The sequence below is a fragment of the Natrix helvetica genome (assembly GCF_964273705.1).
Source record: "Natrix helvetica genome assembly, chromosome: W".
Taxonomy (NCBI): Eukaryota; Metazoa; Chordata; class Lepidosauria; order Squamata; family Natricidae; genus Natrix; species Natrix helvetica.
The window spans coordinates 1939457-2011545 of record NC_138555.1 but is presented as its reverse complement, the minus strand read 5'-3'; positions in this window follow the sequence as shown (position 1 = coordinate 2011545).

The window sequence follows — 72089 nt, the reverse complement described above, 5'->3', positions numbered from 1 at the left end:
TAAAGAAAAATAAATAAACATTTATAAAAAAAAAAAAAAAAAAAATCCATATCATTTGAACCTTCCTGAAGCTGGGATTGGAGCTCCTGGATAGAAGGGGGTGAGTCTGAGAGACAAAGAGATTGAGGTGGGGCCCCTTAAACTCCATATCATCTGAATCTTCCTGAAGCTGGGATTGGAGCTGCTGGATAGAAGGGGGGGTGAGTCAGAGAGACAAAGAGACTGAGGTGGGGGCCCTTAAACTCCATATCATTTGAACCTTCCTGAAGCTAGGATTGAGCTGCTGGATAGAAGTGGGGGATGAGTCAGAGAGACAAAGAGACTGAGGTGGGGGCCCTTAAACTCCATATCATTTGAACCTTCCGGAAGATGGGATTCGAGCTGCTTGATAGAAAGGGGGGGGGGTGAGTCAGAGAGACAAAGAAAATGAGGTGGGGGCCCTTAAACTCCATATCATTTGACCCTTCCTGAAGCTGGGATTGGAGCTGCTGGATAGAAGTGGGGGGTGAGTCAGAGAGAAAGGGAGACTAAGGTGGGGCCCTTAAACTCCATATCATTTGAACCTTCCTGAGGCTCGGATTGGAACTGCTGGATAGAAGGGTGGTGAGTCAGAGAGACAAAGAGACTGAGGTGGGGGCCCTTAAACTCCATATCATTTGAACCTTCCTGAAGCTAGGATTGGAGCTGCTGGAGAGAAGGAGGGGGTGAGTCACAAGACAAAGACACTGAGGTGGGGGCCCTTAAACTCCATATCATTTGAACCTTCCTGAAGCTGGGATTGGAGCTGCTGGATAGAAGTGGGGGGTGAGTCAGAGAGGAAGGGAGACTAAGGTGGGGCCCTTAAACTCCATATCATTTGAACCTTTCTGAGGCTCGGATTGGAACTGCTGGATAGAAGGGGGGTGAGTCAGAGAGACAAAGAGACTGAGGTGGGGGCCCTTAAACTCCATATCATTTGAACCTTCCTGAAGCTGGGATTGGAGGTGTTGGATAGAAGGGGGGGGGTGAGTCAGAGAGACAAAGAGACTGAGGTGGGGGCCCTTAAACTCCATATCATTTGAACCTTCCTGAAGCTAGGATTGAGCTGCTGGATAGAAGGGGGGTTTAGTCAGAGAGACAAAGAGATTGAGGTGGGGGCCCTTAAACTCCATATCATTTGAACCTTCCTGAAGCTGGAATTGGAGCTGCTGGATAGACGGGGGGTGAGTCAGAGAGACAAAGAGACTGAGGTGGGGGCCCTTAAACTCCATATCATTTGACCCTTCCTGAAGCTGGGATTGGAGCTCCTGGATAGAAGGGGGTGAGTCTGAGAGACAAAGAGATTGAGGTGGGGCCCCTTAAACTCCATATCATCTGAATCTTCCTGAAGCTGGGATTGGAGCTGCTGGATAGAAGGGGGGGTGAGTCAGAGAGACAAAGAGACTGAGGTGGGGGCCCTTAAACTCCATATCATTTGAACCTTCCTGAAGCTAGGATTGAGCTGCTGGATAGAAGTGGGGGATGAGTCAGAGAGACAAAGAGACTGAGGTGGGGGCCCTTAAACTCCATATCATTTGAACCTTCCGGAAGATGGGATTCGAGCTGCTTGATAGAAAGGGGGGGGGGGGGGTGAGTCAGAGAGACAAAGAAAATGAGGTGGGGGCCCTTAAACTCCATATCATTTGACCCTTCCTGAAGCTGGGATTGGAGCTGCTGGATAGAAGTGGGGGGTGAGTCAGAGAGAAAGGGAGACTAAGGTGGGGCCCTTAAACTCCATATCATTTGAACCTTCCTGAGGCTCGGATTGGAACTGCTGGATAGAAGGGGGGTGAGTCAGAGAGACAAAGAGACTGAGGTGGGGGCCCTTAAACTCCATATCATTTGAACCTTCCTGAAGCTAGGATTGGAGCTGCTGGAGAGAAGGAGGGGGTGAGTCACAAGACAAAGACACTGAGGTGGGGGCCCTTAAACTCCATATCATTTGAACCTTCCTGAAGCTGGGATTGGAGCTGCTGGATAGAAGTGGGGGGTGAGTCAGAGAGGAAGGGAGACTAAGGTGGGGCCCTTAAACTCCATATCATTTGAACCTTTCTGAGGCTCGGATTGGAACTGCTGGATAGAAGGGGGGTGAGTCAGAGAGACAAAGAGACTGAGGTGGGGGCCCTTAAACTCCATATCATTTGAACCTTCCTGAAGCTGGGATTGGAGGTGTTGGATAGAAGGGGGGGGGTGAGTCAGAGAGACAAAGAGACTGAGGTGGGGGCCCTTAAACTCCATATCATTTGAACCTTCCTGAAGCTAGGATTGAGCTGCTGGATAGAAGGGGGGTTTAGTCAGAGAGACAAAGAGATTGAGGTGGGGGCCCTTAAACTCCATATCATTTGAACCTTCCTGAAGCTGGAATTGGAGCTGCTGGATAGACGGGGGGTGAGTCAGAGAGACAAAGAGACTGAGGTGGGGGCCCTTAAACTCCATATCATTTGACCCTTCCTGAAGCTGGGATTGGAGCTCCTGGATAGAAGTGGGGGGTGAGTCAGAGAGAAAGGGAGACTAAGGTGGGGGCCCTTAAACTCCATATCATTTGAACCTTCCTGAAGCTGGGATTGGAGCTGCTGGATAGAAGGGGGGGTGAGTCAGAGAGACAAAGAAACTGAGGTGGGGGCCCTTAAACTCCATATCATTTTACCCATCCTGAAGATGGGATTGGAGCTGCTGGATAGAAGTGGGGGGTGAGTCAGAGAGAAAGGGAGACTAAGGTGGGGGCCCTTAAACTCCATATCATTTGAACCTTCCTGAGGCTCGGATTGGAACTGCTGGATAGAAGGGGGGTGAGTCAGAGAAACAAAGAGACTGAGGTGGGGGCCCATAAACTACATATCATTTGAACCTTCCTAAAGCTGGGATTGGAGCTGCTGGATAGAAGTGTGGGGTGAGTCACATTGAAAGGGAGACTAAGGTGGGGGCCCTTAAACTCCATATCATTTGAACCTTCCTGAAGCTGGGATTATAGCTGCTGGATAGAAGGAGGGTGAGTCAGAGAGACAAAGAGACTGATGTGGGGGCCCTTAAACTCCATATCATTTGAACCTTCCTGAAGCTGGGATTGGAGCTCCTGGATAGAAGGGGGGGTGAGTCAGAAAGACAAAGAGACTGAGGTGGGGGCCCTTAAACTCCATATCATTTGAACCTTCCTGAAGCTGGGATTGGAGCTGCTGGATAGAAGTGGGGGGTGAGTCAGAGAGAAAGGGAGACTAAGGTGGGGGCCCTTAAAATCCATATCATTTGAACCTTCCTGAAGCTGGGATTGGAGCTCCTGGATAGAAGGGGGTGAGTCTGAGAGACAAAGAGATTGAGGTGGGGCCCCTTAAACTCCATATCATCTCAATCTTCCTGAAGCTGGGATTGGAGCTGCTGGATAGAAGGGGGGGTGAGTCAGAGAGACAAAGAGACTGAGGTGGGGGCCCTTAAACTCCATATCATTTGAACCTTCCTGAAGCTAGGATTGAGCTGCTGGATAGAAGTGGGGGATGAGTCAGAGAGACAAAGAGACTGAGGTGGGGGCCCTTAAACTCCATATCATTTGAACCTTCCGGAAGATGGGATTCGAGCTGCTTGATAGAAAGGGGGGGGTGAGTCAGAGAGACAAAGAAAATGAGGTGGGGGCCCTTAAACTCCATATCATTTGACCCTTCCTGAAGCTGGGATTGGAGCTGCTGGATAGAAGTGGGGGGTGAGTCAGAGAGAAAGGGAGACTAAGGTGGGGCCCTTAAACTCCATATCATTTGAACCTTCCTGAGGCTCGGATTGGAACTGCTGGATAGAAGGGGGGTGAGTCAGAGAGACAAAGAGACTGAGGTGGGGGCCCTTAAACTCCATATCATTTGAACCTTCCTGAAGCTAGGATTGGAGCTGCTGGAGAGAAGGAGGGGGTGAGTCACAAGACAAAGACACTGAGGTGGGGGCCCTTAAACTCCATATCATTTGAACCTTCCTGAAGCTAGGATTGGAGCTGCTGGAGAGAAGGAGGGGGTGAGTCACAAGACAAAGACACTGAGGTGGGGGCCCTTAAACTCCATATCATTTGAACCTTCCTGAAGCTAGGATTGGAGCTGCTGGAGAGAAGGAGGGGGTGAGTCACAAGACAAAGACACTGAGGTGGGGGCCCTTAAACTCCATATCATTTGAACCTTCCTGAAGCTAGGATTGGAGCTGCTGGAGAGAAGGAGGGGGTGAGTCACAAGACAAAGAGACTGAGGTGGGAGCCCTTAAACTCCATATCATTTGAACCTTCCTGAAGCTAGGATTGAGCTGCTGGATAGAAGTGGGGGATGAGTCAGAGAGACAATGAGACTGAGGTGGGGGCCCTTAAACTCCATATCATTTGAACCTTCCGGAAGATGGGATTCGAGCTGCTTGATAGAAAGGGGGGGGGGGTGAGTCAGAGAGACAAAGAAAATGAGGTGGGGGCCCTTAAACTCCATATCATTTGACCCTTCCTGAAGCTGGGATTGGAGCTGCTGGATAGAAGTGGGGGGTGAGTCAGAGAGAAAGGGAGACTAAGGTGGGGCCCTTAAACTCCATATCATTTGAACCTTCCTGAGGCTCGGATTGGAACTGCTGGATAGAAGGGGGGTGAGTCAGAGAAACAAAGAGACTGAGGTGGGGGCCCATAAACTACATATCATTTGAACCTTCCTAAAGCTGGGATTGGAGCTGCTGGATAGAAGTGTGGGGTGAGTCACATTGAAAGGGAGACTAAGGTGGGGGCCCTTAAACTCCATATCATTTGAACCTTCCTGAAGCTGGGATTATAGCTGCTGGATAGAAGGAGGGTGAGTCAGAGAGACAAAGAGACTGATGTGGGGGCCCTTAAACTCCATATCATTTGAACCTTCCTGAAGCTGGGATTGGAGCTCCTGGATAGAAGGTTGGGTGAGTCAGAAAGACAAAGAGACTGAGGTGGGGGCCCTTAAACTCCATATCATTTGAACCTTCCTGAAGCTGGGATTGGAGCTGCTGGATAGAAGTGGGGGGTGAGTCAGAGAGAAAGGGAGACTAAGGTGGGGGCCCTTAAAATCCATATCATTTGAACCTTCCTGAAGCTGGGATTGGAGCTCCTGGATAGAAGGGGGTGAGTCTGAGAGACAAAGAGATTGAGGTGGGGCCCCTTAAACTCCATATCATCTCAATCTTCCTGAAGCTGGGATTGGAGCTGCTGGATAGAAGGGGGGGTGAGTCAGAGAGACAAAGAGACTGAGGTGGGGGCCCTTAAACTCCATATCATTTGAACCTTCCTGAAGCTAGGATTGAGCTGCTGGATAGAAGTGGGGGATGAGTCAGAGAGACAAAGAGACTGAGGTGGGGGCCCTTAAACTCCATATCATTTGAACCTTCCGGAAGATGGGATTCGAGCTGCTTGATAGAAAGGGGGGGGGTGAGTCAGAGAGGCAAAGAAAATGAGGTGGGGGCCCTTAAACTCCATATCATTTGACCCTTCCTGAAGCTGGGATTGGAGCTGCTGGATAGAAGTGGGGGGTGAGTCAGAGAGAAAGGGAGACTAAGGTGGGGCCCTTAAACTCCATATCATTTGAACCTTCCTGAGGCTCGGATTGGAACTGCTGGATAGAAGGGGGGTGAGTCAGAGAGACAAAGAGACTGAGGTGGGGGCCCTTAAACTCCATATCATTTGAACCTTCCTGAAGCTAGGATTGGAGCTGCTGGAGAGAAGGAGGGGGTGAGTCACAAGACAAAGACACTGAGGTGGGGGCCCTTAAACTCCATATCATTTGAACCTTCCTGAAGCTAGGATTGGAGCTGCTGGAGAGAAGGAGGGGGTGAGTCACAAGACAAAGACACTGAGGTGGGGGCCCTTAAACTCCATATCATTTGAACCTTCCTGAAGCTAGGATTGGAGCTGCTGGAGAGAAGGAGGGGGTGAGTCACAAGACAAAGACACTGAGGTGGGGGCCCTTAAACTCCATATCATTTGAACCTTCCTGAAGCTAGGATTGGAGCTGCTGGAGAGAAGGAGGGGGTGAGTCACAAGACAAAGAGACTGAGGTGGGAGCCCTTAAACTCCATATCATTTGAACCTTCCTGAAGCTAGGATTGAGCTGCTGGATAGAAGTGGGGGATGAGTCAGAGAGACAAAGAGACTGAGGTGGGGGCCCTTAAACTCCATATCATTTGAACCTTCCGGAAGATGGGATTCGAGCTGCTTGATAGAAAGGGGGGGGGGTGAGTCAGAGAGACAAAGAAAATGAGGTGGGGGCCCTTAAACTCCATATCATTTGACCCTTCCTGAAGCTGGGATTGGAGCTGCTGGATAGAAGTGGGGGGTGAGTCAGAGAGAAAGGGAGACTAAGGTGGGGCCCTTAAACTCCATATCATTTGAACCTTCCTGAGGCTCGGATTGGAACTGCTGGATAGAAGGGGGGTGAGTCAGAGAGACAAAGAGACTGAGGTGGGGGCCCTTAAACTCCATATCATTTGAACCTTCCTGAAGCTAGGATTGGAGCTGCTGGAGAGAAGGAGGGGGTGAGTCATAAGACAAAGACACTGAGGTGGGGGCCCTTAAACTCCATATCATTTGAACCTTCCTGAAGCTGGGATTGGAGCTGCTGGATAGAAGTGGGGGGTGAGTCAGAGAGGAAGGGAGACTAAGGTGGGGCCCTTAAACTCCATATCATTTGAACCTTTCTGAGGCTCGGATTGGAACTGCTGGATAGAAGGGGGGTGAGTCAGAGAGACAAAGAGACTGAGGTGGGGGCCCTTAAACTCCATATCATTTGAACCTTCCTGAAGCTGGGATTGGAGGTGTTGGATAGAAGGGGGAAGTGAGTCAGAGAGACAAAGAGACTGAGGTGGGGGCCCTTAAACTCCATATCATTTGAACCTTCCTGAAGCTAGGATTGAGCTGCTGGATAGAAGGGGGGGTGAGTCAGAGAGACAAAGAGACTGAGGTGGGGGCCCTTAAACTCCATATCATTTGAAACTTCCTGAAGCTGGGATTGAGCTGCTGGATAGAAGGGGGGGGGGTGAGTCAGAGAGACAAAGAGACTGAGGTGGAGGCCCTTAAACTCCATATCATTTGAACCTTCCTGAAGCTGGGATTGGAGCTGCTTGATAGAATGGGGGGTGAGTCAGAGAGACAAAGAGACTGAGGTGGGGGCCCTTTAACTCCATATCATTTGAACCTTCCTGAAAGTGGGATTGGAGCTGCTGGATAGAACGGGGGGGGGGGGTGAGTCAGAGAGACAAAGAGACTGAGGTGGGGGCCCTTAAACTCCATATCATTTGACCCTTCCTGAAGCTGGGATTGCAGCTGCTGGATAGAAGTGGGGGGTGAGTCAGAGAGAAAGGGAGACTAAGATGGGGGCCCTTAAACTCCATATCATTTGAACCTTCCTGAGGCTCGGATTGGAACTGCTGGATAGAAGGGGGGTGAGTCAGAGAGACGAAGAGACTGAGGTGGGGGCCCTTAAACTCCATATCATTTGAACCTTCCTAAAGCTAGGATTGAGCTGCTGGATAGAAGGGGGGTGAGTCAGAGAGACAAAGAGACTGAGGTGGGGGCCCTTAAAGTCCATATCATTTGAACCTTCCTGAAGCTGGGATTGGAGCTGCTGGATAGAACCGGGGTTTAGTCAGAGAGACAAAGAGATTGAGGTGGGGGCCCTTAAACTCCATATCATTTGAACCTTCCTGAAGCTGGAATTGGAGCTGCTGGATAGACGGGGGGTGAGTCAGAGAGACAAAGAGACTGAGGTGGGGGCCCTTAAACTCCATATCATTTGACCCTTCCTGAAGCTGGGATTGGAGCTCCTGATTAGAAGTGGGGGGTGAGTCAGAGAGAAAGGGAGACTAAGGTGGGGGCCCTTAAACTCCATATCATTTGAACCTTCCTGAAGCTGGGATTGGAGCTGCTGGATAGAAGGGGGGGTGAGTCAGAGAGACAAAGAAACTGAGGTGGGGGCCCTTAAACTCCATATCATTTTACCCATCCTGAAGCTGGGATTGGAGCTGCTGGATAGAAGTGGGGGGTGAGTCAGAGAGAAAGGGAGACTAAGGTGGGGGCCCTTAAACTCCATATCATTTGAACCTTCCTGAGGCTCGGATTGGAACTGCTGGATAGAAGGGGGGTGAGTCAGAGAAACAAAGAGACTGAGGTGGGGGCCCATAAACTACATATCATTTGAACCTTCCTAAAGCTGGGATTGGAGCTGCTGGATAGAAGTGTGGAGTGAGTCACATTGAAAGGGAGACTAAGGTGGGGGCCCTTAAACTCCATATCATTTGAACCTTCCTGAAGCTGGGATTATAGCTGCTGGATAGAAGGAGGGTGAGTCAGAGGGACAAAGAGACTGATGTGGGGGCCCTTAAACTCCATATCATTTGAACCTTCCTGAAGCTGGGATTGGAGCTCCTGGATAGAAGGGGGGGTGAGTCAGAAAGACAAAGAGACTGAGGTGGGGGCCCTTAAACTCCATATCATTTGAACCTTCCTGAAGCTGGGATTGGAGCTGCTGGATAGAAGTGGGGGGTGAGTCAGAGAGAAAGGGAGACTAAGGTGGGGGCCCTTAAAATCCATATCATTTGAACCTTCCTGAAGCTGGGATTGGAGCTCCTGGATAGAAGGGGGTGAGTCTGAGAGACAAAGAGATTGAGGTGGGGCCCCTTAAACTCCATATCATCTGAATCTTCCTGAAGCTGGGATTGGAGCTGCTGGATAGAAGGGGGGGTGAGTCAGAGAGACAAAGAGACTGAGGTGGGGGCCCTTAAACTCCATATCATTTGAACCTTCCTGAAGCTAGGATTGAGCTGCTGGATAGAAGTGGGGGATGAGTCAGAGAGACAAAGAGACTGAGGTGGGGGCCCTTAAACTCCATATCATTTGAACCTTCCGGAAGATGGGATTCGAGCTGCTTGATAGAAAGGGGGGGGTGAGTCAGAGAGACAAAGAAAATGAGGTGGGGGCCCTTAAACTCCATATCATTTGACCCTTCCTGAAGCTGGGATTGGAGCTGCTGGATAGAAGTGGGGGGTGAGTCAGAGAGAAAGGGAGACTAAGGTGGGGCCCTTAAACTCCATATCATTTGAACCTTCCTGAGGCTCGGATTGGAACTGCTGGATAGAAGGGGGGTGAGTCAGAGAGACAAAGAGACTGAGGTGGGGGCCCTTAAACTCCATATCATTTGAACCTTCCTGAAGCTAGGATTGGAGCTGCTGGAGAGAAGGAGGGGGTGAGTCACAAGACAAAGACACTGAGGTGGGGGCCCTTAAACTCCATATCATTTGAACCTTCCTGAAGCTAGGATTGGAGCTGCTGGAGAGAAGGAGGGGGTGAGTCACAAGACAAAGACACTGAGGTGGGGGCCCTTAAACTCCATATCATTTGAACCTTCCTGAAGCTAGGATTGGAGCTGCTGGAGAGAAGGAGGGGGTGAGTCACAAGACAAAGACACTGAGGTGGGGGCCCTTAAACTCCATATCATTTGAACCTTCCTGAAGCTAGGATTGGAGCTGCTGGAGAGAAGGAGGGGGTGAGTCACAAGACAAAGAGACTGAGGTGGGGGCCCTTAAACTCCATATCATTTGAACCTTCCTGAAGCTGGGATTGGAGCTGCTGGATAGAATGGGGGTTTAGTCAGAGAGACAAAGAGATTGAGGTGGGGGCCCTTAAACTCCATATCATTTGAACCTTCCTGAAAGTGGGATTGGAGCTGCTGGATAGAAGTGGGGGGTGAGTCAGAGAGAAAGGGAGACTAAGGTGGGGGCCCTTAAACTCCATATCATTTGAACCTTCATGAAGCTGGGATTGGAGCTGCTGGATAGAAGGGGGGGTGAGTCAGAGAGACGAAGAGACTGAGGTGGGGGCCCTTAAACTCCATATCATTTGAACCTTCCTAAAGCTAGGATTGAGCTGCTGGATAGAAGGGGGGTGAGTCAGAGAGACAAAGAGACTGAGGTGGGGGCCCTTAAAGTCCATATCATTTGAACCTTCCTGAGGCTCGGATTGGAACTGCTGGATAGAAGGGGGGTGAGTCAGAGAGACAAAGAGACTGAGGTGGGGGCCCATAAACTACATATCATTTGAACCTTCCTGAAGCTGGGATTGGAGCTGCTGGATAGAAGTGGGGGGTGAGTCAGATTGAAAGGGAGACTAAGGTGGGGGCCCTTAAACTCCATATCATTTGAACCTTCCTGAGGCTCGGATTGGAACTGCTGGATAGAAGGGGGGTGAGTCAGAGAGACGAAGAGACTGAGGTGGGGGCCCTTAAACTCCATATCATTTGAACCTTCCTAAAGCTAGGATTGAGCTGCTGGATAGAAGGGGGGTGAGTCAGAGAGACAAAGAGACTGAGGTGGGGGCCCTTAAAGTCCATATCATTTGAACCTTCCTGAAGCTGGGATTGGAGCTGCTGGATAGAACCGGGGTTTAGTCAGAGAGACAAAGAGATTGAGGTGGGGGCCCTTAAACTCCATATCATTTGAACCTTCCTGAAGCTGGAATTGGAGCTGCTGGATAGACGGGGGGTGAGTCAGAGAGACAAAGAGACTGAGGTGGGGGCCCTTAAACTCCATATCATTTGACCCTTCCTGAAGCTGGGATTGGAGCTCCTGGATAGAAGTGGGGGGTGAGTCAGAGAGAAAGGGAGACTAAGGTGGGGGCCCTTAAACTCCATATCATTTGAACCTTCCTGAAGCTGGGATTGGAGCTGCTGGATAGAAGGGGGGGTGAGTCAGAGAGACAAAGAAACTGAGGTGGGGGCCCTTAAACTCCATATCATTTTACCCATCCTGAAGCTGGGATTGGAGCTGCTGGATAGAAGTGGGGGGTGAGTCAGAGAGAAAGGGAGACTAAGGTGGGGGCCCTTAAACTCCATATCATTTGAACCTTCCTAAAGCTAGGATTGAGCTGCTGGATAGAAGGGGGGTGAGTCAGAGAGACAAAGAGACTGAGGTGGGGGCCCTTAAAGTCCATATCATTTGAACCTTCCTGAAGCTGGGATTGGAGCTGCTGGATAGAACCGGGGTTTAGTCAGAGAGACAAAGAGATTGAGGTGGGGGCCCTTAAACTCCATATCATTTGAACCTTCCTGAAGCTGGAATTGGAGCTGCTGGATAGACGGGGGGTGAGTCAGAGAGACAAAGAGACTGAGGTGGGGGCCCTTAAACTCCATATCATTTGACCCTTCCTGAAGCTGGGATTGGAGCTCCTGGATAGAAGTGGGGGGTGAGTCAGAGAGAAAGGGAGACTAAGGTGGGGGCCCTTAAACTCCATATCATTTGAACCTTCCTGAAGCTGGGATTGGAGCTGCTGGATAGAAGGGGGGGTGAGTCAGAGAGACAAAGAAACTGAGGTGGGGGCCCTTAAACTCCATATCATTTTACCCATCCTGAAGCTGGGATTGGAGCTGCTGGATAGAAGTGGGGGGTGAGTCAGAGAGAAAGGGAGACTAAGGTGGGGGCCCTTAAACTCCATATCATTTGAACCTTCCTAAAGCTAGGATTGAGCTGCTGGATAGAAGGGGGGTGAGTCAGAGAGACAAAGAGACTGAGGTGGGGGCCCTTAAAGTCCATATCATTTGAACCTTCCTGAAGCTGGGATTGGAGCTGCTGGATAGAACCGGGGTTTAGTCAGAGAGACAAAGAGATTGAGGTGGGGGCCCTTAAACTCCATATCATTTGAACCTTCCTGAAGCTGGAATTGGAGCTGCTGGATAGACGGGGGGTGAGTCAGAGAGACAAAGAGACTGAGGTGGGGGCCCTTAAACTCCATATCATTTGACCCTTCCTGAAGCTGGGATTGGAGCTCCTGATTAGAAGTGGGGGGTGAGTCAGAGAGAAAGGGAGACTAAGGTGGGGGCCCTTAAACTCCATATCATTTGAACCTTCCTGAAGCTGGGATTGGAGCTGCTGGATAGAAGGGGGGGTGAGTCAGAGAGACAAAGAAACTGAGGTGGGGGCCCTTAAACTCCATATCATTTTACCCATCCTGAAGCTGGGATTGGAGCTGCTGGATAGAAGTGGGGGGTGAGTCAGAGAGAAAGGGAGACTAAGGTGGGGGCCCTTAAACTCCATATCATTTGAACCTTCCTGAGGCTCGGATTGGAACTGCTGGATAGAAGGGGGGTGAGTCAGAGAAACAAAGAGACTGAGGTGGGGGCCCATAAACTACATATCATTTGAACCTTCCTAAAGCTGGGATTGGAGCTGCTGGATAGAAGTGTGGAGTGAGTCACATTGAAAGGGAGACTAAGGTGGGGGCCCTTAAACTCCATATCATTTGAACCTTCCTGAAGCTGGGATTATAGCTGCTGGATAGAAGGAGGGTGAGTCAGAGGGACAAAGAGACTGATGTGGGGGCCCTTAAACTCCATATCATTTGAACCTTCCTGAAGCTGGGATTGGAGCTCCTGGATAGAAGGGGGGGTGAGTCAGAAAGACAAAGAGACTGAGGTGGGGGCCCTTAAACTCCATATCATTTGAACCTTCCTGAAGCTGGGATTGGAGCTGCTGGATAGAAGTGGGGGGTGAGTCAGAGAGAAAGGGAGACTAAGGTGGGGGCCCTTAAAATCCATATCATTTGAACCTTCCTGAAGCTGGGATTGGAGCTCCTGGATAGAAGGGGGTGAGTCTGAGAGACAAAGAGATTGAGGTGGGGCCCCTTAAACTCCATATCATCTGAATCTTCCTGAAGCTGGGATTGGAGCTGCTGGATAGAAGGGGGGGTGAGTCAGAGAGACAAAGAGACTGAGGTGGGGGCCCTTAAACTCCATATCATTTGAACCTTCCTGAAGCTAGGATTGAGCTGCTGGATAGAAGTGGGGGATGAGTCAGAGAGACAAAGAGACTGAGGTGGGGGCCCTTAAACTCCATATCATTTGAACCTTCCGGAAGATGGGATTCGAGCTGCTTGATAGAAAGGGGGGGGTGAGTCAGAGAGACAAAGAAAATGAGGTGGGGGCCCTTAAACTCCATATCATTTGACCCTTCCTGAAGCTGGGATTGGAGCTGCTGGATAGAAGTGGGGGGTGAGTCAGAGAGAAAGGGAGACTAAGGTGGGGCCCTTAAACTCCATATCATTTGAACCTTCCTGAGGCTCGGATTGGAACTGCTGGATAGAAGGGGGGTGAGTCAGAGAGACAAAGAGACTGAGGTGGGGGCCCTTAAACTCCATATCATTTGAACCTTCCTGAAGCTAGGATTGGAGCTGCTGGAGAGAAGGAGGGGGTGAGTCACAAGACAAAGACACTGAGGTGGGGGCCCTTAAACTCCATATCATTTGAACCTTCCTGAAGCTAGGATTGGAGCTGCTGGAGAGAAGGAGGGGGTGAGTCACAAGACAAAGACACTGAGGTGGGGGCCCTTAAACTCCATATCATTTGAACCTTCCTGAAGCTAGGATTGGAGCTGCTGGAGAGAAGGAGGGGGTGAGTCACAAGACAAAGACACTGAGGTGGGGGCCCTTAAACTCCATATCATTTGAACCTTCCTGAAGCTAGGATTGGAGCTGCTGGAGAGAAGGAGGGGGTGAGTCACAAGACAAAGAGACTGAGGTGGGGGCCCTTAAACTCCATATCATTTGAACCTTCCTGAAGCTGGGATTGGAGCTGCTGGATAGAATGGGGGTTTAGTCAGAGAGACAAAGAGATTGAGGTGGGGGCCCTTAAACTCCATATCATTTGAACCTTCCTGAAAGTGGGATTGGAGCTGCTGGATAGAAGTGGGGGGTGAGTCAGAGAGAAAGGGAGACTAAGGTGGGGGCCCTTAAACTCCATATCATTTGAACCTTCATGAAGCTGGGATTGGAGCTGCTGGATAGAAGGGGGGGTGAGTCAGAGAGACGAAGAGACTGAGGTGGGGGCCCTTAAACTCCATATCATTTGAACCTTCCTAAAGCTAGGATTGAGCTGCTGGATAGAAGGGGGGTGAGTCAGAGAGACAAAGAGACTGAGGTGGGGGCCCTTAAAGTCCATATCATTTGAACCTTCCTGAGGCTCGGATTGGAACTGCTGGATAGAAGGGGGGTGAGTCAGAGAGACAAAGAGACTGAGGTGGGGGCCCATAAACTACATATCATTTGAACCTTCCTGAAGCTGGGATTGGAGCTGCTGGATAGAAGTGGGGGGTGAGTCAGATTGAAAGGGAGACTAAGGTGGGGGCCCTTAAACTCCATATCATTTGAACCTTCCTGAGGCTCGGATTGGAACTGCTGGATAGAAGGGGGGTGAGTCAGAGAGACGAAGAGACTGAGGTGGGGGCCCTTAAACTCCATATCATTTGAACCTTCCTAAAGCTAGGATTGAGCTGCTGGATAGAAGGGGGGTGAGTCAGAGAGACAAAGAGACTGAGGTGGGGGCCCTTAAAGTCCATATCATTTGAACCTTCCTGAAGCTGGGATTGGAGCTGCTGGATAGAACCGGGGTTTAGTCAGAGAGACAAAGAGATTGAGGTGGGGGCCCTTAAACTCCATATCATTTGAACCTTCCTGAAGCTGGAATTGGAGCTGCTGGATAGACGGGGGGTGAGTCAGAGAGACAAAGAGACTGAGGTGGGGGCCCTTAAACTCCATATCATTTGACCCTTCCTGAAGCTGGGATTGGAGCTCCTGGATAGAAGTGGGGGGTGAGTCAGAGAGAAAGGGAGACTAAGGTGGGGGCCCTTAAACTCCATATCATTTGAACCTTCCTGAAGCTGGGATTGGAGCTGCTGGATAGAAGGGGGGGTGAGTCAGAGAGACAAAGAAACTGAGGTGGGGGCCCTTAAACTCCATATCATTTTACCCATCCTGAAGCTGGGATTGGAGCTGCTGGATAGAAGTGGGGGGTGAGTCAGAGAGAAAGGGAGACTAAGGTGGGGGCCCTTAAACTCCATATCATTTGAACCTTCCTGAGGCTCGGATTGGAACTGCTGGATAGAAGGGGGGTGAGTCAGAGAAACAAAGAGACTGAGGTGGGGGCCCATAAACTACATATCATTTGAACCTTCCTAAAGCTGGGATTGGAGCTGCTGGATAGAAGTGTGGGGTGAGTCACATTGAAAGGGAGACTAAGGTGGGGGCCCTTAAACTCCATATCATTTGAACCTTCCTGAAGCTGGGATTATAGCTGCTGGATAGAAGGAGGGTGAGTCAGAGAGACAAAGAGACTGATGTGGGGGCCCTTAAACTCCATATCATTTGAACCTTCCTGAAGCTGGGATTGGAGCTCCTGGATAGAAGGGGGGGTGAGTCAGAAAGACAAAGAGACTGAGGTGGGGGCCCTTAAACTCCATATCATTTGAACCTTCCTGAAGCTGGGATTGGAGCTGCTGGATAGAAGTGGGGGGTGAGTCAGAGAGAAAGGGAGACTAAGGTGGGGGCCCTTAAAATCCATATCATTTGAACCTTCCTGAAGCTGGGATTGGAGCTCCTGGATAGAAGGGGGTGAGTCTGAGAGACAAAGAGATTGAGGTGGGGCCCCTTAAACTCCATATCATCTGAATCTTCCTGAAGCTGGGATTGGAGCTGCTGGATAGAAGGGGGGGTGAGTCAGAGAGACAAAGAGACTGAGGTGGGGGCCCTTAAACTCCATATCATTTGAACCTTCCTGAAGCTAGGATTGAGCTGCTGGATAGAAGTGGGGGATGAGTCAGAGAGACAAAGAGACTGAGGTGGGGGCCCTTAAACTCCATATCATTTGAACCTTCCGGAAGATGGGATTCGAGCTGCTTGATAGAAAGGGGGGGGGGTGAGTCAGAGAGACAAAGAAAATGAGGTGGGGGCCCTTAAACTCCATATCATTTGACCCTTCCTGAAGCTGGGATTGGAGCTGCTGGATAGAAGTGGGGGGTGAGTCAGAGAGAAAGGGAGACTAAGGTGGGGCCCTTAAACTCCATATCATTTGAACCTTCCTGAGGCTCGGATTGGAACTGCTGGATAGAAGGGGGGTGAGTCAGAGAGACAAAGAGACTGAGGTGGGGGCCCTTAAACTCCATATCATTTGAACCTTCCTGAAGCTAGGATTGGAGCTGCTGGAGAGAAGGAGGGGGTGAGTCACAAGACAAAGACACTGAGGTGGGGGCCCTTAAACTCCATATCATCTGAATCTTCCTGAAGCTGGGATTGGAGCTGCTGGATAGAAGGGGGGGTGAGTCAGAGAGACAAAGAGACTGAGGTGGGGGCCCTTAAACTCCATATCATTTGAACCTTCCTGAAGCTAGGATTGAGCTGCTGGATAGAAGTGGGGGATGAGTCAGAGAGACAAAGAGACTGAGGTGGGGGCCCTTAAACTCCATATCATTTGAACCTTCCGGAAGATGGGATTCCAGCTGCTTGATAGAAAGGGGGGGGTGAGTCAGAGAGACAAAGAAAATGAGGTGGGGGCCCTTAAACTCCATATCATTTGACCCTTCCTGAAGCTGGGATTGGAGCTGCTGGATAGAAGTGGGGGGGTGAGTCAGAGAGAAAGGGAGACTAAGGTGGGGCCCTTAAACTCCATATCATTTGAACCTTCCTGAGGCTCGGATTGGAACTGCTGGATAGAAGGGGGGTGAGTCAGAGAGACAAAGAGACTGAGGTGGGGGCCCTTAAACTCCATATCATTTGAACCTTCCTGAAGCTAGGATTGGAGCTGCTGGAGAGAAGGAGGGGGTGAGTCACAAGACAAAGACACTGAGGTGGGGGCCCTTAAACTCCATATCATTTGAACCTTCCTGAAGCTAGGATTGGAGCTGCTGGAGAGAAGGAGGGGTGAGTCACAAGACAAAGACACTGAGGTGGGGGCCCTTAAACTCCATATCATTTGAACCTTCCTGAAGCTAGGATTGGAGCTGCTGGAGAGAAGGAGGGGGTGAGTCACAAGACAAAGACACTGAGGTGGGGGCCCTTAAACTCCATATCATTTGAACCTTCCTGAAGCTAGGATTGGAGCTGCTGGAGAGAAGGAGGGGGTGAGTCACAAGACAAAGACACTGAGGTGGGGGCCCTTAAACTCCATATCATTTGAACCTTCCTGAAGCTAGGATTGGAGCTGCTGGAGAGAAGGAGGGGGTGAGTCACAAGACAAAGACACTGAGGTGGGGGCCCTTAAACTCCATATCATTTGAACCTTCCTGAAGCTAGGATTGGAGCTGCTGGCGAGAAGGAGGGGGTGAGTCACAAGACAAAGACACTGAGGTGGGGGCCCTTAAACTCCATATCATTTGAACCTTCCTGAAGCTAGGGTTGGAGCTGCTGGAGAGAAGGAGGGGGTGAGTCATAAGACAAAGACACTGAGGTGGGGGCCCTTAAACTCCATATCATTTGACCCTTCCTGAAGCTGGGATTGGAGCTGCTGGATAGAAGTGGGGGGTGAGTCAGAGAGAAAGTGAGACTAAGGTGGGGGCCCTTAAACTCCATATCATTTGACCCTTCCTGAGGCTCGGATTGGAACTGCTGGATAGAAGGGGGGTGAGTCACAAGACAAAGACACTGAGGTGGGGGCCCGCGCGCCTAATGGCGCGCGAATCATATATCTATAAACCAAAATAGCAATACATTCTGGATTAGTGTGTTTGAGATTGTGATTTTATTTATTTCAAAATGACTGGCTTAGTTCAATGTAATAGCTGTTTTGCACCTGTCTTTCGCAGTACTCTTTTCAAATTTGGATACTGTCCCCTTTGTAAACAAATTACGAGTCTACATAGGCAGATTACCTATCTAGAATCTGTAATCTGTGCTCTCCAAGCAGAAACTAGGTGTCTACGTCAGCCATTCCACTCTATGGTGAAGCCACACTATCAGCCCCCTCTGCCACAAAGATCTTGCAGGAGAAGAGCTGTCTGGACAACTGTGGGATCTGGCAGGTTGAGAGCTGTGAACCATAAACCCAAAGCTTTTGCTGTGACCCAGCAAAACAGATATAGTGCCCTTGCTGACCTTAATGGGGACACTAAAGAGATAGGTCAAGGCAGTTGTGATAATGATGACTCAAATAAGCAGGGGATCGTGGTCCAAAACGAAGAACTTTCTTCGGAAAGGCGAAAAGGGGAACCAGGTATCACACATCAGTCGCAGAAGAAGATCAATGTATGTAAAAAGAGAAGTCACCTTCTGGTTGGTGATTCAATCGTAAGAGATGTTAATTTAGGAGAGGATAAGGAGGTTTTTAAAGAGGTCAGGTGTCTGCCAGGTGCTACTGCCAGCAGAGACAAGAGGCGTATTCTTAAGATAGTCAAGAATGCAAGTAAGGACTGTGACGTTGATGCTATTATACATCTTGGCACTAATGATCTATCCCAGAAAGATGTACTTTCTGTGCAGAATGATTTCCAGAACTTGGGGTATGAACTTAATAGTATAGGTTGTAGGCTTATCTTTTCAGAGGTTTTACCTGTATATAAGGAACAAAAAGGGAAGGGCCAGCGTGTAGCAGAGTTTAATGTTTGGCTAAAGGAGTGGTGTAAAAGGGAAGGCTTTGGTTTTATTAGTCATGAAGCCTGTAGCTGGTCCAATGAAAAACTGTACAAAAGAGATGGGTTGCACCCATCCAAGAAAGGAACTGAGTTACTTGGCATTAAATTCACAGATTTTCTTGATAAACATTTAAACTGAAGAGCGGGGACAGAGAATTAATAGATACAGAACATCTCTGTCCCCAGCAAACTAAAATTCATAGGGTTATAAATGCATGTAACATAGATGTGTGTGTGGGTAAGATTATCACTCCTGCTGTCAAGCAAAACCAAGCATGTAATAGTGATTGTCATACCATGTGCATGAATCACACAAGTGGCAAGAAAATAGGGGCAGTCAGGCATAATACAGGTTATGTAGACAGTAAACACAAGGTCAATCAAAATGGACTCAAATGTCTATATACCAATGCACAGAGTATGAGGAATAAACAGGGAGAATTAGAAATTCAAGTAAAAGAGGGCAGATATGATATTATTGCCATTACAGAAACTTGGTGGGATGAAACTGACAAATGGAACATACAGCTAGAAGGATTTAAATTATTTAAAAGAAATAGACCAAATAAAAGAGGAGGTGGAGTTGCACTATATATAAGAGATAACTATGTCTCTACAGAAATAGAGCACAACAATAATGAGAACTATCTTGAATGCATTTGGGTCAATATTAAAGGTTGTGGGGGAAATGACATTGCCATAGGTCTATACTACAGGCCACCCAACCAAGCAGAGGAAGAAGATGAACTTTTTGCTAGTCAGCTAACTAAGGTATGTAGGAAGCACACCACAATAGTAATGGGAGATTTTAACTACCCTGACATCAACTGGGAAACAAACTCTGCACCAAGTGGAAGATCCAACAGGTTCCTAACAAACCTAGCAGACAACTTTGTTTTCCAAAAAGTAGAGAAGGAAACAAGGGGATCAGCCATACTGGACTTAATTCTCACTAACAGAGAGGAAATGATAGAAGGTGTTGAAGCCATAGGAACCCTGGGGGCAAGTGACCATGCAATATTGGAATTCAACATTATCCAAACACAAGTAGTAGAACAAAGTCAAACTAGAGTCTTGGACTTTAAGAAAGCTAATTTCAATAAACTTAGAGAGAGCTTGGGAAAAATTCCATGGATGAGAATCCTCGAGGGGAAAACAACTCAAGAAGCTTGGGAAATTTTGAAAAATGAGATTAGAAAAGCCCAGTCTAACACAATACCAATGAAGAAGAAAAATAACAGCTCCCAAAAGAAACCAGCATGGCTGCATAAAGAACTATCTGACAAACTGAAAGACAAAAAAGGTAAGTATAAAAAGTGGAAGGAGGGGGACATAACTAAGGCAGAATATCAGCAAATAGCCCGAGCCTGTAAAGATGAAGTGAGGAAAGCTAAGGCTCACAATGAAGAAAGGCTTGCCACAAAAGTAAAAATTAACAAAAAAAGCTTCTTCCAACATGTTAAAAACAAGAAAAAAGTTAAGGAAACAATTGGTCCATTGCTAGGAGAAAGTGGCAAGAAGGTGACAAGCAACAGGGAGAAAGCAGAACTATTTAACTCATGTTTTGCATCTGTCTTTACACAAAGGGATAAAACAGTCCAACCTATCAAAAGCAGCACCACAAAATTAGGAACACAAATTGAAATAGGGAAGAAAATGGTAAGTGAGCACCTGTCTACCCTAGATGAGTTCAAATCACCAGGACCGGATGGATTACACCCCAGAGTTCTGAAGGAACTAGCAGACGAGATCTCAGAACCACTGAATTATATCTTTCAGAGATCCTGGAACACCGGGGAACTACCAGAGGACTGGAAAAGAGCTGATGTGGTTCCCATCTTCAAAAAAGGGAAAAAATTAGATCCAGGAAACTACAGACCTATCAGCCTAACCTCAATACCAGGAAAGATTCTGGAAAAAATAATCAAGCAACGAATTTGCGAACACCTAGAAGCAAACAAAGTAATAGCCAAAAGCCAACATGGATTTGTCAAAAACAGATCATGCCAGACTAATCTTATTGCATTCTTTGATAATGTGACAAAATTAGTGGACCAGAGGAATGCCGTTGATATAGTTTACTTGGACTTCAGTAAGGCTTTTGATAAGGTAGACCATAACCTACTACTAGATAAAGTAGAAGAATGTGGGTTAGACAGCATCACCACCAGATGGATTGGTAACTGGCTGACCAACCGCACTCAACGTGTAGTTCTCAATGGAACTGCATCTACATGGAGGGAAGTATGCAGTGGAGTACCCCAAGGCTCTGTTTTAGGCCCAGTACTCTTCAACATCTTCATCAATGATTTGGATGAGGGAATAAATGGGGAACTCATCAAATTTGCAGATGACACCAAGCTGGCAGGAATAGCCAACACTCCAGAAGATAGGCTTAAGATACAGAAGGATCTTGACAAACTTGAACATTGGGCACTATCTAATAAAATGAAATTCAATGGTGAAAAGAGTAAGGTTCTACATTTAGGCAACAAAAACGGAATGCACAGGTACAGTATAGGTGATACCATACTCAGTAGTAGTAACTGTGAAAGGGATCTTGGAGTCCTAGTGGACAACCATTTAAATATGAGCCAGCAGTGTGCAGCAGCTGCCAAAAAAGCCAACACAGTTCTAGGCTGCATCAACAGAGGGATAGAATCAAGATCACGTGAAGTGTTAATACCACTTTATAATGCCTTGGTAAGGCCACACTTGGAATACTGCATTCAGTTCTGGTCGCCACGATGTAAAAAAGATGTGGAGACTCTAGAAAGAGTGCAGAGAAGAGCAACAAAGATGATTAGGGGCCTGGAGTCTAAAACATATGAAGAACGGTTGCAGGAACTGGGTATGTTTAGCTTAAGAGAAAGAAGGACTAGGGGAGACATGATAGCATTATTCCAATATCTCAGAGGTTGCCACAAAGAAGAGGGAGTCAAACTATTCTCCAAAGCACCTGAGGGTAGAACAAGAAGCAATGGGTGGAAACTAATCAAGGAGAGAAGCAATTTAGAACTGAGGAGGAATTTCCTGACAGTGAGAACAATTAATCAGTGGAACAGCTTGCCTCCAGAAGTTGTGAATGCCCCAACACTGGAAGTCTTTAAGAAGATGTTGGATAGCTATTTGTCTGAAACGGTATAGGGTTTCCTGCCTAGGCAGGGGGTTGGACTAGAAGACCTCCAAGGTCCCTTCCAACTCTACTATTGTATTGTATTGTATTGTATTGTATTGTATTGTATTGTATTGTATTTATTGTATTGTATTGTATTGTATTGTATTGTATTGTATTGTATTGAACCTTCCTGAAGCTGGGATTGGAGGTGTTGGATAGAAGGGGGGGGGGGTGAGTCAGAGAGACAAAGAGACTGAGGTGGGGGCCCTTAAACTCCATATCATTTGAACCTTCCTGAAGCTAGGATTGAGCTGCTGGATAGAAGGGGGGGTGAGTCAGAGAGACAAAGAGACTGAGGTGGGGGCCCTTAAACTCCATATCATTTGAAACTTCCTGAAGCTAGGATTGAGCTGCTGGATAGAAGGGGGGGGGTGAGTCAGAGAGACAAAGAGACTGAGGTGGGGGCCCTTAAACTCCATATCATTTGAACCTTCCTGAAGCTGGGATTGGAGCTGCTTGATAGAATGGGGGGTGAGTCAGAGAGACAAAGAGACTGAGGTGGGGGCCCTTAAACTCCATATCATTTGACCCTTCCTGAAGCTGGGATTGGAGCTGCTGGATAGAAGTGGGGGGTGAGTCAGATTGAAAGGGAGACTAAGGTGGTGGCCCTTAAACTCCATATCATTTGAACCTTCCTGAAGCTGGGATTTGAACTGCTGGATAGAAGTGGGGGGTGAATCAGAGAGAAAGGGAGACGAAGGTGGGGGCCCTTAAACTCCATATCATTTGAACCTTCCTGAAGCTGGGATTATAGCTGCTGGATAGAAGGAGGGTGAGTCAGAGAGACAAAGAGACTGAGGTGGGGGCCCTTAAACTCCATATCATTTGAACCTTCCTGAAGCTGGGATTGGAGCTCCTGGATAGAAGGGGGGGGGTGAGTCAGAAAGACAAAGAAACTGAGGTGGGGGCCCTTAAACTCCATATCATTTGAACCTTCCTGAAAGTGGGATTGGAGCTGCTGGATAGAAGTGGGGGGTGAGTCAGAGAGAAAGGGAGACTAAGGTGGGGGCCCTTAAACTCCATATCATTTGAACCTTCCTGAAGCTGGGATTGGAGCTGCTGGATAGAAGGGGGGGTGAGTCAGAGAGACAAAGAAACTGAGGTGGGGGCCCTTAAACTCCATATCATTTGACCCTTCCTGAAGCTGGGATTGGAGCTGCTGGATAGAAGTGGGGGGTGAGTCAGAGAGAAAGGGAGACTAAGGTGGGGCCCTTAAACTCCATATCATTTGAATCTTCCTGAGGCTCGGATTGGAACTGCTGGATAGAAGGGGGGTGAGTCAGAGAGACAAAGAGACTGAGGTGGGGGCCCATAAACTACATATCATTTGAATCTTCCTGAAGCTGGGATTGGAGCTGCTGGATAGAAGTGGGGGGTGAGTCAGAGAGAAAGGGAGACTAAGGTGGGGGCCCTTAAACTCCATATCATTTGAAACTTCCTGAGGCTCGGATTGAAACTGCTGGATAGAAGGGGGGTGAGTCAGAGAGACAAAGAGACCGAGGTGGGGGCCCATAAACTACATATCATTTGAACCTTCCTGAAGCTGGGATTGGAGCTGCTGGATAGAAGTGGGGGGTGAGTCAGAGAGAAAGGGAGACTAAGGTGGGGGCCCTTAAACTCCATATCATTTGAACCTTCCTGAGGCTCGGATTGGAACTGCTGGATAGAAGGGGGGTGAGTCAGAGAGACAAAGAGACTGAGGTGGGGGCCCTTAAACTCCATATCATTTGAACCTTCCTGAAGCTAGGATTGAGCTGCTGGATAGAAGGGGGGTGAGTCAGAGAGACAAAGAGACTGAGGTGGGGGCCCTTAAAGTCCATATCATTTGAACCTTCCTGAAGCTGGGATTGGAGCTGCTGGATAGAACCGGGGTTTAGTCAGAGAGACAAAGAGATTGAGGTGGGGGCCCTTAAACTCCATATCATTTGAACCTTCCTGAAGCTGGAATTGGAGGTGCTGGATAGACGGGGGGTGAGTCAGAGAGACAAAGAGACTGAGGTGGGGGCCCTTAAACTCCATATCATTTGACCCTTCCTGAAGCTGGGATTGGAGCTCCTGGATAGAAGTGGGGGGTGAGTCAGAGAGAAAGGGAGACTAAGGTGGGGGCCCTTAAACTCCATATCATTTGACCCTTCCTGAAGCTGGGATTGGAGCTGCTGGATAGAAGGGGGTGAGTCTGAGAGACAAAGAGATTGAGGTGGGGGCCCTTAAACTCCATATCATTTGAACCTTCCTGAAGCTAGGATTGAGCTGCTGGATAGAATGGGGGGGTGGGGTGAGTCAGAGAGACAAAGAGACTAAGTTGGGGGCCCTTAAACTCCATATCATTTGAACCTTCCTGAAGCTAAGATTGGAGCTGCTGGATAGAAGTGGGGGATGAGTCAGAGAGACAAAGAGACTGAGGTGGGGGCCCTTAAACTCCATATCATTTGAACCTTCCGGAAGATGGGATTCGAGCTGCTTGATAGAAAGGGGGGGGTGAGTCAGAGAGACAAAGAAACTGAGGTGGGGGCCCTTAAACTCCATATCATTTGACCCTTCCTGAAGCTGGGATTGGAGCTGCTGGATAGAAGTGGGGGGTGAGTCAGAGAGAAAGGGAGACTAAGGTGGGGCCCTTAAACTCCATATCATTTGAACCTTCCTGAGGCTCGGATTGGAACTGCTGGATAGAAGGGGGGTGAGTCAGAGAGACAAAGAGACTGAGGTGGGGGCCCTTAAACTCCATATCATTTGAACCTTCCTGAAGCTAAAATTGGAGGTGCTGGATAGAAGTGGGGGATGAGTCAGAGAGACAAAGAGACTGAGGTGGGGGCCCTTAAACTCTGTATCATTTGAACCGTCCTGAAGCTGACATTGGAGCTGCTGGATAGAACGGGGGTGAGTCAGAGAGACAAAGAGACTGAGGTTGGGGCCCTTAAATTCCATATCATTTGAAACTTCCTGAAGCTGGGATTGGAGCTGCTGGATAGAAGGTGGGTGATTCAGAGAGACAAAGAGACTGAGGTGGGGGCCCTTAAATTCCATTGTCAGGCCTGTAATTATATTCTTTTTTGGATCTTTAGCCTGCCACACTTTCTTATAATTTTCTATGCTGTTTCAATAGTGTAGTAGTTGGGAGGGGGGAATAGAAAGGAGTAGGATTGTAGAATGGATTGTTGACATTCTTTTGTAGAAGCCAAGGTCATCTTTTGTCTCAGCACCTCGACACCTGGCAGGAAGAAGATGGGTGTACATGCCAGCGTGGAAGATGATGATTGGAACATGTGATGGATTTGTGGGTGTGGGGAGAGATCATGAACTTTCAACTGGGTGAACCCAGAGCATGTACTTCCAGAGTTGGAATTTCCATAGCCGTGCTAAATTGCCTGCGGAATAAATTGGACTTTAAAGGATGTTTTGCCTTGGACAATGATTTATTTCTGCATGGTATTTAGAACCCTAACATTATTCCAACTCTGCCTCTCAAAATAATTCACTAGCACCCCCCCCTCGCAGGGGGGGGGCTGGTGATGTGGGTCTTGGCATTCCCAACGCTGACCGGGACAGTGTAAATATCAGCGAAGAATAAATGAGAAGCTTTTGGTGATAAGAAGCTGAGTGCGGAACTTCAAAGGCAATGGAATGCTGCTTCCAGTTTAATTGCATCAGGTGGAATGCAGGAGGAGACACGACAAGACGAAGGAAGGTCGCAGAAATATTTCTTCAGCAAATTGTGAGTGCATGCTCCCCCTCCTTCCCCCCAGCTTGGAAACAAGGCTTGGGAAAAAAACCCCTAGAACAGAGGTTTGGGCTCCTTCCAGACGGCAATAAATGAAATGGCTTGTCACCCTGCAATTAGCTGGGAGAAGGATTCCCTTTCAAAATGGGAATTTCAAAGGAGGCAGGAAGAAGGAATTTTTCCAGCATCTGTCACTTGCAAGCCACCACAAATGGGGCTGCAACCAGTAAATGAAGCAAATTGGGCAGTAAATTGGGCTTTCCTCCCAGGACTTGAATGGAAGAGATGCTATTTACCAACTCCTTTGCCATCAGCATGGGGAAATGCTCCAAGCCAGCAGAGGGCACCTACTTGGCCCATAACTCATCCAAGCCAGCAAAGGGCACCTACTTGGCCCATAACTCCTCCAAGCCAGCAGGAGGGTCCCTGGCACGTAAAACCCCTTAGCCAGCCATCATTGGTTGAGCTGCAACCTGTGAAGCAGGCAACCCCGGGATGGGTCTTAACCCCAGGTCATGGATGGGAGGGATGCCAGTGGGCACCTGCCCTCCCTCAGCAGATGGCACCATGGCAGAAAGCTGGGCAGTGGCCAACCGAGGGATTGACCTCCCCACCGGTTCCAGTCTCCCCTGCAAGGCCCAAAAAGGTTCTTACCAGACCTTCCTACAGAGAAGAAATCTCCATGGAAGAAGGGATTACCAAACAGAGGCCTGCATTGTGGATGGCGGGAAAATGTGTGCCTGCAAGGCCCCAAGTGGTTCTTACCCCACCTTCCTACAGAGTAGCAATCACCAACATGGAAGAAGGGATTACCAAAGCCAGGCCTGCAAGAGGGGAAGCGGAACAAGGTGCATCTGCAATGCCCCAAAAGGTTCTTACTCCCCCTTCCTACAGAGAAGCAATCTCCACCATGGAAGAAGGGTTTACCAAGGGGGCAGCTACAAGTTGGAGAGCAAGGCAGTGTGATGAAACGGTTCCTGAGTTTAGAGATGTAACTAGGTTCCATTCCTCGTGGGGCCCAATTAAATGCCACCATTGTTGTCAACTTGGCCACAGAGCGTCAGAGTGCTTGGCTCCAGCCCCAATGCCACAAACGTGCGCACCAACCACCACGGCAGTAAAGAGAGGGTCCCAGATGCCACCACAGAAGAGTCATCTGGGCCAACAACCTCTGGAAGAGGATCCCCAACTTAAGGTGAGGAAGTGTCCTACCAAGGGGGAGGCCTCGGAAGAGGAAAAGGGCAGACATTCTCCGGAGGAGGATCCCCAACTTAAGGTTACAAAGAGTCCAACTAAGGGGGAGGCCTCAGAGGGGGAAAAGCCTAAACGACCTCTGGAAGAGGATCCCCAACTTATGGTGACGAAGAGTCCTACCAAGGGGGAGGCCTTGGAGGAGGGAATTGCCGAAGAACAAATGTGTGTACCAGTCGCCATGGTGGTAAAGAGAGGGCCCCAGATGCCAGCACAGAAAAGTCATCTGGGCAAACGACCTCTGGAAGAGGATCCCCAGCTTAAGGTGACAAAGAGTCCTACCAAGGGGGAGGCCTCGGAGGAGGGAATTGCCGAAGAACAAACGTGTGTACCAATTGCCACGGTGGTTAAGAGAGGGTCCCAGATGCCCACACAGAAAAGTCATCTGGGCCAACAGCCTCTGGAAGAGGATCTCCAACTTAAGGTGACGAAGTGTCCTACCAAGGGGGAGGCCTCGGAAGAGGAAAAGGGCAAACAATCTCCGGAGGAGGATCCCCAACTGAAGGTGACAAAGAGTCCAACTAAGGGGGAGGCCTCGGAGGGGGAAATGCCCAACCGACCTCTGGAAGAGGACCCCCAACTTCAGGTGACGAAGAGTCCTACCAAAGGGGAGGCCTCGGAGGAGGAACAAGGCCAGCCGTGGATGATTGGATCCAAGAGCCCAGAACCTACAGCACCTGCAGCAGAGAGCCCGAAACAGCCATGGGAAGATGTCGCAATGGACTTCATCCTGGAACTCCCAGACAGCAGTGGGCATAAAGTAATTTGGACTGTGATTGATTTGTTTTCTAAGCAGGCACACTTCATTGCTTGCTCAGGATTGCCATCCGCATACGAATTAGCGAAAATGTTTGTGAAACACATTTATCGCCAGCATGGAGTACCCAAGAGGATCATTTCAGACCACGGAGTCCAGTTCACAACCAAGTTCTGGAGAGAGGTCCTGAGATCCATTGGGTCCACACAAGAACTGAGCTCAGAGGTTCATCCCAGCATGAACGGCGCAGCAGAGGGAGCCAATGCGGTGGTGGAACAATACATCCGGTGTTTTGTGGACTATCAGCGAGACAACTGGTCGGACTTGCTACCCTTCGCCGAAGTGGCGTACAACGATGCGGTCCACAGCAGCAGAGGATTAGCGGGTTTCCAGATTACCAGTGGCATGGGAGTTGTTGCCATGCCTGAGTTGCCTAGAGAACCTCCTTCTTTCATGTCTTTGAGTGAATGGATGGACATGCTAAAGAAAGGATGGGAGAATACGAAGAAGGCTCTAGCAGTTGCAGCAGAAGCCTACCAGAAGCAAGATGATCAACGTCGCTCACTCCTAAACCCCTACCGTGTGGGGGACAATGTTTTTATATCTACCAAATACATAAGATTAGAAATGCTTAGCAAGGAATTGGGTCCAAAATTTCTAGGTCCATTCCCAATAGTGAAGATAGTTAACTCAGTTACAGTTCAACTCAGTCTACCCAGAAGTCTAGGGGAAATTGACCCAGAATTTCATTGTAGCTTGTTGAAACCAGTAATTGGGTCTAACAGAAGAGCATCCACCCAAGCTCAATCTCCTCCTTTAGTGATGGAAGGGGAAACACAATCTGAGGTGGAAAAAATTGTAGATTTCAGGCTGAATAGGGGTTGCTTACAGTACTTAGTGCATTGGAAGGGTTACCCTTGGTGTGAAGCTAATTGGGTAAACAGTGGGAACCTGAAAGTGGAGAAGTTAGTAAAGCAATTCAATGGGAAGTTTCCCGAGACGTCAAGGGGTTCCCCTGGGTGGAGAAGAGGTGGTTAATTTTGTTATGTTAACTTTTATGTTATTCTCTTTGCAGGAAACGTTTTTCTTTTGAGGAGAGGCCACCTGTCAGGCCTGTAATTATATTCTTTTTTGGATCTTTGGCCTGCCACACTTTCTTATAATTTTCTATGCTGTTTCAATAGTGTAGTAGTTGGGAGGGGGGAATAGAAAGGAGTAGGATTGTAGAATGGATTGTTGACATTCTTTTGTAGAAGCCAAGGTCATCTTTTTTCTCAGCACCTCGACACCTGGCCGGAAGAAGATGGGTGTACATGCCATCGTGGAAGATGATGATTGGAACATGTGATGGATTTGTGGGTGTGGGGAGAGATCATGAACTTTCAACTGGGTGAACCCAGAGCATGTACTTCCAGAGTTGGAATTTCCATAGCCATGCTAAATTGCCTGCGGAATAAATTGGACCTTAAAGGATGTTTTGCCTTGGACAATGATTTATTTCTGCATGGTATTTAGAACCCTAACATCCATATTATTTGAACCTTCCTAAAGCTGGGATTAGAGCTGCTGGATAGAAGGGGGGTGAGTCAGAGGGACAAAGAGACTGAGGTGGGGGCCCTTAAACTCCATATCATTTGAACCTTCCTGAAGCTGGGATTAGAGCTGCTGGATAGAAGGTTGGTGAGTCAGAGAGACAAATAGACTGAGCTGGGGGCCCTTAAACTCCATATCTTTTGAACCTTCCTGAAGCTGGGATTGGAGCTGCTGGATAGAAGTGGGGGGTGAGTCAGAGAGAAAGGGAAACTAAAGTGGGGGCCCTTAAACTCCATATCATTTGAACCTTCCTGAAGCTGGGATTGGAGCTGCTGGATAGAAGGGGGGGTGAGTCAGAGAGACAAAGAAACTGATGTGGGGGCCCTTAAACTCCATATCATTTGAACCTTCCTGAAGCTGGGATTGGAGCTGCTGGATAGAAGGGGGGTGAGTCAGAGAGAGAAAGAGACTGAGCTGGGGGCCCTTAAACTCCATATCATTTGAACCTTCCTGAAGCTGGGATTGCAGCTGCTGGATAGAAGGGGGGGTTGAGTCAGAAAGACAAAGAGACTGAGGTGGAGGCCCTTAAACTCCGCATCATTTGAACCGTCCTGAAGCTGACATTGGAGCTGCTGGATAGAAGGGGGGGTGAGTCCGAGAGACAAAGAGACTGAGGTTGGGGCCCTTAAACTCCATATCATTTGAACCTTCCTTAAGCTGGGATTGCAGCTGCTGGATAGAACGGGGGTGATTCAGAGAGACAAAGAGACTGAGGTGGGGGCCGTTAAAATCCAAATCATTTGAACCTTCCTGAAGCTGGGATTGGACCTGCAGGATAGAAGGGGGGTGAGTCAGAGAGACAAAGAGACTGAGGTGGGGGCCGTTAAACTCCATATCATTTGAACCTTCCTGAAGCTGGGATTGGAGCTGCTGGATAGAAGGTTGGTGAGTCAGAGAGACAAATAGACTGAGGGGGGGGCCCTTAAACTCCATATCATTTGAACCTTCCTGAAGCTGGGACTGGAGCTGCTGGATAGAAGTGGGGGGGTGAGTCAGAGAGAAAGGGAGACTAAAGTGGGAGCCCTTAAACTCCACATCATTTGAACCTTCCTGAAGCTGGGATTGGAGCTGCTGGATAGAAGGGGGGGTGAGTCAGAGAGACAAAGAGACTGAGGTGGAGGCCCTTAAACTCCATATCATTTGAACCTTCCTGAAGCTGGGATTGGAGCTGCTGGATAGAAGGGGGGGTGAGTCAGAGAGACAAAGAGACTGACGTGGGGGCCCTTAAACTCCATATCATTTGAACCTTCCTGAAGCTGGGATAGGAGCTCCTGGATAGAACGGGGGGTGAGTCAGAAAGACAAAGAGACTGAGGTGGGGGCCCTTAAACTCTATATAATTTGAACCTTCCTGAAGCTGGGATTGGAGCTGCTGGATAGAAGGGGGGGTGAGTCAGAGAGACAAATAGACTGAGGTGGGGGCCCTTAAACTCCATATCATTTGAACCTTCCTGAAGCTGGGATTGGAGCTGCTTGATAGAAGTGGGGGGTGAGTCAGAGAGACAAAGAGACTGAGGTGGGGGCCCTTAAACTCCATATCATTTGAACCTTCCGGAAGATGGGATTGGAGCTGCTTGATAGAATGGGGCGTGAGTCAGAGAGACAAAGAGACTGAGGTGGGGGCCCTTGAACTCCATTTCATTTGAACCTTCCTGAAGCTAAGATTGGAGCTGCTGGATGGATGTGGGGGGTGAGTCAGAGAGACAAAGAGACTGAGGTGGGGGCCCTTAAACTCCATATCATTTGAACCTTCCTGAAGCTGGGATTGGAGCTGCTGGATAGAAGGTTGGTGAGTCAGAGAGACAAATAGACTGAGGGGGGGCCCCTTAAACTCCATATCATTTGAACCTTCCTGAAGCTGGGACTGGAGCTGCTGGATAGAAGTGGGGGGGGTGAGTCAGAGAGAAAGGGAGACTAAAGTGGGGGCCCTTAAACTCCATATCATTTGAACCTTCCTGAAGCTGGGATTGGAGCTGCTGGATAGAAGGGGGGGTGAGTCAGAGAGACAAAGAGACTGAGGTGGAGGCCCTTAAACTCCATATCATTTGAACCTTCCTGAAGCTGGGATTGGAGCTGCTGGATAGAAGGGGGGGTGAGTCAGAGAGACAAAGAGACTGACGTGGGGGCCCTTAAACTCCATATCATTTGAACCTTCCTGAAGCTGGGATTGGAGCTCCTGGATAGAACGGGGGGTGAGTCAGAAAGACAAAGAGACTGAGGTGGGGGCCCTTAAACTCTATATAATTTGAACCTTCCTGAAGCTGGGATTGGAGCTGCTGGATAGAAGGGGGGGTGAGTCAGAGAGACAAATAGACTGAGGTGGGGGCCCTTAAACTCCATATCATTTGAACCTTCCTGAAGCTGGGATTGGAGCTGCTTGATAGAAGTGGGGGGTGAGTCAGAGAGACAAAGAGACTGAGGTGGGGGCCCTTAAACTCCATATCATTTGAACCTTCCGGAAGATGGGATTGGAGCTGCTTGATAGAATGGGGCGTGAGTCAGAGAGACAAAGAGACTGAGGTGGGGGCCCTTGAACTCCATTTCATTTGAACCTTCCTGAAGCTAAGATTGGAGCTGCTGGATGGAAGTGGGGGGTGAGTCAGAGAGACAAAGAGACTGAGGTGGGGGCCCTTAAACTCCATATCATTTGAACCTTCCGGAAGATGGGATTGGAGCTGCTTGATGGAACGGGGGGGTGAGTCAGAGAGACAAAGAGACTGAGGTGGGGGCCCTTAAACTCCATATCATTTGAACCTTCCTGAAGCTGGGATTGGAGCTCCTGGATAGAAGGGGGGGTGAGTCAGAGAGACAAAGAGACTGAGGTGGGGGCCCTTAATTTCCATATCATTTGAACCTTCCTGAAGCTGGGATTGGAGCTGCTGGATAGAACGGGGGGTGAGTCAGAGAGAAAGGGAGACTAAGGTGGGGGCCCTTAAACTCCATATCATTTGAACCTTCCTGAAGCTAGGATTGAGCTGCTGGATAGAAGGGGGGGTGAGTCAGGGAGACAAAGAGACTGAAGTGGGGGCCCTTAAACTCAATATCATTTGAACCTTCCTGAAGCTAGGATTGAGCTGCTGGATAGAAGGGGGGGGTGAGTCAGAGAGACAAAGAGACTGAGGTGGGGGCCCTTAAACTCCATATCATTTGAACATTCCTGAAGCTGGGATTGGAGCTGCTGGATAGAAGGGGGGTGAGTCAGAGAGACAAAGAGACTGAGGTGGGGGCCCTTAAACTCCATATCATTTGAACCTTTCTGAAGCTGGGATTGGAGCTGCTTGATAGAATGGGGGGTGAGTCAGAGAGACAAAGAGACTGAGGTGGGGGCCCTTAAACTCCATATCATTTGAACCTTCCTGAAACTGGGATTGGAGCTGCTGGATAGAACGGGGGGTGAGTCAGAGAGACAAAGAGACTGAGGTGGGGACCCTTAAACTCCATATCATTTGACCCTTTCTGAAGCTGGGATTGGAGCTGCTGGATTGAAGTGGGGGGAGAGTCAGAGAGAAAGGGAGACTAAGGTGGGGGCCCTTAAACTCCATATCATTTCACCCTTCCTGAAGCTGGGATTGGAGCTGCTTGATAGAAGTGGGGGGTGAGTCAGAGAGACAAAGAGACTGAGGTGGGGGCCCTTAAATTCCATATCATTTGGACCTTCCTGAAGCTAGGATTGAGCTGCTGGATAGAAGGGGGGGTGAGTCAGAGAGACAAAGAGACTGAGGTGGGGGCCCTTAAACTCCAAATCATTTGAACCTTCCTGAAGCTAGGATTGAGCTGCTGGATAGAAGGGGGGGGGGTGAGTCAGAGAGAAAAAGAGACTGAGGTGGGGGCCCTTAAACTCCATATCATTTGAAAATTCCGGAAGCTGGGATTGGAGCTGCTGGATAGAAGGGGGGTGAGTGAGAGAGACAAGGAGACTAATGTGGGGGCCCTTAAACTCCATATCATTTGAAAATTCCGGAAGCTGGGATGGGAGCTGCTGGATAGAAGGGGGGTGAGTCAGAGAGACAAAGAGACTGAGGTGGGGGCCCTTAAACTCCATATCATTTGAACCTTCCTGAAGCTGGGATTGGAGCTGCTGGATTGAAGGCTTTGGTGGGCGGGTGAGTCAGAGATCCAAAGAGACTGAGGTGGGGGCCCTTAAACTCCATATCATTTGAACCTTCCTGAAGCTGGGATTGGAGCTGCTGGATAGAAGGGGGGTGATTCAGAGAGACAAAGAGACTGAGGTGGGGGCCCTTAAACTCCATATCATTTGAACCTTCCTGAAGCTGCGATTGGAGCTGCTGGATAGAAGGGGGGATGAGTCAGAAAGACAAAGGGACTGCGGTGGGGGCCCTTAAACTCCATATCATTTTAACCGTCCTGAAGCTGGGATTGGAGCTGCTGGATAGAAGGGGGGGTGAGTCAGAGAGACAAAGAGACTGAGGTGGGGGCCCTTAAACTCCATATCATTTGAACCTTCCTGAAGCTGGATTAGAGCTGCTGGATAGAAGGGGGGTGATTCAGAGAGACAAAGAGACTGAGGTGGGGGCCCTTAAACACCATATCATGTGAACCTTCCTGAAGCTGGGATTGGAGCTGCTGGATAGAAGGGGGGTGAGTCAGAGAGAAAAAGAGACTGAGGTGGGGGGCCTTAAACTCCATATCATTTGAACCTTCCTGAAGCTGGGATTGGAGCTGCTGGATTGAAGGGGTGGGTGGGTGGGTGAGTCAGAGATACAAAGAGACTGAGGTAGGGGCCCTTAAACTCCATATCATTTGAACCTTCCTGAAGCTGGGATTGGAGCTGCTGGATAGAAGGGGGGTGATTCAGAGAGACAAAGAGACTGAGGTGGGGGCCCTTAAACTCCATATCATTTGAACCTTCCTGAAGCTGCGATTGGAGCTGCTGGATAGAAGGGGGGGTGAGTCAGAAAGACAAAGAGACTGCGGTGGGGGCCCTTAAACTCCATATCATTTGAACCGTCCTGAAGCTGGGATTGGAGCTGCTGGATAGAAGGGGGGTGATTCAGAGAGACAAAGAGACTGAGGTGGGGGCCCTTAAACACCATATCATGTGAACCTTCCTGAAGCTGGGATTGGAGCTGCTGGATAGAAGGGGGGTGAGTCAGAGAGAAAAAGAGACTGAGGTGGGGGGCATTAAACTCCATATCATTTGAACCTTCCTGAAGCTGGGATTGGAGCTGCTGGATTGAAGATGGGTGATTCAGAGAGACAAAGAGTCTGAGGTGGGGGCCCTTAAACTCCATATCATTTGAACCTTCCTGAAGCTGGGATTAGAGCTGCTGGATAGAAGGGGGGTGAGTCAGAGATCCAAAGAGACTGAGGTGGGGGCCCTTAAACTCCATATCATTTGAACCTTCCTGAAGCTGGGATTGGAGCTGCTGGATTGAAGGGGGTGGTGGGCGGGTGAGTCAGAGATCCAAAGAGACTGAGGTATGGGCCCTTAAACTCCATATCATTTCAACCTTCCTGAAGCTGGGATTGGAGCTGCTGGATAGAAGGGGGGTGAGTCAGAGAGACAAAGAGACTGAGGTGAGGGCCCTTAAACTCCATATCATTTGAACCTTCCTGAAGCTGAGATTGGAGATGCTGGATTGAAGGGGTGGGTGGGCGGGTGAGTCAGAGATCCAAAGAGACTGAGGTGGGGGCCCTTAAACTCCATATCATTTGAACCTTCCTGAAGCTGGGATTACAGCTGCTGGATAGAAGGGGGGGTTGAGTCAGAGAGACAAAGAGACTGAGGTGGGGGCCCTTAAACTCCATATCATTTGAACCTTCCTGAAGCTGCGATTGGAGCTGCTGGATAGAAGGGGCTGAGTCAGAGAGACAAAGAGACTGAGGTGGGGGCCGTTAAACTCCAAATCATTTGAACCTTCCTGAAGCTGGGATTGAAGCTGTAGGATAGAAGGGCGGTGAGTCAGAGAGACAAAGAGACTGAGGTGGGGGCCGTTAAACTCCATATCATTTGAACCTTTCTGAAGCTGCGATTGGAGCTGCTGGATAGAAGGTGGGTGATTCAGAGAGACAAAGAGACTGAGGTATGGGCCCTTAAACTCCATATCATTTGAACCATCCAGAAGCTGGGATTAGAGCTGCTGGATAGAAGGTTGGTGAGTCAGAGAGACAAATAGACTGAGGTGGGGGGCCTTAAACTCCATTTCATTTGAACCTTCCTGAAGCTGGGATTGGAGCTGCTGGATTGAAGGGGTGGGTGGGCGGGTGAGTCAGAGATCCAAAGAGACTGAGGTGGGGGCCCTTAAACTCCATATCATTTGAACCTTCCTGAAGCTGGGATTGGAGCTGCTGGATTGAAGGGGGTGGTGGGCGGGTGAGTCAGAGATCCAAAGAGACTGAGGTAGGGGCCCTTAAACTCCATATCATTTCAACCTTCCTGAAGCTGGGATTGGAGCTGCTGGATAGAAGGGGGGTGAGTCAGAGAGACAAAGAGACTGAGGTGAGGGCCCTTAAACTCCATATCATTTGAACCTTCCTGAAGCTGAGATTGGAGATGCTGGATTGAAGGGGTGGGTGGGCGGGTGAGTCAGAGATCCAAAGAGACTGAGGTGGGGGCCCTTAAACTCCATATCATTTGAACCTTCCTGAAGCTGGGATTACAGCTGCTGGATAGAAGGGGGGGTGAGTCAGAGAGACAAAGAGACTGAGGTCGGGGCCCTTAAACTCCATATCATTTGAACCTTCCTGAAGCTGCGATTGGAGCTGCTGGATAGAAGGGGCTGAGTCAGAGAGACAAAGAGACTGAGGTGGGGGCCGTTAAACTCCATATCATTTGAACCTTTCTGAAGCTGCGATTGGAGCTGCTGGATAGAAGGTGGGTGATTCAGAGAGACAAAGTGACTGAGGTATGGGCCCTTAAACTCCATATCATTTGAACCATCCAGAAGCTGGGATTAGAGCTGCTGGATAGAAGGTTGGTGAGTCAGAGAGACAAATAGACTGAGGTGGGGGGCCTTAAACTCCATTTCATTTGAACCTTCCTGAAGCTGGGATTGGAGCTGCTGGATTGAAGGGGTGGGTGGGCGGGTGAGTCAGAGATCCAAAGAGAGTGAGGTGGGGGCCCTTAAACTCCATATCATTTCAACCTTCCTGAAGCTGGGATTGGAGCTGCTGGATAGAAGGGGGGTGAGTCAGAGAGACAAAGAGACTGAGGTGAGGGCCCTTAAACTCCATATCATTTGAACCTTCCTGAAGCTGAGATTGGAGATGCTGGATTGAAGGGGTGGGTGGGCGGGTGAGTCAGAGATCCAAAGAGACTGAGGTGGGGGCCCTTAAACTCCATATCATTTGAACCTTCCTGAAGCTGGGATTACAGCTGCTGGATAGAAGGGGGGTGAGTCAGAGAGACAAAGAGACTGAGGTGGGGGCCCTTAAACTCCATATCATTTGAACCTTCCTGAAGCTGCGATTGGAGCTGCTGGATAGAAGGGGGCTGAGTCAGAGAGACAAAGAGACTGAGGTGGGGGCCGTTAAACTCCATATCATTTGAACCTTTCTGAAGCTGCGATTGGAGCTGCTGGATAGAAGGTGGGTGATTCAGAGAGACAAAGAGACTGAGGTATGGGGCCTTAAACTCCATATCATTTGAACCATCCAGAAGCTGGGATTAGAGCTGCTGGATAGAAGGTTGGTGAGTCAGAGAGACAAATAGACTGAGGTGGGGGGCCTTAAACTCCATTTCATTTGAACCTTCCTGAAGCTGGGATTGGAGCTGCTGGATTGAAGGGGTGGGTGGGCGGGTGAGTCAGAGATCCAAAGAGAGTGAGGTGGGGGCCCTTAAACTCCATATCATTTCAACCTTCCTGAAGCTGGGATTGGAGCTGCTGGATAGAAGGGGGGTGATTCAGAGAGACAAAGAGACTGAGGTGGGGGCCCTTAAACTCCATATCATTTGAACCTTCCTGAAGCTGCGATTGGAGCTGCTGGATAGAAGGGGGGGTGAGTCAGAAAGACAAAGAGACTGCTGTGGGGGCCCTTAAACTCCATATCATTTGAACCGTCCTGAAGCTGGGATTGGAGCTGCTGGATAGAAGGGGGGTGATTCAGAGAGACAAAGAGACTGAGGTGGGCGCCTTTAAACACCATATCATTTGAACCTTCTTGAAGCTGGGATTATAGCTGCTGGATAGAAGGGGGGGTGAGTCAGAGAGACAAAGAGACTGAGGTGGGGTCCCTTAAACTCCATATCATTTGAACCTTCCTGAAGCTGGGATTAGAGCTGCTGGATAGAAGGGGGGTGATTCAGAGAGACAAAGAGACTGAGGTGGGGGCCCTTAAACACCATATCATTTGAACCTTCCTGAAGCTGGGATTACAGCTGCTGGATAGAAGGGGGGTGATTCAGAGAGACAAAGAGACTGAGGTGGGGGCCCTTAAACTCCATATCATTTGAACCTTCCTGAAGCTGGGATTAGAGCTGCTGGATTGAAGGGGTGGGTGGGCGGGTGAGTCAGAGATACAAAGAGACTGAGGTAGGGGCCATTAAACTCCATATCATTTCAACCTTCCTGAAGCTGGGATTGGAGCTGCTGGATAGAAGGGTGTTGATTCAGAAAGACAAAGAGACTGAGGTGGGGGCCCTTAAACTCCATATCATTTGAACCTTCCTGAAGCTGCGATTGGAGCTGCTGGATAGAAGGGGGGGTGAGTCAGAAAGACAAAGAGACTGCGGTGGGGGCCCTTAAACTCCATATCATTTGAACCGTCCTGAAGCTGGGATTGGAGCTGCTGGATAGAAGGGGGGTGATTCAGAGAGACAAAGAGACTGAGGTGGGGGCCCTTAAACACCATATCATGTGAACCTTCCTGAAGCTGGGATTGGAGCTGCTGGATAGAAGGGGGGTGAGTCAGAGAGAAAAAGAGACTGAGGTGGGGGGCCTTAAACTCCATATCATTTGAACCTTCCTGAAGCTGGGATTAGAGCTGCTGGATAGAAGGTTGGTGAGTCAGAGAGACAAATAGACTGAGGTGGGGGCCCTTATCATTTGAACCTTCCTGATGCTGGGATTGGAGCTGCTGGATTGAAGGGGTGGGTGGGTGGGTGAGTCAAAGATCCAAAGAGACTGAGGTAGGGGCCCTTAAACTCCATATCATTTGAACCTTCCTGAAGCTGGGATTAGAGCTGCTGGATAGAAGGGGGGTGAGTCAGAGATCCAAAGAGACTGAGGTAGGGGCCCTTAAACTCCATATCATTTGAACCTTCCTGAAGCTGGGATTAGAGCTGCTGGATAGAAGGGGGGTGAGTCAGAGATCCAAAGAGACTGAGGTGGGGGCCCTTAAAGTCCATATCATTTGAACCTTCCTGAAGCTGGGATTGGAGCTGCTGGATTGAAGGCGTTGGTGGGCGGGTGAGTCAGAGATCCAAAGAGACTGAGGTAGGGGCCCTTAAACTCCATATCATTTCAACCTTCCTGAAGCTGGGATTGGAGCTGCTGGATAGAAGGGGGGTGAGTCAGAGAGACAAAGAGACTGAGGTGAGGGCCCTTAAACTCCATATCATTTGAACCTTCCTGAAGCTGGGATTGGAGATGCTGGATTGAAGGGGTGGGTGGGCGGGTGAGTCAGAGATACAAAGAGACTGAGGTAGGGGCCCTTAAACTCCATATCATTTCAACCTTCCTGAAGCTGGGATTGGAGCTGCTGGATAGAAGGGGGGTGATTCAGAGAGACAAAGAGACTGAGGTGGGGGCCCTTAAACACTATATCATTTGAACCTTCCTGAACCTGGGATTACAGCTGCTGGATAGAAGGGGGGGGGGTGAGTCAGAGAGACAAAGAGACTGAGGTGGGGGCCCTTAAACTCCATATCATTTGAACCTTCCTGAAGCTGCGATTGGAGCTGCTGGATAGAAGGGGGGGGTGAGTCAGAAAGACAAAGAGACTGCGGTGGGGGCCCTTAAACTCCATATCATTTGAACCTTCCTGAAGCTGGGATTGGAGCTGCTGGATTGAAGGGGTGGGTGGGCGGGTGAGTCAGAGATCCAAAGAGACTGAGGTGGGGGCCCTTAAACTCCATATCATTTGAACCTTCCTGAAGCTGGGATTACAGCTGCTGGATAGAAGGGGGGGTGAGTCAGAGAGACAAAGAGACTGAGGTGGGGGCCCTTAAACTCCATATCATTTGAACCTTCCTGAAGCTGCGATTGGAGCTGCTGGATAGAAGGGGCTGAGTCAGAGAGACAAAGAGACTGAGGTGGGGGCCGTTAAACTCCAAATCATTTGAACCTTCCTGAAGCTGGGATTGGAGCTGCAGGATAGAAGGGCGGTGAGTCAGAGAGACAAAGAGACTGAGGTGGGGGCCCTTAAACACTATATCATTTGAACCTTCCTGAAGCTGGGATTACAGCTGCTGGATAGAAAGGGGGGGGTGAGTCAGAGAGACAAAGAGACTGAGGTGGGGGCCCTTAAACTCCATATCATTTGAACCTTCCTGAAGCTGCGATTGGAGCTGCTGGATAGAAGGTGGGGTGAGTCAGAAAGACAAAGAGACTGAGGTGGGGGCCTTTAAACACCATATCATTTGAACCTTCCTGAAGCTGGGATTAGAGCTGCTGGATAGAAGGTTGGTGAGTCAGAGAGACAAATAGACTGAGATGGGGGGCCTTAAACTCCATATCATTTGAACCTTCCTGAAGCTGGGATTGGAGCTGCTGGATTGAAGGGGTGGGTGGGCGGGTGAGTCAGAGATCCAAAGAGACTGATGTGGGGGCCCTTAAACTCCATATCATTTGAACCGTCCTGAAGCTGGGATTGGAGGTGCTGGATAGAAGGTGGGTGATTCAGAGAGACAAAGAGACTGAGGTGGGCGCCTTTAAACACCATATCATTTGAACCTTCCTGAAGCTGGGATTAGAGCTGCTGGATAGAAGTTTGGTGAGTCAGAGAGACAAATAGACTGAGGTGGGGGGCCTTAAACTCCATATCATTTGAACCTTCCTGAAGCTGGGATTGGAGCTGCTGGATTGAAGGGGTGGGTGGGCGGGTGAGTCAGAGATCCAAAGAGACTGAGGTGGGGGCCCTTAAACTCCATATCATTTGAACCTTCCTGAAGCTGGGATTAGAGCTGCTGGATAGAAGGGGGGTGATTCAGAGAGACAAAGAGACTGAGGTGGGGGCCCTTAAACACCATATCATTTGAACCTTCCTGAAGCTGGGATTACAGCTGCTGGATAGAAGGGGGATGATTCAGAGAGACAAAGAGACTGAGGTGGGGGCCTTTTAACACCATATCATTTGAACCTTCCTGAAGCTGGGATTGGAGCTGCTGGATAGAAGGGGGGTGAGTCAGAGAGAAAAAGAGACTGAGGTGGGGGCCCTTAAACACCATATCATTTGAACCTTCCTGAAGCTGGGATTACAGCTGCTGGATAGAAGGGGGGTGATTCAGAGAGACAAATAGACTGAGGTGGGGGGCCTTAAACTCCATATCATTTGAACCTTCCTGAAGCTGGGATTGGAGCTGCTGGATTGAAGGGGTGGGTGGGCGGGTGAGTCAGAGATCCAAAGAGACTGAGGTAGGGGCCCTTAAACTCCATATCATTTGAACCTTCCTGAAGCTGGGATTACAGCTGCTGGATAGAAGGGGGGGTGAGTCAGAGAGACAAAGAGACTGAGGTGGCGGCCCTTAAACTCCATATCATTTGAACCTTCCTGAAGCTGCGATTGGAGCTGCTGGATAGAAGGGGGCTGAGTCAGAGAGACAAAGAGACTGAGGTGGGGGCCGTTAAACTCCAAATCATTTGAACCTTCCTGAAGCTGGGATTGGAGATGCAGGATAGAAGGGCGGTGAGTCAGAGAGACAAAGAGACTGAGGTGGGGGCCCTTAAACACTATATCATTTGAACCTTCCTGAAGCTGGGATTACAGCTGCTGGATAGAAAGGGGGGGTGAGTCAGAGAGACAAAGAGACTGACGTGGGGGCCCTTAAACTCCATATCATTTGAACCTTCCTGAAGCTGCGATTGGAGCTGCTGGATAGAAGGGGGGGGGGGTGAGTCAGAAAGACAAAGAGACTGCGGTGGGGGCCCTTAAACGCCATATCATTTGAACCGTCCTGAAGCTGGGATTGGAGCTGCTGGATAGAAGGGGGGTGATTCAGAGAGACAAAGAGACTGAGGTGGGGGCCTTAAACACCATATCATTTGAACCTTCCTGAAGCTGGGATTAGAGCTGCTGGATAGAAGGTTGGTGAGTCAGAGAGACAAATAGACTGAGGTGGGGGGCCTTAAACTCCATATCATTTGAACCTTCCTGAAGCTGGGATTGGAGCTGCTGGATTGAAGGGGTGGGTGGGCGGGTGAGTCAGAGATCCAAAGAGACTGAGGTGGGGGCCCTTAAACTCCATATCATTTGAACCGTCCTGAAGCTGGGATTGGAGGTGCTGGATAGAAGGGGGGTGATTCAGAGAGCCAAAGAGACTGAGGTGGGCGCCTTTAAACACCATATCATTTGAACCTTCTTGAAGCTGGGATTAGAGCTGCTGGATAGAAGGGGGGGTGAGTCAGAGAGACAAAGAGACTGAGGTGGGGGCCCTTAAACTCCATATCATTTGAACCTTCCTGAAGCTGGGATTAGAGCTGCTGGATAGAAGGGGGGTGATTCAGAGAGACAAAGAGACTGAGGTGGGGGCCCTTAAACACCATATCATTTGAACCTTCCTGAAGCTGGGATTACAGCTGCTGGATAGAAGGGGGGTGATTCAGAGAGACAAAGAGACTGAGGTGGGGGCCTTTTAACACCATATCATTTGAACCTTCCTGAAGCTGGGATTGGAGCTGCTGGATAGAAGGGGGGTGAGTCAGAGAGAAAAAGAGACTGAGGTGGGGGCTCTTAAACTCCATATCATTTGAACCTTCCTGAAGCTGCGATTGGAGCTGCTGGATAGAAGGGGGGGTGAGTCAGAAAGACAAAGAGACTGCGGTGGGGGCCCTTAAACTCCATATCATTTGAACCGTCCTGAAGCTGGGATTGGAGCTGCTGGATAGAAGGGGGGTGATTCAGAGAGACAAAGAGACTGAGGTGGGGGCCTTTAAACACCATATCATTTGAACCTTCCTGAAGCTGGGATTACAGCTGCTGGATAGAAGGGGGGGTGAGTCAGAGATCCAAAGAGACTGAGGTGGGGGCCCTTAAACTCCATATCATTTTAACCTTCCTGAAGCTGCGATTGGAGCTGCTGGATAGAAGGGGGCTGAGTCAGAGAGACAAAGAGACTGAGGTGGGGGCCGTTAAACTCCAAATCATTTGAACCTTCCTGAAGCTGGGATTGGAGCTGCAGGATAGAAGGGGGGTGAGTCAGAGAGACAAAGAGACTGAGGTGGGGGCCGTTAAACTCCATATAATTTGAACCTTCCTGAAGCTGCAATTGGAGCTGCTGGATAGAAGGTGGGTGATTCAGAGAGGCAAATAGACTGAGGTGGGGGGCCTTAAACTCCATATCATTTGAACCTTCCTGAAGCTGGGATTGGAGCTGCTGGATTGAAGGGGTGGGTGGGCGGTTGAGTCAGAGATCCAAAGAGACTGAGGTGGGGGCCCTTAAACTCCATATCATTTGAACCTTCCTGAAGCTGGGATTAGATCTGCTGGATAGAAGGTTGGTGAGTCAGAGAGACAAATCGACTGAGGTGGGGGGCCTTAAACTCCATATCATTTGAACCTTCCTGAAGCTGGGATTGGAGCTGCTGGATTGAAGGGGTGGGTGGGCAGGTGAGTCAGAGATCCAAAGAGACTGAGGTGGGGGCCCTTAAACTCCATATCATTTGAACCTTCTTGAAGCTGGGATTAGAGCTGCTGGATAGAAGGGGGGGTGAGTCAGAGAGACAAAGAGACTGAGGTGGGGCCCCTTAAACTCCATATCATTTGAACCTTCCTGAAGCTGGGATTAGAGCTGCTGGATAGAAGGGGGGTGATTCAGAGAGACAAAGAGACTGAGGTGGGGGCCCTTAAACACCATATCATTTGAACCTTCCTGAAGCTGGGATTACAGCTGCTGGATAGAAGGGGGGTGATTCAGAGAGACAAAGAGACTGAGGTGGGGGCCTTTTAACACCATATCATTTGAACCTTCCTGAAGCTGGGATTGGAGCTGAAGGATAGAAGGGGGGTGAGTCAGAGAGACAAAAAGACTGATGTGGGGCCCCTTAAATTCCATATCATTTGAACCTTCCTGAAGCTGGGATTGGAGCTGCTGGATAGAAGGGGGGTGAGTCAGAGAGACAAAGAGAATGAGGTGGGGGCCCTTAAACACCATATCATTTGAACCTTCCTGAAGCTGGGATTACAGCTGCTGGATAGAAGGGGGGTGATTCAGAGAGACAAAGAGACTGAGGTGGGGGCCTTTTAACACCATATCATTTGAACCTTCCTGAAGCTGGGATTGGAGCTGAAGGATAGAAGGGGGGTGAGTCAGAGAGACAAAAAGACTGATGTGGGGCCCCTTAAATTCCATATCATTTGAACCTTCCTGAAGCTGGGATTGGAGCTGCTGGATAGAAGGGGGGTGAGTCAGAGAGAAAAAGAGACTGAGGTGGGGGCCCTTAAACTCCATATCATTTGAACCTTCCTGAAGCTGCGATTGGAGCTGCTGGATAGAAGGGGGGGTGAGTCAGAAAGACAAAGAGACTGCGGTGGGGGCCCTTAAACTCCATATCATTTGAACCGTCCTGAAGCTGGGATTGGAGCTGCTGGATAGAAGGGGGGTGATTCAGAGAGACAAAGAGACTGAGGTGGGGGCCTTTAAACACCATATCATTTGAACCTTCTTGAAGCTGGGATTAGAGCTGCTGGATTGAAGGGGTGGGTGTGCGGGTGAGTCAGAGATCCAAAGAGACTGAGGTGGGGGCCCTTAAACTCCATATCATTTGAACCTTCCTGAAGCTGGGATTACAGCTGCTGGATAGAAGGGGGGGGGTGAGTCAGAGATCCAAAGAGACTGAGGTGGGGGCCCTTAAACTCCATATCATTTCAACCTTCCTGAAGCTGCGATTGGAGCTGCTGGATAGAAGGGGGCTGAGTCAGAGAGACAAAGAGACTGAGGTGGGGGCCCTTAAACTCCATATCATTTGAACCTTCCTGAAGCTGGGATTGGAGCTGCAGGATAGAAGGGGGGTGAGTTAGAGAGACAAAGAGACTGAGGTGGGGGCCGTTAAACTCCATATAATTTGAACCTTCCTGAAGCTGCGATTGGAGCTGCTGGATAGAAGGTGGGTGATTCAGAGAGGCAAATAGACTGAGGTGGGGGGCCTTAAACTCCATATCATTTGAACCTTCCTGAAGCTGGGATTGGAGCTGCTGGATTGAAGGGGTGGGTGGGCGGTTGAGTCAGAGATCCAAAGAGACTGAGGTAGGGGCCCTTAAACTCCATATCATTTCAACCTTCCTGAAGCTGAGATTGGAGTTGCTGGATAGAAGGGGGGTGATTCAGAGAGACAAATAGACTGAGGTGGGGGCCCTTAAACTCCATATCATTTGAACCTTCCTGAAGCTGGGATTAGATCTGCTGGATAGAAGGGGGGTGATTCAGAGAGAAAAAGAGACTGAGGTGGAGGCCCTTAAACACCATATCATTTCAACCTTCCTGAAGCTGGGATTTCAGCTGCTGGATAAAAGGGGGGTGAGTCAGAGATCCAAAGAGACTGAGGTAGGGGCCCTTAAACTCCATATCATTTCAAACTTTCTGCAGCTGGGATTGGAGCTGCTGGATAGAAGGGGGGTGAGTCAGGGAGAGAAAGAGACTGAGGTGGGGGCCGTTAAACACCATATCATTTGAACCTTCCTGAAGCTGGGATTACAGCTGCTGGATAGAAGGGGGGGTGAGTCAGAGAGACAAACAGACTGAGGTGGGGACCCTTAAACTCCATATCATTTGAACCTTCTTGAAGCTGCGATTGGAGCTGCTGGATAGAAGGTTGGTGAGTCAGAGAGACAAATAGACTGAGGTGGGGGCCCTTAAACTCCATATCATTTGAACCTTCCTGAAGCTGCGATTGGAGCTGCTGGATAGAAGGTGGGTGATTCAGAGAGACAAAGAGACTGAGGTGGGGGCCCTTAAACTCCATATCATTTGAACCTTCCTGATGCTGGGATTGGAGCTGGTGGATAGAAGGTTGGTGAGTCAGAGAGACAAATAGACTGAGGTGGGGGCCCTTAAACTCCATATCATTTGAACCTTCCTGAAGCTGAGATTGGAGTTGCTGGATAGAAGGGGGGTGATTCAGAGAGACAAAGAGACTGAGGTGGGGGCCCTTAAACTCCATATCATTTGAACCTTCCTGAAGCTGGGATTAGATCTGCTGGATAGAAGGGGGGTGATTCAGAGAGAAAAAGAGACTGAGGTGGAGGCCCTTAAACACCATATCATTTCAACCTTCCTGAAGCTGGGATTTCAGCTGCTGGATAAAAGGGGGGTGAGTCAGAGATCCAAAGAGACTGAGGTAGGGGCCCTTAAACTCCATATCATTTCAAACTTTCTGCAGCTGGGATTGGAGCTGCTGGATAGAAGGGGGGTGAGTCAGGGAGAGAAAGAGACTGAGGTGGGGGCCGTTAAACACCATATCATTTGAACCTTCCTGAAGCTGGGATTACAGCTGCTGGATAGAAGGGGGGGTGAGTCAGAGAGACAAACAGACTGAGGTGGGGGCCCTTAAAATCCAAAGCATTTCAACCTTCCTGAAGCTGGGATTGGAGCTGCTGGATAGAAGGGGGGTGATTCAGAGAGACAAAGAGACTGAGGTGGGGGCCCTTAAACACCATATCATTTGAACCTTCCTGATGCTGGGATTGGAGCTGCTGGATTGAAGGGGTGGATGGGCGGGTGAGTCAGAGATCCAAAGAGACTGAGGTAGGGGCCCTTAAACTCCATATCATTTGAACCTTCCTGATGCTGGGATTGGAGCTGCTGGATTGAAGGGGTGGGTGGGTGGGTGAGTCAGAGATCCAAAGAGACTGAGGTAGGGGCCCTTAAACTCCATATCATTTCAACCTTCCTGAAGCTGGGATTTCAGCTGCTGGATAAAAGGGGGGTGAGTCAGAGATCCAAAGAGACTGAGGTAGGGGCCCTTAAACTCCATATCATTTCAAACTTTCTGAAGCTGGGATTGGAGCTGCTGGATAGAAGGGGGGGTGAGTCAGAGAGACAAACAGACTGAGGTGGGGGCCCTTAAACTCCATATCATTTGAACCTTCTTGAAGCTGCGCTTGGAGCTGCTGGATAGAAGGTTGGTGAGTCAGAGAGACAAATAGACTGAGGTGGGGGCCCTTAAACTCCATAACATTTGAACCTTCCTGAAGCTGCGATTGGAGCTGCTGGATAGAAGGTGGGTGATTCAGAGAGACAAAGAGACTGAGGTGGGGGCCCTTAAACTCCATATCATTTGAACCTTCCTGATGCTGGGATTGGAGCTGGTGGATAGAAGGTTGGTGAGTCAGAGAGACAAATAGACTGAGGTGGGGGCCCTTAAACTCCATATCATTTGAACCTTCCTGAAGCTGAGATTGGAGTTGCTGGATAGAAGGGGGGTGATTCAGAGAGACAAAGAGACTGAGGTGGGGGCCCTTAAACACCATATCATTTGAACCTTCCTGATGCTGGGATTGGAGCTGCTGGATTGAAGGGGTGGGTGGGCGGGTGAGTCAGAGATCCAAAGAGACTGAGGTAGGGGCCCTTAAACTCCATATCATTTGAACCTTCCTGATGCTGGGATTGGAGCTGCTGGATTGAAGGGGTGGGTGGGTGGGTGAGTCAGAGATCCAAAGAGACTGAGGTAGGGGCCCTTAAACTCCATATCATTTCAACCTTCCTGAAGCTGAGATTGGAGTTGCTGGATAGAAGGGGGGTGATTCAGAGAGACAAATAGACTGAGGTGGGGGCCCTTAAACTCCATATCATTTGAACCTTCCTGAAGCTGGGATTAGATCTGCTGGATAGAAGGGGGGTGATTCAGAGAGAAAAAGAGACTGAGGTGGAGGCCCTTAAACACCATATCATTTCAACCTTCCTGAAGCTGGGATTTCAGCTGCTGGATAGAAGGTTGGTGAGTCAGAGAGACAAATAGACTGAGGTGGGGGCCCTTAAACTCCATATCATTTGAACCTTCCTGAAGCTGCGATTGGAGCTGCTGGATAGAAGGTGGGTGATTCAGAGAGACAAAGAGACTGAGGTGGGGGCCCTTAAACTCCATATCATTTGAACCTTCCTAATGCTGGGATTGGAGCTGGTGGATAGAAGGTTGGTGAGTCAGAGATCCAAAGAGACTGAGGTAGGGGCCCTTAAACTCCATATCATTTGAACCTTCCTGATGCTGGGATTGGAGCTGCTGGATTGAAGGGGTGGGTGGGTGGGTGAGTCAGAGATCCAAAGAGACTGAGGTAGGGGCCCTTAAACTCCATATCATTTCAACCTTCCTGAAGCTGAGATTGGAGTTGCTGGATAGAAGGGGGGTGATTCAGAGAGACAAATAGACTGAGGTGGGGGCCCTTAAACTCCATATCATTTGAACCTTCCTGAAGCTGGGATTAGATCTGCTGGATAGAAGGGGGGTGATTCAGAGAGAAAAAGAGACTGAGGTGGAGGCCCTTAAACACCATATCATTTCAACCTTCCTGAAGCTGGGATTTCAGCTGCTGGATAGAAGGTTGGTGAGTCAGAGAGACAAATAGACTGAGGTGGGGGCCCTTAAACTCCATATCATTTGAACCTTCCTGAAGCTGCGATTGGAGCTGCTGGATAGAAGGTGGGTGATTCAGAGAGACAAAGAGACTGAGGTGGGGGCCCTTAAACTCCATATCATTTGAACCTTCCTAATGCTGGGATTGGAGCTGGTGGATAGAAGGTTGGTGAGTCAGAGAGACAAATAGACTGAGGTGGGGGCCCTTAAACTCCATATCATTTGAACCTTCCTGATGCTGGGATTGGAGCTGCTGGATTGAAGGGGTGGGTGGGCGGGTGAGTCAGAGATCCAAAGAGACTGAGGTAGGGGCCCTTAAACTCCATATCATTTCAACCTTCCTGAAGCTGCGATTGGAGCTGCTGGATAGAAGGTGCGTGATTCAGAGAGAAAAATAGACTGAGGTGGGGGCCCTTAAACTCCATATCATTTGAACCTTCCTGATGCTGGGATTGGAGCTGCTGGATTGAAGGGGTGGGTGGGCGGGTGAGTCAAAGATCCAAAGAGACTGAGGTAGTGGCCCTTAAACTCCATATCGTTTCAACCTTCCTGAAGCTGCGATTGGAGCTGCTGGGTAGAAGGTTGGTGAGTCAGAGAGACAAATAGACTGAGGTGGGGGCCCTTAAACTCCATAACATTTGAACCTTCCTGAAGCTGCGATTGGAGCTGCTGGATAGAAGGTGGGTGATTCAGAGAGACAAAGAGACTGAGGTGGGGGCCCTTAAACTCCATATCATTTGAACCTTCCTGATGCTGGGATTGGAGCTGGTGGATAGAAGGTTGGTGAGTCAGAGAGACAAATAGACTGAGGTGGGGGCCCTTAAACTCCATATCATTTGAACCTTCCTGAAGCTGAGATTGGAGTTGCTGGATAGAAGGGGGGTGATTCAGAGAGACAAAGAGACTGAGGTGGGGGCCCTTAAACACCATATCATTTGAACCTTCCTGATGCTGGGATTGGAGCTGCTGGATTGAAGGGGTGGGTGGGCGGGTGAGTCAGAGATCCAAAGAGACTGAGGTAGGGGCCCTTAAACTCCATATCATTTGAACCTTCCTGATGCTGGGATTGGAGCTGCTGGATTGAAGGGGTGGGTGGGTGGGTGAGTCAGAGATCCAAAGAGACTGAGGTAGGGGCCCTTAAACTCCATATCATTTCAACCTTCCTGAAGCTGAGATTGGAGTTGCTGGATAGAAGGGGGGTGATTCAGAGAGACAAATAGCCTGAGGTGGGGGCCCTTAAACTCCATATCATTTGAACCTTCCTGAAGCTGGGATTAGATCTGCTGGATAGAAGGGGGGTGATTCAGAGAGAAAAAGAGACTGAGGTGGAGGCCCTTAAACACCATATCATTTCAACCTTCCTGAAGCTGGGATTTCAGCTGCTGGATAGAAGGTTGGTGAGTCAGAGAGACAAATAGACTGAGGTGGGGGCCCTTAAACTCCATATCATTTGAACCTTCCTGAAGCTGCGATTGGAGCTGCTGGAGGGGAGGGGCCACGCGCCGCTGCGCTACCACGGGTTTTCTGGTTACTCCAGATGACCCGTTGAATCCTGATCGTTTGGACGGTCCATTGGACCCAAGCTGTCCCGAAGAGACAGTGGGAGGTAAGGGGAAATTCCGGGGGACCCAGAGACACTCGCAAAGTCTCTGGAAACCCTGGTGAAACCCCTTTTTGCCTGCGGTCAGGAGCCAGCCCCCGGGCTGCCAAAGCGGCTGACGGCTCCGTGAAGCAAGAGCAGGAGAGAGAGAAAGCATGCCGTGGTTTGGTGAGAGTACTTGAAGAAAGTTTTTCTTTTTTGCTTAAATTATACAGAGGACACTCTTAATTTGGAAGATTAAAGGAAATAGAAAATAACCGAAGACTTAGCGGCGGGTTTGAATAGAGCTAATTGAAACCATTTGGGCTTTTTGTTCTTCCCTTTTTATTTACTGGAAACCAGACGGGACTTTTATTACTGTTGTTACAATTGCGGTTGAAGCTCTCTTTATTTTTAACTCCCCCTTCCTTATTTTTTCTTTTTTTTTTAAAGCGACTTTATCAGAGCCTTTTTTCTTATATACCTTTTAATGCCTGAAAGATTTTTTTTTTTTTTTCCTCTTTGTGCTGAGCTTAACTTTCTCTTTTAGGCAGCGCTTCGAGGGGCTAGGGACTGGATACATTTTAACACTGTTACTTTAACACTGCCATCTAGCGGACTTTGAAACATTGTTGCCAATTCCTACAGCTGGGATTATTTTGAGAAAAAGACATTTATTCAAGGTCAGGACCTGATAAGAAGCAAGGAACACAGATGGTTTTTGCAGGCTGTTCCTTGTGGAGCTGTAAGGTCTGGAAACTTATCTTGGAAGACTTATAAGAGAAAACTGGAGTGACTTTGGAAATTACATCAAGTGTTTATACTATTCTCCTGGGGATGTGATGACTTTTTCCCTTTTCTAGTTGGTGCGTGTGTTGTTTGTTTCTTTCTTTTTTTTTTTCTGAAGTTCTGGAGCCTGGAAGCGCTGAACAATTTTTTCCTTCTTTTTTTTTTCTTCCTTGGTCTGCAATTTTTTCTTTTTCCATTTTTCTTATTTCCCCTTTTTTTTTCTTCTTGAAATAACAGAGATACATTTTTTTTCTTTCTCTCCTCCCGCTCCATTTACCCACCCTTATTTTTCTTATACAGATTGTCTTTTTCTTTCCCTTTCCACTCACTTTCTCTTTGTGCCCCTCTCCCTCTTCTGCCTCTCTCTTATATCCTATATCAAACCTTGCTTTCTCCCCCTATTACTTTTATCTAACTACCATACACTCTCTTCCCCTATTTCCCCCCCCTCCCTCTTTTCCCCTTTCTACCTTCTTTTTTTTTTCTAGTGTTAACTGCAATTGGACTGAACCACAAAACGAAGAAGAAGAGAGAGTAAAATAGCAAGATGAGTAGAAAGCCAACACCAGTGGGTTCTACAACAACAACCCCTGCCTCCTCACCGGCAGGAGGACAAAGATCAATACAATCTATGATCCAACAGGAAAAAGAGAAGACCATATCATTAGATTCAATTATGCAAGCAATACAGAAACTTCAAACAAGCTCTGATGAAAAATTTGATACACTTGTAAAGAAGTTGGACAATGTGGAAACGAAGATGGAGAACATAGAAAAAAAAACAGACGAAGCAGAGAGAAATATAAAAGATATACAACAGTGGGTCAAAAAACAAGAAGATGTTATGCAAAAAATTGCTGAAAGAGAGAAGCAGAGAGAGAAGAGGGATGAAGAGTTTGATTCCAGATTGAATGAAGTGGAAACAGAAAGCAGTGTAATAATTGGACTGGAGATGGAGCGCTCTGAATATTTTTTGAGATTTCAAAATATAGTAGAAGAAAAGGGTGAAAATCTGCCACAAATAATATCCCAAATTCTCATAGAAATACTAGGGATACCTGAGGAGAAGATAATGGACGGGATAGATGAGACATTTCGAGTTAACACAAGATATGCAACGAGGAACTCCCTCCCAAGGGAGGTCCATGTAAGATTTACGAAAAAAGCACTAAAACTACAAATCCTGCAAAACACAAGAGATAAAAAACTGCAATACAAAGGCAAGGAGATTGCAATTCTTAAGCAAATACCAAGACGGGTGAGAGAGAAAAGAAGAAAATATCAATTCTTGACTACAGCCTTACTTAAAATAGGAGTTAACTATAGATGGTTGATTCCGGAAGGCCTCATGTTTGTATGGAAAGGACAGAGATATAGAATTGATACAATTGAGAAGGCAGAAGCTTTCTACACAGAACATTTGAGAGGAAAGCCAGAGAAGCTTGGAAATGAAGAGCCACCGGTGCAACTGCTGGATCTACCCATAACCGAAATTGAGAGGACAGAGGGTGCTGTAGGTGGAATTGACATTGAAGAAGGTGCTGTTGGGGGTGTAGAGAGTAGAGCACAACGGGAACCAAGATCAACTAGAGCTATAAATCCTATATATAAAACATAAGGATGGAAGGAATAAAATTACTCTCAATTAATATAAATGGACTTAATTCGCCATGTAAACGAACGAAAATATTTCACAAATTAGGGAAATTAAAATTAGATATAATTTGCTTACAAGAAGTACATATTCAACAAAGTAATAGTCATTTATTAGTACAACCAAAACTGGGAAAAAACTTTACTTCGTTAGCGGACTGTAAACAAAGAGGTGTGACCTTCTACATTAAAGATAAAATCCCTGCGAAACAAATCTATACAGACGAAGATGGAAGAATTTTAATGGTGGAAATAATGGACAATGCTAGGAAAATACTGTTAATTGGAATTTATGCCCCTAATGAAAAACAAGATGACTTTTATAAAAAAATTCACAAGAAAATTTCTGATCTAGACTATGCTGACATTTGCATGATGGGAGACTTCAATGGTATTGTAGACCAGAAACTGGACTATAAGACCCACAAAACAACAAAACAAAATAGAAAAACACTCCCAAAGTCCTTCTTCAGGATGATGGATGAAATAAATCTAAAAGATGTGTGGAGAGAAAGGAACCCCATTAAAAAACAATATACCTTTTATTCAAATAGACACTCATCGTTCTCTAGAATTGATATGATTTGGGCTTCAACGGGCATATCCAGCAGCGCACTAGATGTGGAGATTGAACCAAACATCTGGGCAGACCACAATCCAATGGCAATAGGTTGGAGACAACAAAGAAGAAGATCGAGATGGACACTAGATAACAGGATATTGAAAGAGAAAGAATTTGTAAAGAAAATGGAAAAAGAATTGACTTTCTTCTTTAAAGAAAACAAAAAAGAAGATACGTCTTTACAGAATCTTTGGGATACAATGAAGGCCTTTTCTAGAGGTTTGATAATAGACTATATAAGAAAGAGAAACTTAAAGAAAAGACAAGTGTCTAAGGATCTAGAAAAAGATTACAGCACATTGGAAAAAGAACTACAGAAATCTCCACAAAAGAAAGAGATTAAAATAAAGATGGACACAATAAAACACAAACTTGACCTATTGGAAAAGGAGGACCTGGCCCAAAAAATCAGAGGCGCCAAACAGAACTATTTTGAAAATGCAAATAAACCAGGCAGATGGCTGGCTTATAAACTGAGAAAAGAAAGAGAGACCAAGAAAATACTACAACTAAGAGATGAACAAGGACAATTGCATCATGGAAATATGGAAAAAAGGAAAATTATTCAAGATTACTATGCCAAGCTGTATGAACAAGAGAACATAGAAGAGAAAGAAGTGAAACAATATTTACAAAACGCCAAACTCCCCCAAATACCAAATGATACTAGAACTATATTTGAAGATAAAATAACAATGATGGAATTAACTGAGGCCCTTAAAAGACAAAATAATGGGAAGGCCCCGGGACCGGATGGCCTTCCTGTGGAATTCTATAGAACATTAGAAAAATCCTTGGCCGTTCCATTACTAGAAGTCATGAATGAAGTAATGATTGAAAGTAAAATACCTAATTCATGGTTGGAGGCATATATTACATTAATACCCAAAGAGGAGGCAGACCATACGCAAATTAAGAACTATAGACCTATCTCCTTGTTGAACTCAGACTATAAACTATTTGCCTCAATACTGGCAGAGAGACTGAAAAAATACCTAAATGGGTTTATCCACCCGGACCAAAATGGTTTTTTACCAAAGAGGCAAATTAGAGATAACATAAGGACAATTCTAAATACCTTAGAATATTATCAGGTCCACTCTGAGAAGCAAATGGCTTTGATTTTCTTGGATGCGCAGAAAGCCTTTGATAACGTGAATTGGACATTTATGACTCAACAAATGGAACAAATGAATTTTGGTAAGAATTTTATTCAAGCCATACAAACGATATATCACAAGCAAACAGCCAAGATAATGATAAATGGAGAGCTGACGGATCCAATTGAAATTAAAAGAGGTACGAGACAAGGCTGTCCACTGTCACCACTGCTTTTTGTTTTAACATTAGAAGTACTAAATAGAAAGATTAGAGAAGAGGAAGAAATAAAGGGAATGATCATTAAAAAGGAAGAATACAAGTTGCAAGCATTTGCTGACGACTTAGTCTTCATCCTTGAGGAGCCATTTCAATCTGCACCTAAACTGATAGGAGAAATCGAGGCGTATGGAAAAGTTGCAGGTTTAAAAATAAACAAAGACAAAACAAAGATTTTAACAAAAAATATACCCCGAAAACAAAAAGAAGAATTGGCGGAAAATTTGGAAATGCAAATCACAAACAAAGTTAAATATTTGGGGATTCACCTAACAGCCAAGTGCAGCACTCTCAAAGAAGATAATTATATTAAATTGAAGCAACAAATTGTAACAGACTTGGCGAAATGGAAGAATCTTCAATTATCAATGATTGGTAGAATCGCAACAATTAAAATGAATATCTTACCTAGACTGTTATACCTGTTTCAGACTATTCCAATTAAGTTGGGGAAAGGATATTTTGAAGAATTAAATAAAATAGTGTTGAAATTTATATGGCAAGGGAAAAAAGCAAGAATAAAATGTAAATTGTTACAAGATTCCAAATCAAGGGGAGGGTGGGGTTTACCTGATTGGGAGTTATACTATCAGGCAGCTAGTCTGATGTGGATCAAGGAATGGATAATGCTAAGAAATGATAGGCTTTTGAATCTAGAAGGTCATGACTTGCTGTTGGGATGGCATGCATACTTATGGTATAAAGGAACTAAAAAACATGGTTACTTTAGAGACCATTCTATAAGAGAGGCTCTGTTATTAAACTGGCAGAAGGTTAAGAGGTCGCACTACTTGAAAATTCCAGTCTGGATATCAACTATTGAAGCCTTTTCATATCCAATAATATTTAAAAGGGAAGAAGCAGTTAGATATGCTGAATTATTGAATGCAGAGGGTGAACTTAAATCTATACAAGAATTGAAACAAGAAGGTATTGAACTCAATTGGTACTCATATGTGCAAATACATTCTAGATACAATGAAGATCGAAAAAATGAGGGTTTTTATGATAAACTGACTGAATTAGATAAAATTTTAACAGGTAACGATGAAAAATTAATTAAAAAATTTTATGATTATTTATTAGAGGTGAAATTATATGAAGAACAAGTGAAAGGAACTATGTTAGCCTGGGGAAAAAACTTTGGACATGGGATTGATTTAGAAAAATGGCAAAAATTGTGGACTCAAAATTATAAAATGACAATGTCAACTGCATATAAAGAAAATTTGTATAAGATGTTTTATAGGTGGCATTTATCCCCATCGAGAATAGCAAGAATGTCGAAGAATAAGTCTGAAAAATGCTGGAAATGTCAACATACACCGGGCACATATTACCACATGTGGTGGACTTGTCCTGAAGCTAAGAGATACTGGACTAAAATACACATGTGGTTGGAGAAAATGATACATAAACATATAGACTTGAAACCAGAACTCTTTTTATTGGGAATAATACCAGAAACATACAATAAAGACTTGAAATATTTGATCATAAATGTCTTAACAGCTGCTAGAATTGTATTTGCTAAATACTGGAAAAATGAGAAAGTACCAACAGAGGAGGAAATTGTTCGGAAGATAATGAACTGTGCAGAAATGAGTAAACTTACATTTGAAATTAGAGAATTAGAGGATGAGCAATTTTATAAAGTATGGGACTTGTTTTATCAATGGTTGGATAAAAAAACTTGGAAGTGAATCTTTTCTTTTTCTTTACCCTATCTTATATGTAATAATAATAGAAAGCTATACTTAATGTTTTGAAAAAATCTCTCTCTTTTTTCTTTCTTTTCTTTTTCTTTTCTCTTTCTATACATATTAAGCCTTTATTATGAAATAGACCATTTACTTATACGAGATAAGAATAATAATGTATTTAATATATAAGAGTGAGATGATTTAAACTGTTAGGTATGATTATGGCTGGTGACTATTTTATAATATAAAATGGAATAATGATGATGTAATGAACAATGGATGTGAATATAGATTAAAATATTTAATGACTACATGGATTGACAAATAATAATGGGAAATTAAATTTGGAGTTGAGGATGATTGGAAACTTTAAGATTAATGGAAAATAGAAATGTCTTATATGAAGTAATGAGTTTCTTTTTTTCTTTGACTTAATCTCCACTTTTATCTTTGAGAGAATGGTGATACAATTTTATAAAGACCTATTGCTACCTAGTACATAATTGTAGAGATAAAGAAATAAGGGTTGTCATAAAAGAAAGAATACTATGGTAACTTGAACATGCAATGCTCAATGAAATATTTAACTATATTTAATGGATAATTAGTGAACGCATCCTTAATTGTAAAAACCATCGCACAAAAACTTGTAACCAAACGACATGCTTGATGAAAATGTGTTTTTTTTTTACTTCCCTGCTCTTGTACCTTATGTGTTGTCTTGTCTTTTTAAAGAAAAATAAATAAACATTTATTAAAAAAAAAAAAAAAAAGAGAGACAAATAGACTGAGGTGGGGGCCCTTAAACTCCATATCATTTGAACCTTCCTGAAGCTGCGATTGGAGCTGCTGGATAGAAGGTGGGTGATTCAGAGAGACAAAGAGACTGAGGTGGGGGCCCTTAAACTCCATATCATTTGAACCTTCCTGATGCTGGGATTGGAGCTGGTGGATAGAAGGTTGGTGAGTCAGAGAGACAAATAGACTGAGGTGGGGGCCCTTAAACTCCATATCATTTGAACCTTCCTGAAGCTGAGATTGGAGTTGCTGGATAGAAGGGGGGTGATTCAGAGAGACAAATAGACTGAGGTGGGGGCCCTTAAACTCCATATCATTTGAACCTTCCTGAAGCTGGGATTAGATCTGCTGGATAGAAGGGGGGTGATTCAGAGAGAAAAAGAGACTGAGGTGGAGGCCCTTAAACACCATATCATTTCAACCTTCCTGAAGCTGGGATTTCAGCTGCTGGATAAAAGGGGGGTGAGTCAGAGATCCAAAGAGACTGAGGTAGGGGCCCTTAAACTCCATATCATTTCAAACTTTCTGCAGCTGGGATTGGAGCTGCTGGATAGAAAGGGGGGTGAGTCAGGGAGAGAAAGAGACTGAGGTGGGGGCCGTTAAACACCATATCATTTGAACCTTCCTGAAGCTGGGATTACAGCTGCTGGATAGAAGGGGGGGTGAGTCAGAGAGACAAACAGACTGAGGTGGGGGCCCTTAAACTCCATATCATTTGAACCTTCTTGAAGCTGCGATTGGAGCTGCTGGATAGAAGGTTGGTGAGTCAGAGAGACAAATAGACTGAGGTGGGGGCCCTTAAACTCCATATCATTTGAACCTTCCTGAAGCTGCGATTGGAGCTGCTGGATAGAAGGTGGGTGATTCAGAGAGACAAAGAGACTGAGGTGGGGGCCCTTAAACTCCATATCATTTGAACCTTCCTGATGCTGGGATTGGAGCTGGTGGATAGAAGGTTGGTGAGTCAGAGAGACAAATAGACTGAGGTGGGGGCCCTTAAACTCCATATCATTTGAACCTTCCTGAAGCTGAGATTGGAGTTGCTGGATAGAAGGGGGGTGATTCAGAGAGACAAAGAGACTGAGGTGGGGGCCCTTAAACACCATATCATTTGAACCTTCCTGATGCTGGGATTGGAGCTGCTGGATTGAAGGGGTGGATGGGCGGGTGAGTCAGAGATCCAAAGAGACTGAGGTAGGGGCCCTTAAACTCCATATCATTTGAACCTTCCTGATGCTGGGATTGGAGCTGCTGGATTGAAGGGGTGGGTGGGTGGGTGAGTCAGAGATCCAAAGAGACTGAGGTAGGGGCCCTTAAACTCCATATCATTTCAACCTTCCTGAAGCTGGGATTTCAGCTGCTGGATAAAAGGGGGGTGAGTCAGAGATCCAAAGAGACTGAGGTAGGGGCCCTTAAACTCCATATCATTTCAAACTTTCTGAAGCTGGGATTGGAGCTGCTGGATAGAAGGGGGGGTGAGTCAGAGAGACAAACAGACTGAGGTGGGGGCCCTTAAACTCCATATCATTTGAACCTTCTTGAAGCTGCGCTTGGAGCTGCTGGATAGAAGGTTGGTGAGTCAGAGAGACAAATAGACTGAGGTGGGGGCCCTTAAACTCCATAACATTTGAACCTTCCTGAAGCTGCGATTGGAGCTGCTGGATAGAAGGTGGGTGATTCAGAGAGACAAAGAGACTGAGGTGGGGGCCCTTAAACTCCATATCATTTGAACCTTCCTGATGCTGGGATTGGAGCTGGTGGATAGAAGGTTGGTGAGTCAGAGAGACAAATAGACTGAGGTGGGGGCCCTTAAACTCCATATCATTTGAACCTTCCTGAAGCTGAGATTGGAGTTGCTGGATAGAAGGGGGGTGATTCAGAGAGACAAAGAGACTGAGGTGGGGGCCCTTAAACACCATATCATTTGAACCTTCCTGATGCTGGGATTGGAGCTGCTGGATTGAAGGGGTGGGTGGGCGGGTGAGTCAGAGATCCAAAGAGACTGAGGTAGGGGCCCTTAAACTCCATATCATTTGAACCTTCCTGATGCTGGGATTGGAGCTGCTGGATTGAAGGGGTGGGTGGGTGGGTGAGTCAGAGATCCAAAGAGACTGAGGTAGGGGCCCTTAAACTCCATATCATTTCAACCTTCCTGAAGCTGAGATTGGAGTTGCTGGATAGAAGGGGGGTGATTCAGAGAGACAAATAGACTGAGGTGGGGGCCCTTAAACTCCATATCATTTGAACCTTCCTGAAGCTGGGATTAGATCTGCTGGATAGAAGGGGGGTGATTCAGAGAGAAAAAGAGACTGAGGTGGAGGCCCTTAAACACCATATCATTTCAACCTTCCTGAAGCTGGGATTTCAGCTGCTGGATAGAAGGTTGGTGAGTCAGAGAGACAAATAGACTGAGGTGGGGGCCCTTAAACTCCATATCATTTGAACCTTCCTGAAGCTGCGATTGGAGCTGCTGGATAGAAGGTGGGTGATTCAGAGAGACAAAGAGACTGAGGTGGGGGCCCTTAAACTCCATATCATTTGAACCTTCCTGATGCTGGGATTGGAGCTGGTGGATAGAAGGTTGGTGAGTCAGAGAGACAAATAGACTGAGGTGGGGGCCCTTAAACTCCATATCATTTGAACCTTCCTGATGCTGGGATTGGAGCTGCTGGATTGAAGGGGTGGGTGGGCGGGTGAGTCAGAGATCCAAAGAGACTGAGGTAGGGGCCCTTAAACTCCATATCATTTCAACCTTCCTGAAGCTGCGATTGGAGCTGCTGGATAGAAGGTGCGTGATTCAGAGAGAAAAATAGACTGAGGTGGGGGCCCTTAAACTCCATATCATTTGAACCTTCCTGATGCTGGGATTGGAGCTGCTGGATTGAAGGGGTGGGTGGGCGGGTGAGTCAAAGATCCAAAGAGACTGAGGTAGTGGCCCTTAAACTCCATATCGTTTCAACCTTCCTGAAGCTGCGATTGGAGCTGCTGGGTAGAAGGTTGGTGAGTCAGAGAGACAAATAGACTGAGGTGGGGGCCCTTAAACTCCATATCATTTGAACCTTCCTGAAGCTGCGATTGGAGCTGCTGGATAGAAGGTGGGTGATTCAGAGAGACAAAGAGACTGAGGTGGGGGCCCTTAAACTCCATATCATTTGAACCTTCCTGATGCTGGGATTGGAGCTGGTGGATAGAAGGTTGGTGAGTCAGAGAGACAAATAGACTGAGGTGGGGGCCCTTAAACTCCATATCATTTGAACCTTCCTGATGCTGGGATTGGAGCTGCTGGATTGAAGGGGTGGGTTGGCGGGTGAGTCAGAGATCCAAAGAGACTGAGGTAGGGGCCCTTAAACTCCATATCATTTCAACCTTCCTGAAGCTGCGATTGGAGCTGCTGGATAGAAGGTGGGTGATTCAGAGAGACAAATAGACTGAGGTGGGGGCTCTTAAACTCCATATCATTTGAACCTTCCTGATGCTGGGATTGGAGCTGCTGGATTGAAGGGGTGGGTGGGCGGGTGAGTCAGAGATCCAAAGAGACTGAGGTAGGGGCCCTTAAACTCCATATCATTTGAACCTTCCTGATGCTGGGATTGGAGCTGCTGGATTGAAGGGGTGGGTGGGTGGGTGAGTCAGAGATCCAAAGAGACTGAGGTAGGGGCCCTTAAACTCCATATCATTTCAACCTTCCTGAAGCTGAGATTGGAGTTGCTGGATAGAAGGGGGGTGATTCAGAGAGACAAATAGACTGAGGTGGGGGCCCTTAAACTCCATATCATTTGAACCTTCCTGAAGCTGGGATTAGATCTGCTGGATAGAAGGGGGGTGATTCAGAGAGAAAAAGAGACTGAGGTAGGGGCCCTTAAACTCCATATCATTTCAAACTTTCTGCAGCTGGGATTGGAGCTGCTGGATAGAAGGGGGGTGAGTCAGGGAGAGAAAGAGACTGAGGTGGGGGCCGTTAAACACCATATCATTTGAACCTTCCTGAAGCTGGGATTACAGCTGCTGGATAGAAGGGGGGGTGAGTCAGAGAGACAAACAGACTGAGGTGGGGGCCCTTAAACTCCATATCATTTGAACCTTCTTGAAGCTGCGATTGGAGCTGCTGGATAGAAGGTTGGTGAGTCAGAGAGACAAATAGACTGAGGTGGGGGCCCTTAAACTCCATATCATTTGAACCTTCCTGAAGCTGCGATTGGAGCTGCTGGATAGAAGGTGGGTGATTCAGAGAGACAAAGAGACTGAGGTGGGGGCCCTTAAACTCCATATCATTTGAACCTTCCTGATGCTGGGATTGGAGCTGGTGGATAGAAGGTTGGTGAGTCAGAGAGACAAATAGACTGAGGTGGGGGCCCTTAAACTCCATATCATTTGAACCTTCCTGATGCTGGGATTGGAGCTGCTGGATTGAAGGGGTGGGTTGGCGGGTGAGTCAGAGATCCAAAGAGACTGAGGTAGGGGCCCTTAAACTCCATATCATTTCAACCTTCCTGAAGCTGCGATTGGAGCTGCTGGATAGAAGGTGGGTGATTCAGAGAGACAAATAGACTGAGGTGGGGGCTCTTAAACTCCATATCATTTGAACCTTCCTGATGCTGGGATTGGAGCTGCTGGATTGAAGGGGTGGGTGGGCGGGTGAGTCAGAGATCCAAAGAGACTGAGGTAGGGGCCCTTAAACTCCATATCATTTGAACCTTCCTGATGCTGGGATTGGAGCTGCTGGATTGAAGGGGTGGGTGGGTGGGTGAGTCAGAGATCCAAAGAGACTGAGGTAGGGGCCCTTAAACTCCATATCATTTCAACCTTCCTGAAGCTGAGATTGGAGTTGCTGGATAGAAGGGGGGTGATTCAGAGAGACAAATAGACTGAGGTGGGGGCCCTTAAACTCCATATCATTTGAACCTTCCTGAAGCTGGGATTAGATCTGCTGGATAGAAGGGGGGTGATTCAGAGAGAAAAAGAGACTGAGGTAGGGGCCCTTAAACTCCATATCATTTCAAACTTTCTGCAGCTGGGATTGGAGCTGCTGGATAGAAGGGGGGTGAGTCAGGGAGAGAAAGAGACTGAGGTGGGGGCCGTTAAACACCATATCATTTGAACCTTCCTGAAGCTGGGATTACAGCTGCTGGATAGAAGGGGGGGTGAGTCAGAGAGACAAACAGACTGAGGTGGGGGCCCTTAAACTCCATATCATTTGAACCTTCTTGAAGCTGCGATTGGAGCTGCTGGATAGAAGGTTGGTGAGTCAGAGAGACAAATAGACTGAGGTGGGGGCCCTTAAACTCCATATCATTTGAACCTTCCTGAAGCTGCGATTGGAGCTGCTGGATAGAAGGTGGGTGATTCAGAGAGACAAAGAGACTGAGGTGGGGGCCCTTAAACTCCATATCATTTGAACCTTCCTGATGCTGGGATTGGAGCTGGTGGATAGAAGGTTGGTGAGTCAGAGAGACAAATAGACTGAGGTGGGGGCCCTTAAACTCCATATCATTTGAACCTTCCTGATGCTGGGATTGGAGCTGCTGGATTGAAGGGGTGGGTTGGCGGGTGAGTCAGAGATCCAAAGAGACTGAGGTAGGGGCCCTTAAACTCCATATCATTTCAACCTTCCTGAAGCTGCGATTGGAGCTGCTGGATAGAAGGTGGGTGATTCAGAGAGACAAATAGACTGAGGTGGGGGCCCTTAAACTCCATATCATTTGAACCTTCCTGATGCTGGGATTGGAGCTGCTGGATTGAAGGGGTGGGTGGGCGGGTGAGTCAGAGATCCAAAGAGACTGAGGTAGGGGCCCTTAAACTCCATATCATTTCAAACTTTCTGCAGCTGGGATTGGAGCTGCTGGATAGAAGGGGGGTGAGTCAGGGAGAGAAAGAGACTGAGGTGGGGGCCGTTAAACACCATATCATTTGAACCTTCCTGAAGCTGGGATTACAGCTGCTGGATAGAAGGGGGGGTGAGTCAGAGAGACAAACAGACTGAGGTGGGGGCCCTTAAACTCCATATCATTTGAACCTTCTTGAAGCTGCGATTGGAGCTGCTGGATAGAAGGTTGGTGAGTCAGAGAGACAAATAGACTGAGGTGGGGGCCCTTAAACTCCATATCATTTGAACCTTCCTGAAGCTGCGATTGGAGCTGCTGGATAGAAGGTGGGTGATTCAGAGAGACAAAGAGACTGAGGTGGGGGCCCTTAAACTCCATATCATTTGAACCTTCCTGATGCTTGGATTGGAGCTGGTGGATAGAAGGTTGGTGAGTCAGAGAGACAAATAGACTGAGGTGGGGGCCCTTAAACTCCATATCATTTGAACCTTCCTGAAGCTGAGATTGGAGTTGCTGGATAGAAGGGGGGTGATTCAGAGAGACAAAGAGACTGAGGTGGGGGCCCTTAAACACCATATCATTTGAACCTTCCTGATGCTGGGATTGGAGCTGCTGGATTGAAGGGGTGGATGGGCGGGTGAGTCAGAGATCCAAAGAGACTGAGGTAGGGGCCCTTAAACTCCATATCATTTGAACCTTCCTGATGCTGGGATTGGAGCTGCTGGATTGAAGGGGTGGGTGGGTGGGTGAGTCAGAGATCCAAAGAGACTGAGGTAGGGGCCCTTAAACTCCATATCATTTCAACCTTCCTGAAGCTGGGATTTCAGCTGCTGGATAAAAGGGGGGTGAGTCAGAGATCCAAAGAGACTGAGGTAGGGGCCCTTAAACTCCATATCATTTCAAACTTTCTGAAGCTGGGATTGGAGCTGCTGGATAGAAGGGGGGGTGAGTCAGAGAGGCAAACAGACTGAGGTGGGGGCCCTTAAACTCCATATCATTTGAACCTTCTTGAAGCTGCGCTTGGAGCTGCTGGATAGAAGGTTGGTGAGTCAGAGAGACAAATAGACTGAGGTGGGGGCCCTTAAACTCCATAACATTTGAACCTTCCTGAAGGTGCGATTGGAGCTGCTGGATAGAAGGTGGGTGATTCAGAGAGACAAAGAGACTGAGGTGGGGGCCCTTAAACTCCATATCATTTGAACCTTCCTGATGCTGGGATTGGAGCTGGTGGATAGAAGGTTGGTGATTCAGAGAGACAAAGAGACTGAGGTGGGGGCCCTTAAACACCATATCATTTGAACCTTCCTGATGCTGGGATTGGAGCTGCTGGATTGAAGGGGTGGGTGGGCGGGTGAGTCAGAGATCCAAAGAGACTGAGGTAGGGGCCCTTAAACTCCATATCATTTGAACCTTCCTGATGCTGGGATTGGAGCTGCTGGATTGAAGGGGTGGGTGGGTGGGTGAGTCAGAGATCCAAAGAGACTGAGGTAGGGGCCCTTAAACTCCATATCATTTCAACCTTCCTGAAGCTGAGATTGGAGTTGCTGGATAGAAGGGGGGTGATTCAGAGAGACAAATAGACTGAGGTGGGGGCCCTTAAACTCCATATCATTTGAACCTTCCTGAAGCTGGGATTAGATCTGCTGGATAGAAGGGGGGTGATTCAGAGAGAAAAAGAGACTGAGGTGGAGGCCCTTAAACACCATATCATTTCAACCTTCCTGAAGCTGGGATTTCAGCTGCTGGATAGAAGGTTGGTGAGTCAGAGAGACAAATAGACTGAGGTGGGGGCCCTTAAACTCCATATCATTTGAACCTTCCTGAAGCTGCGATTGGAGCTGCTGGATAGAAGGTGGGTGATTCAGAGAGACAAAGAGACTGAGGTGGGGGCCCTTAAACTCCATATCATTTGAACCTTCCTGATGCTGGGATTGGAGCTGGTGGATAGAAGGTTGGTGAGTCAGAGAGACAAATAGACTGAGGTGGGGGCCCTTAAACTCCATATCATTTGAACCTTCCTGATGCTGGGATTGGAGCTGCTGGATTGAAGGGGTGGGTGGGCGGGTGAGTCAGAGATCCAAAGAGACTGAGGTAGGGGCCCTTAAACTCCATATCATTTCAACCTTCCTGAAGCTGCGATTGGAGCTGATGGATAGAAGGTGGGTGATTCAGAGAGACAAATAGACTGAGGTGGGGGCCCTTAAACTCCATATCGTTTCAACCTTCCTGAAGCTGGGATTGGAGCTGCTGGATGGAAGGGGGGTGATTCAGAGAGACAAAGAGACTGAGGTGGGGACCCTTAAACACCATATCATTTGAACCTTCCTGAAGCTGGGATTAGAGCTGCTGGATAGAAGGTTGGTGAGTCAGAGAGACAAATAGACTGAGGTGGGGGCCTTTAAACACCATATCATTTGAACCTTCCTGAAGCTGGGATTAGAGCTGGTGGATAGAAGGTTGGTGAGTCAGAGAGACAAATAGACTGAGGTGGGGGCCCTTAAACTCCATATCATTTGAACCTTCCTAATGCTGGGATTGGAGCTGCTGGATAGAAGGGGGGTGATTCAGAGAGACAAAAAGACTGAGGTGGGGGCCGTTAAACACCATATCATTTGAACCTTCCTGAAGCTGGGATTACAGCTGCTGTTTAGAAGGGGGGGGGGTGAGTCAGAGAGACAAAGAGACTGAGGTGGGGGCCCTTAAACTCCATATCATTTGAACCTTCCTGAAGCTGCGATTGGAGCTGCTGGATAGAATGTGTGTGATTCAGAGAGACAAAGAGACTGAGGTGGGGGCCCTTAAACTCCATATCATTTGAACCTTCCTGATGCTGGGATTGGAGCTGGTGGATAGAAGGTTGGTGAGTCAGAGAGACAAATAGACTGAGGTGGGGGCCCTTAAACTCCATATCATTTGAACCTTCCTGAAGCTGAGATTGGAGTTGCTGGATAGAAGGGGGGGTGATTCAGAGAGACAAAGAGACTGAGGTGGGGGCCCTTAAACACCATATCATTTGAACCTTCCTGATGCTGGGATTGGAGCTGCTGGATTGAAGGGGTGGGTGGGTGGGTGAGTCAGAGATCCAAAGAGACTGAGGTAGGGGCCCTTAAACTCCATATCATTTCAACCTTCCTGAAGCTGAGATTGGAGTTGCTGGATAGAAGGGGGGTGATTCAGAGAGACAAATAGACTGACGTGGGGGCCCTTAAACTCCATATCATTTGAACCTTCCTGAAGCTGGGATTAGATCTGTTGGATAGAAGGGGGGTGATTCAGAGAGAAAAAGAGACTGAGGTGGAGGCCCTTAAACACCATATCATTTGAACCTTCCTGAAGCTGGGATTTCAGCTGCTGGATAAAAGGGGGGTGAGTCAGAGATCCAAAGAGACTGAGGTAGGGGCCCTTAAACTCCATATCATTTCAAACTTTCTGAAGCTGGGATTGGAGCTGCTGGATAGAAGGGGGGTGAGTCAGGGAGAGAAAGAGACTGAGGTGGGGGCCCTTAAACTCCATATCATTTGAACCTTCCTGAAGCTGGGATTACAGCTGCTGGATAGAAGGGGGGGTGAGTCAGAGAGACAAACAGACTGAGGTGGGGGCCCTTAAACTCCATATAATTTGAACCTTCTTGAAGCTGCGATTGGAGCTGCTGGATAGAAGGTTGGTGAGTCAGAGAGACAAATAGACTGAGGTGGGGGCCCTTAAACTCCATATCATTTGAACCTTCCTGATGCTGGGATTGGAGCTGGTGGATAGAAGGTTGGTGAGTCAGAGAGACAAATAGACTGAGGTGGGGGCCCTTAAACTCCATATCATTTGAACCTTCCTGAAGCTGAGATTGGAGTTGCTGGATAGAAGGGGGGTGATTCAGAGAGACAAAGAGACTGAGGTGGGGGCCCATAAACACCATATCATTTGAACCTTCCTGATGCTGGGATTGGAGCTGCTGGATTGAAGGGGTGGGTGGGCGGGTGAGTCAGAGATCCAAAGAGACTGAGGTAGGGGCCCTTAAACTCCATATCATTTGAACCTTCCTGATGCTGGGATTGGAGCTGCTGGATTGAAGGGGTGGGTGGGTGGGTGAGTCAGAGATCCAAAGAGACTGAGGTAGGGGCCCTTAAACTCCATATCATTTCAACCTTCCTGAAGCTGGGATTTCAGCTGCTGGATAAAAGGGGGGTGAGTCAGAGATCCAAAGAGACTGAGGTAGGGGCCCTTAAACTCCATATCATTTCAAACTTTCTGAAGCTGGGATTGGAGCTGCTGGATAGAAGGGGGGGTGAGTCAGAGAGACAAACAGACTGAGGTGGGGGCCCTTAAACTCCATATCATTTGAACCTTCCTGAAGCTGGGATTAGATCTGCTGGATAGAAGGGGGGTGATTCAGAGAGAAAAAGAGACTGAGGTGGAGGCCCTTAAACACCATATCATTTGAACCTTCCTGAAGCTGGGATTTCAGCTGCTGGATAAAAGGGGGGTGAGTCAGAGATCCAAAGAGACTGAGGTAGGGGCCCTTAAACTCCATATCATTTCAAACTTTCTGAAGCTGGGATTGGAGCTGCTGGATAGAAGGGGGGTGAGTCAGGGAGAGAAAGAGACTGAGGTGGGGGCCCTTAAACTCCATATCATTTGAACCTTCCTGAAGCTGGGATTACAGCTGCTGGATAGAAGGGGGGGTGAGTCAGAGAGACAAACAGACTGAGGTGGGGGCCCTTAAACTCCATATCATTTGAACCTTCTTGAAGCTGCGATTGGAGCTGCTGGATAGAAGGTTGGTGAGTCAGAGAGACAAATAGACTGAGGTGGGGGCCCTTAAACTCCATATCATTTGAACCTTCCTGATGCTGGGATTGGAGCTGGTGGATAGAAGGTTGGTGAGTCAGAGAGACAAATAGACTGAGGTGGGGGCCCTTAAACTCCATATCATTTGAACCTTCCTGAAGCTGAGATTGGAGTTGCTGGATAGAAGGGGGGTGATTCAGAGAGACAAAGAGACTGAGGTGGGGGCCCTTAAACACCATATCATTTGAACCTTCCTGATGCTGGGATTGGAGCTGCTGGATTGAAGGGGTGGGTGGGCGGGTGAGTCAGAGATCCAAAGAGACTGAGGTAGGGGCCCTTAAACTCCATATCATTTGAACCTTCCTGATGCTGGGATTGGAGCTGCTGGATTGAAGGGGTGGGTGGGTGGGTGAGTCAGAGATCCAAAGAGACTGAGGTAGGGGCCCTTAAACTCCATATCATTTCAACCTTCCTGAAGCTGGGATTTCAGCTGCTGGATAAAAGGGGGGTGAGTCAGAGATCCAAAGAGACTGAGGTAGGGGCCCTTAAACTCCATATCATTTCAAACTTTCTGAAGCTGGGATTGGAGCTGCTGGATAGAAGGGGGGGTGAGTCAGAGAGACAAACAGACTGAGGTGGGGGCCCTTAAACTCCATATCATTTGAACCTTCTTGAAGCTGCGATTGGAGCTGCTGGATAGAAGGTTGGTGAGTCAGAGAGACAAATAGACTGAGGTGGGGGCCCTTAAACTCCATATCATTTGAACCTTCCTGAAGCTGCGATTGGAGCTGCTGGATAGAAGGTGGGTGATTCAGAGAGACAAAGAGACTGAGGTGGGGGCCCTTAAACTCCATATCATTTGAACCTTCCTGATACTGGGATTGGAGCTGGTGGATAGAAGGTTGGTGAGTCAGAGAGACAAATAGACTGAGGTGGGGGCCCTTAAACTCCATATCATTTGAACCTTCCTGAAGCTGAGATTGGAGTTGCTGGATAGAAGGGGGGTGATTCAGAGAGACAAAGAGACTGAGGTGGGGGCCCTTAAACACCATATCATTTGAACCTTCCTGATGCTGGGATTGGAGCTGCTGGATTGAAGGGGTGGGTGGGCGGGTGAGTCAGAGATCCAAAGAGACTGAGGTAGGGGCCCTTAAACTCCATATCATTTGAACCTTCCTGATGCTGGGATTGGAGCTGCTGGATTGAAGGGGTGGGTGGGTGGGTGAGTCAGAGATCCAAAGAGACTGAGGTAGGGGCCCTTAAACTCCATATCATTTCAACCTTCCTGAAGCTGAGATTGGAGTTGCTGGATAGAAGGGGGGTGATTCAGAGAGACAAATAGACTGAGGTGGGGGCCCTTAAACTCCATATCATTTGAACCTTCCTGAAGCTGGGATTAGATCTGCTGGATAGAAGGGGGGTGATTCAGAGAGAAAAAGAGACTGAGGTGGAGGCCCTTAAACACCATATCATTTGAACCTTCGTGAAGCTGGGATTTCAGCTGCTGGATAAAAGGGGGATGAGTCAGAGATCCAAAGAGACTGAGGTAGGGGCCCTTAAACTCCATATCATTTGAACCTTCCTGAAGCTGCGATTGGAGCTGCTGGATAGAAGGTGGGTGATTCAGAGAGACAAAGAGACTGAGGTGGGGGCCCTTAAACTCCATATCATTTGAACCTTCCTGATGCTGGGATTGGAGCTGGTGGATAGAAGGTTGGTGAGTCAGAGAGACAAATAGACTGAGGTGGGGGCCCTTAAACTCCATATCATTTGAACCTTCCTGATGCTGGGATTGGAGCTGCTGGATTGAAGGGGTGGGTGGGCGGGTGAGTCAGAGATCCAAAGAGACTGAGGTAGGGGCCCTTAAACTCCATATCATTTCAACCTTCCTGAAGCTGCGATTGGAGCTGCTGGATAGAAGGTGGGTGATTCAGAGAGACAAATAGACTGAGGTGGGGGCCCTTAAACTCCATATCGTTTCAACCTTCCTGAAGCTGGGATTGGAGCTACTGGATGGAAGGGGGGTGATTCAGAGAGACAAAGAGACTGAGGTGGGGACCCTTAAACACCATATCATTTGAACCTTCCTGAAGCTGGGATTAGAGCTGCTGGATAGAAGGTTGGTGAGTCAGAGAGACAAATAGACTGAGGTGGGGGCCTTTAAACACCATATCATTTGAACCTTCCTGAAGCTGGGATTAGAGCTGGTGGATAGAAGGTTGGTGAGTCAGAGAGACAAATAGACTGAGGTGGGGGCCCTTAAACTACATATCATTTGAACCTTCCTAATGCTGGGATTGGAGCTGCTGGATAGAAGGGGGGTGATTCAGAGAGACAAAAAGACTGAGGTGGGGGCCGTTAAACACCATATCATTTGAACCTTCCTGAAGCTGGGATTACAGCTGCTGTTTAGAAGGGGGGGGGTGAGTCAGAGAGACAAAGAGACTGAGGTGGGGGCCCTTAAACTCCATATCATTTGAACCTTCCTGAAGCTGCGATTGGAGCTGCTGGATAGAATGTGTGTGATTCAGAGAGACAAAGAGACTGAGGTGGGGGCCCTTAAACTCCATATCATTTGAAACTTCCTGATGCTGGGATTGGAGCTGGTGGATAGAAGGTTGGTGAGTCAGAGAGACAAATAGACTGAGGTGGGGGCCCTTAAACTCCATATCATTTGAACCTTCCTGAAGCTGAGATTGGAGTTGCTGGATTGAAGGGGTGGGTGGGCGGGTGAGTCAGAGATCCAAAGAGACTGAGGTAGGGGCCCTTAAACTCCATATCATTTCAACCTTCCTGAAGCTGAGATTGGAGTTACTGGATAGAAGGGGGGTGATTCAGAGAGACAAATAGACTGAGGTGGGGGCCCTTAAACTCCATATCATTTGAACCTTCCTGAAGCTGGGATTAGATCTGCTGGATAGAAGGGGGGTGATTCAGAGAGAAAAAGAGACTGAGGTGGAGGCCCTTAAACACCATATCATTTGAACCTTCCTGAAGCTGGGATTTCAGCTGCTGGATAAAAGGGGGGTGAGTCAGAGATCCAAAGAGACTGAGGTAGGGGCCCTTAAACTCCATATCATTTCAAACTTTCTGAAGCTGGGATTGGAGCTGCTGGATAGAAGGGGGGTGAGTTAGGGAGAGAAAGAGACTGAGGTGGGGGCCGTTAAACTCCATATCACTTCAACCTTCCTGAAGCTGAGATTGGAGTTGCTGGATAGAAGGGGGGTGATTCAGAGAGACAAAGAGACTGAGGTAGGGGCCCTTAAACACCATATCATTTGAACCTTCCTGAAGCTGGGATTACAGCTGCTGGATAGAAGGGGGGGGTGAGTCACAGAGACAAACAGACTGAGGTGGGGGCCCTTAAACTCCATATCATTTGAACCTTCCTGAAGCTGCGATTGGAGCTGCTGGATAGAAGGTGGGTGATTCAGAGAGACAAAGAGACTGAGGTGGGGGCCCTTAAACTCCATATCATTTGAACCTTCCTGATGCTGGGATTGGAGCTGGTGGATAGAAGGTTGGTGAGTCAGAGAGACAAATAGACTGAGGTGGGGGCCCTTAAACTCCATATCATTTGAACCTTCCTGAAGCTGAGATTGGAGTTGCTGGATAGAAGGGGTGGGTGGGTGGGTGAGTCAGAGATCCAAAGAGACTGAGGTAGGGGCCCTTAAACTCCATATCATTTCAACCTTCCTGAAGCTGAGATTGGAGTTGCTGGATAGAAGGGGGGTGATTCAGAGAGACAAATAGACTGACGTGGGGGCCCTTAAACTCCATATCATTTGAACCTTCCTGAAGCTGGGATTAGATCTGTTGGATAGAAGGGGGGTGATTCAGAGAGAAAAAGAGACTGAGGTGGAGGCCCTTAAACACCATATCATTTGAACCTTCCTGAAGCTGGGATTTCAGCTGCTGGATAAAAGGGGGGTGAGTCAGAGATCCAAAGAGACTGAGGTAGGGGCCCTTAAACTCCATATCATTTCAAACTTTCTGAAGCTGGGATTGGAGCTGCTGGATAGAAGGGGGGTGAGTCAGGGAGAGAAAGAGACTGAGGTGGGGGCCCTTAAACTCCATATCATTTGAACCTTCCTGAAGCTGGGATTACAGCTGCTGGATAGAAGGGGGGGTGAGTCAGAGAGACAAACAGACTGAGGTGGGGGCCCTTAAACTCCATATAATTTGAACCTTCTTGAAGCTGCGATTGGAGCTGCTGGATAGAAGGTTGGTGAGTCAGAGAGACAAATAGACTGAGGTGGGGGCCCTTAAACTCCATATCATTTGAACCTTCCTGATGCTGGGATTGGAGCTGGTGGATAGAAGGTTGGTGAGTCAGAGAGACAAATAGACTGAGGTGGGGGCCCTTAAACTCCATATCATTTGAACCTTCCTGAAGCTGAGATTGGAGTTGCTGGATAGAAGGGGGGTGATTCAGAGAGACAAAGAGACTGAGGTGGGGGCCCATAAACACCATATCATTTGAACCTTCCTGATGCTGGGATTGGAGCTGCTGGATTGAAGGGGTGGGTGGGCGGGTGAGTCAGAGATCCAAAGAGACTGAGGTAGGGGCCCTTAAACTCCATATCATTTGAACCTTCCTGATGCTGGGATTGGAGCTGCTGGATTGAAGGGGTGGGTGGGTGGGTGAGTCAGAGATCCAAAGAGACTGAGGTAGGGGCCCTTAAACTCCATATCATTTCAAACTTTCTGAAGCTGGGATTGGAGCTGCTGGATAGAAGGGGGGGTGAGTCAGAGAGACAAACAGACTGAGGTGGGGGCCCTTAAACTCCATATCATTTGAACCTTCCTGAAGCTGGGATTAGATCTGCTGGATAGAAGGGGGGTGATTCAGAGAGAAAAAGAGACTGAGGTGGAGGCCCTTAAACACCATATCATTTGAACCTTCCTGAAGCTGGGATTTCAGCTGCTGGATAAAAGGGGGGTGAGTCAGAGATCCAAAGAGACTGAGGTAGGGGCCCTTAAACTCCATATCATTTCAAACTTTCTGAAGCTGGGATTGGAGCTGCTGGATAGAAGGGGGGTGAGTCAGGGAGAGAAAGAGACTGAGGTGGGGGCCCTTAAACTCCATATCATTTGAACCTTCCTGAAGCTGGGATTACAGCTGCTGGATAGAAGGGGGGGTGAGTCAGAGAGACAAACAGACTGAGGTGGGGGCCCTTAAACTCCATATCATTTGAACCTTCTTGAAGCTGCGATTGGAGCTGCTGGATAGAAGGTTGGTGAGTCAGAGAGACAAATAGACTGAGGTGGGGGCCCTTAAACTCCATATCATTTGAACCTTCCTGATGCTGGGATTGGAGCTGGTGGATAGAAGGTTGGTGAGTCAGAGAGACAAATAGACTGA